The 72,089-nt window shown below is 42.6% G+C and overlaps 1 protein-coding gene and 1 non-coding gene across 2 annotated transcripts; one reads left to right on the top strand and one right to left on the bottom strand.

Moving 5' to 3' along the window:
* Positions 1–29,207: 29,207 nt before the first annotated feature.
* On the bottom strand, positions 29,208–64,792 carry LOC145391601 (sodium-coupled monocarboxylate transporter 1-like). The gene is made up of 12 exons (XM_080266144.1): positions 64,564–64,792; positions 64,002–64,135; positions 60,122–60,310; positions 58,642–58,793; positions 58,027–58,167; positions 56,744–56,962; positions 39,502–39,620; positions 39,105–39,259; positions 37,519–37,763; positions 33,150–33,267; positions 32,681–32,856; positions 29,208–29,271 (listed from the first exon to the last, which is right to left on the bottom strand). Exons 1-12 carry the CDS (start codon positions 64,790–64,792, stop codon positions 29,208–29,210), a joined length of 1,941 nt encoding a protein of 646 aa, XP_080122270.1.
* Positions 48,566–48,684, top strand: LOC145391769 (5S ribosomal RNA). Its single transcript, XR_013895898.1, has one exon. It is a non-coding gene; the product is annotated as a 5S ribosomal RNA (ribosomal RNA).
* Positions 64,793–72,089: the final 7,297 nt, after the last annotated feature.

The following is a 72,089-nucleotide window of genomic DNA, read 5'->3' as shown; positions in this document are numbered from 1 at the left end:
TGAACAGTAAAGGAACAACCATCTTCCCAGTTCTGTCGGAAGAAAATGTACAGCTGGTTAAATACAGTGTAAAACTCTACCTCTACCAGTGCGTGTTTCAGATGTTTTGATTTTTCCGCAATGAGTTCATCACACATTGACAAGATATCATATAAATGAAAAGCCTCTTGTAATGATCTGTTTTAAAGCCAGGAACATTGGAGTGGTGCCGTTTACATGTAACAGTGAAGCCCTCAAATATTATAATGATGATGCTTGGTATAATCATAATTTCCTTTAGAATAATTACGGAGTGCACTACCATTACTTTTATATTTATAAGTTCAGTATAGCATGTAATGTATGTTGTGCTGGTTACGATTATTTTTTTTTCCATAGCCTACTTTAGACAAATCAGTAAATAATTTTATATAATGGCATCTTATTAACAGGAAGAGGAGAAAATGTGCTATAATACAGATGTTCACTAATGATAGTCCATCAGGATTCATCCAAACGAAAGTACAGTACAACAAGCGACCCGAAAGTTGAATTAATGAGTAAACACTGAACTGATACTGAGTATAATTACAGCATTTGCCATGTGAATTAACTTAGTATACCGTAAATAAACAATGGTAATAGTGGCACAGTATTTGGAAGTTTTAATAATAACCTAGGACGTGTACAGGGAAGGCTCAAAGGCGATACAATCTTTTCCTCTTTGCCTAGTTAGTTCCAAAGTTTGTGGGGCAGGGTCTTGAACTATTAAAAAAAAAAAAAAAAAAGCTGGTCTATGACAGAGAGAGAGAGAGAGAGAGAGAAAGAGAGAATGGGTATTTCTGTTGTTACAGGCCCTAATGAATGTTTTACTGTTGGGAATAGCTGGGCAATACGTGTCAGTGTGCAAGTTGGAGCTTGTAGCACCATAGACCTCACAGCACAATCAGCTTGTAGCACCAAAGAGCTCATAGCACCACTCAGTTTACCAATCACACACACTGCAGCCCTAGTGCCCCCATAGGTTTATAGCAAATATTTTCAATTTTTTCCACATTCCTTTTCTAACCACTCTGTCTTATGCCTTCCCCAAATCCATGATGGCAGCATTCAACTTCTTTCCCTTCTATAGAAACTTTTCCAATAAACATCTCTGCATGAATATCTGATCAACACAACCTCTTCCCTCCCTGACACCTTCCCATTCTTCTTCATCTAATTCCTTTGTCATTTTTCAATCTCTGCCAGGAAGTGTCTTACCATAGACTGTTCCTATTACACTAGAAGACAAATGCCGCTATGATTACCACACACTTCTCTTTCCCCTTTTCCTTTGAACAGAGGAATGATTATACCTGACTTCTAATCCTCCGGGACTCTACCTTCCTCCTAGGACGACCTCCATATCTTCCATATCCACTCTACTACTATATCTCCCCCGTGCGTCAGTATTTCTCCACACACACACACAATTAATTTCTGGGGCTTTCCCCTTTCTGACTTTCGTCATTGCTTCCAGTATTTCCATCCTACTGATCTCTCCCTCCCTTCTTATCTCCCTCCTCCCAGCCATTCCCCAGTCACTTATATTAGTGTTACTCTCATTCTCTATGTTTAACAGTTCCATAAAGTGTTCTCTTCACCTACTGCACATATTCAAGAAAAAATATACAAAATGCAGTACATGCTAGGCCAGCTTTATGAAGTGAGTGGAAGGTAGTGTAGAAAGCTGGATGATGGTAAACTTACACCCAACATATGAATTAGCTTCTTATGTCCATTTTAGAAACCTCTGTAGTGTACTTTGAATGGGAGGTTCTCCACAACCCATGAATCATGCTGGAGAATTATTTAGGAAGCTATTAACTGTAAAGGCAATGACACAAGGCAACATCTTTATCACTGTGAGCAAAGCCTAAACTGAAGGTTACAAGGCAGCTCAGCAGGGGGGTGGGGGTAATATTTATAACCTAATCCAATACATATTGAATATTCCTTTACTAAGCCATCGCAATAACAAATATTTTTAATCAATAAGTAATGATCTACATAAAATGCAGCTTCAGCAGCATTCTTAACTTTCTTATCAGCAAGGTAAGTTCTTAAATCTGTATCAATCTTATCGAGGAAGTTCTCAAGGATAACAAGTTCCTTAAGCTTAACCCCTCAAGACCGATGTGGCACGATCGTGCATTTGTGTAATTTGACACGCCAGCCTATCCCGCTCATTCACTAAAGACACACAAAAAACTGGGGAAGGGTAACTCCTCCCCTTTGGTGACGTATATGGGATCAGACCAATGAGAGCGAGAGTGTCTGGGGTGATATGGAGTGATTGGCCCCAAAGGTGAGGGAGAAGGAACCACCCCACCACCACCATCACTTTACCTCCCTCAGCTCCACTGCAAAATCTCCACATTGTCCCCTCCCAACCAACCATACCCCAACATAACCCCTACAGCGGTGTGTGTGCATAGCAACCTTTCTACTCTCTCCCTCCTCCCCTATCCTTCCATCCTCCTCCCCCCTCCACCCATACACACTCCACCTCCACTTTCCATCCCCACTTTTCGCCTGGCTTGTTTTGTTGCTATGGGCGTATGCCACACTGACAGCTTGTCCTACCAATTTTAAAGGTGATTTTTGACATTAGTTATGTATATATAATTATTTACCGTAAATAATGCATTTTCTGTCCATTTTCTATTTTTGCCCATGGGGGATCAGTAGCTTTTTTGCAAATTTGATGGGCAATTGTGCGATAACTATTTGGTCAATCTGGCTGGAAAATACATTTTCAGGTGTGTAAATTCAGTCTCTTGAAATGAGGAAGAAAAGTTTTTACCTTGGAGAAAGTCGAAAAATCAACCCTGTTTTGCGGCTGGAGGAACAGACCTGCTGAGCGAAATGCGTACTTTAGAGGTTAACATAAGATTTTGAGACATCCTTATTTCGCATCCATTGATTATATGCATCAGCCATCTGCCTACTGAGATCTACAAAAGTGTCATGAGGGTGCTTCCTACAGTTCCTTAATTTCTGCCTGTAAGCTTCAGGTCTCATCTTGTATGCATGCAGTATGGCTTTCTTTAGTACCTCATAATCCTGTGATTCTTGGTGGCTAAGATTATTATAGGCCTTCAGTGCTTTACCTTTGATTACTGTCTGAACTAGAGATGACCAGCTGTCTCTGGGCCACTTGTTAGCTGTAGCAATCTTCTCAGATGCGTCAAAGAACTCCAAGACTAAGCACTCATCGAAGGCGGGAACTAATTTAGTGGGTTCAACTGCTTTAAATTCTGAAAAGGAATGGGGAAAATTAGTTGGGGCTTTTGGGCAATTCATACACATTTCATAGTCAAGCTTCATCTGCTCCAGTTTTATCTTCTTCTCTTGTAGTCTACTATTTTCCTCCTTCTTCTCCCTCTGAAGCTGTAGTTTATGCTGTAACGTCCTATTCTCCTCCTCCTTCTTCTCCCTCTGAAGCTGTAGTTGAATCTGTAACATCCTATTCTCCTCCTGTAGTTTAAGCTGCAACATCCTATACTCATGATCGTGCTTAGCCTGCTCTACATCAACTATTCTTTCTGGTGGATGACAGTGACCTCAGCTAAACTATCATGGGATAAATGAACTGATCTAGAAACTGATTCAAGGTCTGGTATGGATCCGGGGACTTCGTATGGGTCTGTGCCAAACAGTCGGTGGCAGATTTAGTTAGTTAACGGGAGGGCATTACCTGACACACTCCGAATATCAAGAGCTTGGGCAACTAAGGCTAACTCCTGCCTCTGCAACCTTCTAACCTTATTCTCCGTTGGTCGTGAGTTGATAAGGTCAACTGCATCTTGCTGAGTCACAATGTGTAGGGGTGCCACAGTAACATCACTAGTTCTAACCTCCATAATGACACACTACAATGACACGATAATAATCAAAATATCAGGGTATTACCCTGGCGAGGTCGCCAATTTATATATTACGTGATGGGAGTATGCAACACAAGATAACAATCTGACTGCGTAAAAACTGAGGAAAAACAAAGTGAAAAGGGAAATGATCAAATGGTTAAGTGATGAGAAACAATAAAAAAATCTAACTCCAATCTTGCAATGTAGGTCCGAAAGTAAGTAAAATTAGCTGACGTTAGCAAAGGCAAAATATAAACAATGAAAAATATACCTAATACAATATAAGGCTAATAATATTTACAATATTTACAATGAGATAATGAAAAACACAAATGAATGAAGAAAAAAAGTCACTTGATAATGCCCTGAATAGTCACACTAATGTCTGGGAACAAGCCTGCCAAATTAAAAGAAATGAAATCATACAAAAAGACAACTAAACTGCACTCAATGGCCACAAATAATGATAATGATAATAATAATAATAAAACAGTAATACTTGCGATAGGATGCTGATACGAAGTGAAAAAGAATGTTCAGAAGTATATACAATACACAAAACACTGCTACTCCTCCCTCTCTTCTCTAGTCAGACACACCATCTCTCGACGCCAACCCACAAAAAACTATCACCATCCAAAATCCTCGGCCTTATATACGTTCCGGTCGCATGCACACAACAACACGCAGTTGGGGCCAGATGAGAAACATAAAAGCGTTAAGCAATAGTTTCTCCCCTGCACTGCAATCGTTATAAATATAACTGGTGAATACGAATCTTTATGTCGTGCCAGTCCAAGCTCCACCAAAGTCACTGATACTACAAACAATTTTAGTCACACCCGCGTCGAAAAAGCAAACAGAATTAACTAAGTCTTTATGAATGTGTACGAACTAAACAGGCAAGAACGTGAGCGACTGTATGTGCGTGGATGCTGGCGTACATGGCATCGACGCACATACAGTACACACATGCACACACAGCGATACATAATAAACACAAAAATGTATAAACACTCTTACACACATAACAGACTTAAGGAACAATAGAGCACTATCACGTATGCCATAAAAATACAGATCATCCAGCAATAGTTTGTGATCTACTGCATCAAAACCTGCAGACAGATCCAACAGAACCAAGAGAGAAGACATCCCACTACAGGTGTTTGCCACCAAGTCACTATGAATTCTTGTTAATGCAGTTACAGTTGAATGGTATTTTCTGTATGCTGATTGAACAACGGGAACAACCCTGTTGTGTTCCAGTAGTGTAAAGAGTTGATCAAGTACGGCCTGCTCAGTAATCTTGGATAAGAAAGACAGGTTAGAGATGGGACGATAATTTGTCATGCTCTTGACATCATGGCCAGTTTTCTTGATTTGGGGCCTAAGCAAGGCACGTTTCTCAGACTGCACAAAATTATTTTCTAAGAAACATCTATTTCTTATGTTGCAGATAAAGTCTGCTGCGTGCTCGTACACATCAGGCGGTTGTGACATGTTACACAGATCGAGTGGGTGAAACGTTTTGTTAAGTTCTCCGATATAATATTTGTTTTTATTTACATCCAGTGGATGAAATGTTGAAAACAAATGACCTCCAGTGCACCGTGATTGGAAGTCAAGTGAGTACACTTCACGAAAAGAACTGTTGTCTAAATGATTATTCATGCAAGATACCTTAGTTTTAAAAAATGAAGCAAAATCAGAAGCCAATTTGGCATCACATAGAGTTGGTTAAACAATTATATTCCTCCCACCAACCAAATTGTTCACAACTGCAGACATTTTTTTCTAATCACCACGTGAATCGACTTTGTATTGATAATATCTTTCCTTTTCAGTTTTACAGTGTGAACAACTGTTCTTCTCACACAAATATAATGCAAACGAGTTAATTCGGTCCGTTGCAAGCGTCACTCACGTCCTGCCTTTCTACGTTGTCATCGAAAAGAATTAATGGATGGACCATACTATCTATCTATCTATTGTCAGACGCCTTAATCCCGTAAGGGGTGGCCACAAACAAATCGCCTCCATGTCGCCCAGTCCCCCGCCATTTCACTGCCCTGCTCCCAGCTCACACCTCCCTCTCTCATATACCTCTCCACTCCATCCCTCCATCTCATCCTTGGCCTCCCCCTCCCTCTTCCCCCCTCCACCTCACTCACACACGCTCTCCTCATCAGTCTCTCACTATCCATCCTCTCCACATGGCCAGTACACCTCATTGTGTTTCTGTTAATGCTTCCTATCACATCCATATCAACACCACAACACTCTTTCACATCCTCATTTGTCAGTGTGTCTCTCCATGTGACTTCACAGGCTTGTCTCAAATAACTTATTGCCACTGCTCTTACCGGACTTCTGTCCCTCTAGCAAGGCCCAAGCTTCATTTCCATACGTTAGAGTTGTTATCACAATACTGTCATGTAACTTTTTCACTTCCATGGTCACTTCCCTGTTTCTTATCATTGCTTTCAAGGAACCAGCAACCTTTCTTCCTTGTTGTACCCTTGCAAGCACTTCACCCTCCAAACTTCCATCTTTAATCATCACACTACTCAAGTACTTAAACACACTCACATTTTCCATTCCCTCCTCATCCAACTTCACTGTACATTCGCTGACTTCACTTCATTCGAAGATCATAACTTCACTCTTCCCTACAGTCACCTTTAGATTCCGTTTCTTACACACTCTCCCAAACTCATACACCAAGCCTTGCAGCTCCCCTTCGTCTTCACTCAACAACACAGTATCATCTGCAAACAACAGTACAGGGAGTTCCCAAACACTGCCCTCTCTCATCCACTGCCCTACCTTGTATCTCTTTTATAACCTCACCCATATACAGATTGAACAACCATGGAGACATGACATATCCTTGTTTCAATCCAACCTTCAGATAGAAAAATTCACTCAGTTCACTATCCACACGCACTGCAGCCTTAGCACCCTCATACATACTCTTCACACGGCATTCAGCAGCCTCCCATTTACTCCATATAATCTTAATACTTTCCACAATCCTTGTTTATCCACCCTGTCAAATGCTTTCTCCAAATCCATGAAGCCTGCATACAACTTCTTTCATTCTCTAGAAACTTTTGCACTAAAAACCTAAGGATGAATGTCTGATCTACACAACCTCTTCCCTTCCTAAAACCTCCCTGTTCTTCTCTAACTTATTCTTCTGTTATTTCCCAGACTCTGTCAGTAAGTATGCTACCATACCGTATACTTTTCCTATTTACAGTAAGAAGACAAATGCCTCTATGATTACCACACATCTCTTTTTCCCTTTTTCCTTTGTACAGGGGAATACTGATACAGGTATACCTTGATACATGATACCCCTCAAAGCAATACCTCGGCTTAGCGATGGGGGTAGAAATACCATCATACCCCGCCTAACGATGGCCAAACCTAGGTTTAATGATGGATTTTGATTTCTTTTACCGATTTTAAAGATATTTTAGACTAAATTTAAGTGTTTAGGTTGATTTGTATGATGTTTTTAGTCTAAGATTAATGTGTTTTAGCCATAGGTGGGGTGAACATTGTCATTTTGGGCTTCAGTTTACTAAGCTTGATTTTTTCCAGACTTATATTTGATGATTTTCAGATTTTATTTGTTGGTTTTAATGAGTTATTACAGATATTTTTATGGCAAATGCTCAGACGAAGTTGCATCCATGGTGCCACCTCTCCATGCTTTCCCTCGTGGTACACGGGCATCTGGTAGCGCTCATGACTGGAATGTCACTCAGCCATATTGCAGAACTTCTGCCTATCAGAGTTCTTTCTTTCCCCGTACTGTATCTCTTTGGAACTCGCTTCTCCAGAGTTGTTTCCCTCCAAACTTCAACCTACAGCTGTTCAAGTCTGTCACAGATATTTTATGAACGGAGGACACCAGTAATATGGTGTATGGATTATTTTTTTTTATTAATTTGTTTTTCCTTCCTCTGTTCTGTTGCTAAAAAAAAAAAAAAAAGTGTTAGGCTTAGCTTAGCTTCTGTTACAGCTGTTAGGCCATTTAGACTGGCTTTAAACTTCTTTTTGGACTTATCTGAGTGGGTTCAGGACTTGGCTGGGGGGGAAACCTAAGGCTCAAAAACGCATTCCAATACTTTACATGTTAAATCTACCCCAACATATGATACCCCGAGTAGCGATGGGTTTACTTAACCAATTTCATCATTAAACCTAGTTATACCTGTACCTGACTTCCAATCCCCTGGAACTCCACCTTCCTTCCAGATAAACCTGCATATCTTCCAGAATTATCCATTCCACTGCTATCTCTCCACCATGCTTAGGTCATTTTAGTTTAGGTTAAAAGGGACAAACGATTAGTGACAGACTGACTTTGGAGCCAAATCAGCCTGAAAGCCCAACATGACCTGTGGCCATTTGCCATGGTTTGCATTTTTTTGTTTTTTTTCATTGTATCGAAGAAGGAACCAAATGCTAGAAACCTGTAAGATTATTCCCCCCAAGTAAAAATAAAAACAAGATAACAGAGAGCCAAATTTAAGATCTGTTCACTTCAGGATGCTTGGACACACTGTGTTTGAAAGACTTGAGATCATAGGCAGTAAGAAATACAGACAGAGGAAGACAGTTCCACAGCTGACTTGTTGCATACATGAAGGACTTGGGGTTAAAGTTTATTCTTGAGTTAGAGAGTTGGACCGAAAGGGGGTGAGAGTTTGCTGCTTGACGGGTGCTACGTGCCCCCGTAGCGGTGGAGGGATGCAGGCAGACAGTTCAGAGGAGCAGTGACCATTGAAGCAGTGACAGAAAACAGATAGAGATGCAGAAGTACAGTGAAGAGACAGAGGTTAAAGGGAGCTGGTAAGAGGAGGGGGGTAATGAGACAGCAAGTCTTTGATTTTACATTGATGAGAAGAGCTGTATGTGGGGAGCCATCCCACACATGAAAGCTGTACTCGACACAGAGGCATATGAAACCTCTCTATAAAGTCAACAACCGGTGAATGGGTAAAGAAGGCATGGAGTTGGCTTAGTACACATAATCTGTTGGGAACAGATTTTGCAAAGGAGGGAATATGATCTTTCCAAGATCAAGAAAATAAAACCTTAAGTATGTTCAAAGACGATGCAGGACTGACTTGGATATTGTTAAAAATTAAAGGTCACTCCTGTGGAAGATTCTGATGGGTTGTATAGTTGGTACTGTATCTTCAAAAGTACGCATGTATGTAACTTTTTAAGCCTATCGCAGTGATAGTTGCATTATAGTTTATTCTGAAAAAAAAGAAATATAGTTGTAAATTCTATGCATGGGAGCTTTCATGCAGTTTCACCGAAATTCCAGCCTTGCCTTAGCTGTCAGCCTCACATTCTTAAAAACCAAGAGTAGGAATGAAAGTGCTTGCTACTTACAGATGCCATAATAAAACTGATGGTGATATGCTTAATCACTAAACCATTAAGTGAAATGCAAGCTCCCAATTTATTTTTAACACATTCTGAAGTAGGTGGGTAGAGTGGTACATGTTTAGCTTTCTTATATGGTTGCTGACTGCACTCAGTGATGATGGATACAGGATGACCATAACCAATAACATGAGGTGCACCAAAAGTTACAATATAAAGTTACACGTTTGCATTTCACTTTGTGATTTAAGGGGGGAGATGGTGGCTCAATTGGTAAAGAGGTGGCCTGCAGTTCTAGCGGACCCAGGTTCAAATCCACTCTGGGGCAGGGAACGTTCAAGGATTTGAATTTCATAAAATCAGACTTTACTGATCTACCAGAAGACCCGCCGACATGTCGTAATAATACCCCCACTAATACCAGTACACTAATCTTGTATAAGACATTCCTAGTATGTATTGAATATCGACGGTGGGTGTTAGCACCGAAGTGGTGACATGTGGAGAGGTGTATGGTAAGTACGAGGACTACTGGGCCTTGAGAGCAGGCTGTGAAGCCTATGCCCAGAGTCAGACACATACAAAAAAAATAAATAAATATATCACTGAGTTGCCAGGCAGCAACTCAGCCAGTGGTTGGCTAGAGCATAGCACATGACACTCATCCAGGCTGCCAACTCATATCATTCATATCATATCGTTTATAAAGGCTCCAACATGCTTGCATACATCAGCCTTGGTCGCCTAATGGCGGCTCTCGATGTTGCACCATCTCTGACAGCTTTCTGTTCAGTCCATTATTCCTGAGGTCATGCTCCATGACGTCGTCCCAGGTCTTTTCCGTTTGGCTCTCGCAATCCTACCCCTGATGTTCACAATTCTCGCCTTCCACACCCAGTTGTCGTCCTCCATCCACTCAGCATCCCCACACCATCTCATTCTACCCCTTCTCATCACAACACAGATTCATTCCGGTCCCGTCCTTCCTCTCAACTCTTCAGTCGCCACCCCAAACCCTCCCCCCCCGGCCTTGCATCCACGGATGCAGTACATATCCATCTAATCATTGTTATTTCTGTACATTTGAGCCTGTGAATATCTCACTACCATACAGCATTACATCCCAACACATGCCACACACTAAGATCTCTGAGTGTGAGTGGCAACAGCTCCCAGAACTCCCCCCCCTCCTTCCCTCCCCCAGTTATGGACCATAACGAGAAAAATATTTCTTGAAGTACGGTAACTAATCAGTACAAGTCGATAAATTTTCACAGGTTGCCTATAGCTAATGTTTTTATACATAATTCCTATTTTTGACTTCCAGTTGTTGTTGCTGTTCATCCCCAGTCTGCCTGGTCAAGCAGACCCATCAACCACAGCCACCCCTGCAGGGTTTCCCTGAGCTAGACAGCGCCTCACCACAAGAAGGGACGGGGAAAAATGTGAAGGTTCGGTCTTTCATTGGATGCCGCATTGGTGTCTCTCCAGCTGGTTAACAGGGACACTATAGCAGGCTCCACATCACCCTGTTATTAGGTTATGTGGTTACCACCCGCCATTTTGAATGTTTTGAGGGTTCCAGGAAACCATTAGGCTTGCCACTCAGTGTACAGCTTCCTGAGTTGAAAAGTACAGTAATAAAAAGTGACAAGAAGGATGGTAGAAAGAGGAAAAGAGGAAGGCAGATGAGAAAAAGAATGATAAAAGGTGAAGGCAGGGAAAACTACATCAAGTGAACAGATGATAGTCACCACCACCTATCACCTTAACTAATGGTAATTGTCATATGTATAACCTGAGCCATTAAAGACTCCTAAATATTTACGTGAATACCTTGTGAACTACCTCATTAAATTTTTTTTTTTTTTTTTGCTTTTTTGACTGACAATTCATTGTTGTAATAAAGGAATAGAAACAGCAAAAAATACCGATGTTTAATTAAAAATATTCGTTACTGCGATGGCTTAGTAAAGGAATATTCAATATGTATTGGATCAGGTTATAAATATTACCCCCCACCCCTCTTGTTGAGCTGCCGTGTAACCTGCAGTTTAGGCTTTGTTCACAGTGATAAAAATGTTGTCTTGTGTCATTGCCTTTACAGTTAATAGCTTCCTAAATAATTCTCCAGCATGATTCATAGGTTGTGGAAAACCTCCCATTCAAAGTGCACTACTGAGGTTTCTAAATTGGACATAAGAAGCTAATTCATATGTTGGGTGTAAGTTTACTATCATCCAGCTTGCTACACTACCTTCCACTCACTTCATAAAGCTGGCCTAGCATGTATTGCATTTTGTATATTTTTTCTTGAATATGTGCAGTAGGTGAAGAGAACACTTTATGGAACTGTTAAACATAGAGAATGAGAGTAACACTAATATAAGTGACTGGGGAATGGCTGGGAGGAGGGAGATAAGAAGGGAGGGAGAGATCAGTAGGATGGAAATACTGGAAGCAATGACGAAAGTCAGAAAGGGGAAAGCCCCAGAAATTAATTGTGTGTGTGTGGTGAAATACTGACGCACGGGGGAGATATAGTAGTGGAATGGATATGGAAGATATGGAGGTCGTCCTAGGAGGAAGGTAGAGTCCCGGAGGACTGGAAGTCAGATATAATCATGCCTCTGTTCAAAGGAAAAGGGGAAAGAGAAGTGTGTGGTAATCATAGTGGCATTTGTCTTCTAGTGTAATAGGAAAAGTCTATGGTAAGACACTTACTGGCAGAGATTGGGAAATAACAAAGGGATTAGATGAAGAAGAATGGGAAGGTGTCAGGGAGGGAAGAGGTTGTGTTGATCAGATATTCATGCAGAGATGTTTAATGGAAAAGTTTCTATAGAAGGGAAAGAAGTTGTATGCTGCCATCGTGGATTTGGGGAAGGCATAAGACAGAGTGGTTAGAAAAGGAATGTGGAAAATATTGAAAATATTTGCTATAAACCTATGGTGGCACTAGGGCTGCAGTGTGTGTGAATGGTAAACTGTGTGAAGTTTTCTGTCTGAACGTTGGATTGAAACAGGGATGTGCTGCTGTCTCCGTGGTTGTTCAGTTTGTTTATGAAGGGAGTTATAAGAGACTGAAAGTAGGACAGTGGATGTTGGAGCACTCCGAATGAGAGAGGGCAATGTCAGGAAACTTCCTGTTCTGTTTATTGGCAGATGATACCAGTACTGTATTGTTAGGTGAAGACGAAAAGGAACTGCAAGGCTTGGTGAATGAGTGTGGGAGAGGATGTAAGAAACAGAATCGTGAATGTAGGGAAGGGTAAAGTTGTGGTCTTCGAGAGAATTGAAACCACAGAATGCACAGAGAGGCTGGATCATGAGGAAATGGAAAAATCTATCTATCTATCTATAGCCAGACACCATAGTTCTGCAAAGGGTGGTCATTATTCTTTGAGTTAGTTCTTTTATGGGGAGGGGCACTAACTCTCTACCAACCCAGTTGTTGACACATGGGGAACACATATGGGTTGGTTATATTGTTACCACCCAGCATTATAAATGGTTTCCTGGCTTACAGGAAACCATTTGGCTTGTCACTCAACATAAGCCACATGAAAAGAAAAGAAGAGTAATGAAAGGTGACAGAAGAGATGGGAGAAATAGGAAGAGAAAGAGCAGACACAGAAAAAGAGTGATTAAGGTGAAGGAAGAAGTAGGCAGCACAACATCAAGTGAATGGATGATGGTCACCACCACCTACCACCTAAATGGAAAAATGTGGGTGCATTTAAATGCGTGGGTAGCGTGATGAGTAAGGATGAAAGTTTGGGGTATGAAGTGTTTGATAGAGCAAAGCAGGGAAGAATGATTGCTGGTTCCGTGAAAACTGCGATAAGAAATAAGGAAGTGAGCATGGAAGTAAAAAAATTGCCGAATGACATTACTGTGATACCAGCTCTAACGTATGGCAGCAAAGCTTGGACCTTGCTGGAAGGACACATGTCAAGAGTGAGAGCAGTGGAAATGAGTTACAGTATTTGAGAGGACCATGTGGAGTTATATGGAGAGACAGACTGATAAATGAGGAAGTGAAGGAGCATTGTGGTGTAGAAGTGGATATGACAAAAAGCATTAGGAGAAATATATTGAGGTGGTTTGGCCATGTGGAAAGGATGGAGAGTGAGAGGCTAACTAGGAGAGTGTATGTGAATGAGGTGGAGTGGCGGAGAGGGAGAAGGAGACCGAGGATGAGATGGAGGGATGGAGGTACATGCCATATGAGAGTGGAGGTTGTAAGATTGAGGAGGGGCAGTGAAAAGGCAGTGGACAGTTTGACATGGGGAAAATTTATTTGTGGCAATCCCTTGTGGGATTAAGGCGTCTGGCTATAGACAGATAGTCATACTTTTTCTGCATACGTGTCATTCCTGGTATACCCTAACTTATAGCTACGGGTATTATGCACAAGGCGCTCGTGAATAAAGAAGAGTCAGTGTAGAGTCAAAGAACAGCTATCTTTTCAATTTTGTCTGAAGAAAATTTCTATCTATCTATCTAGCCAAGTGCCTCAATCCCATAAAAGGTGGCCACAGACAGATCGCTTCCATGTCGCTCTGTCCCCTTCCATTTCATTGCCCTTCCCCATATACCTCTCCACCTCCCTCTTTCATATACCTCTCCACTCTATCCCTCCATCTCATCCTCGGTCTCCCCTTCCCTCTCCCCCCCTCCACCTCACTCACATACACCCTCTCGTTAGGCTCTCACTCTCCATCCTCTCCACGTGACCAAACCACCTCATTCTATCACATCACACCCACACCACAACGCTCCTTCACTTCCTCATTTATCAGTCTGTCTCTCCATGTAACTCCACATGTTCCTCTCAGATAACTAATTTTCACTGCTCTCACTCTTGACTTGTGTCCTTCCAGCAAGGTCCAAGCTTCGCTTTCATGTTAGAGTTGGTATCAGAATACTATTATGCACTGACTTTTTTTTATACTTCCATGCTCACTTCCTTATTTCTTATCACTGCTTTCAAATAACCAGCAACCTTTCTTCCCTGTTATACCCTTTCATGGACTCATCCTCTAAACTTCCATCCTTAAGCATCACACTACCCAAGTACTTAAATGCACTCACATTTTCCATTTCCTTACCATCCAACCCGACTGTGCATTCAGCGACTTCATTATTCTTGAAGACAATAACTTTACTCTTCCCTACATTCACCTTTAGATTCTGTTTCTTACGCACTCTCTTAAACTCATTCACCAAGCCTTACACTTCCCCTTCGTCCTCACTCAACATCCACAACCGTACCTTGTATCTGTTTTATAACTCCATCCAGATACAGATTGAAGGTTAGATTTGGAACCCCTATACAGAGGGGGTCACTGTATGTGCAAAGAAATGGGTTAGTTTCTGGAATCACTGTATACGGTATTGCTTTAAAAAGAACAAGACAAAAATATCCCCAAGAAATCCCATTAAAACATCTTTGGACACTATTTCTGTTCTGTTATCCACAAACTCTACACTTGGACAACTGGAAGGCAGAGCGTGGTGTTGCTGTTTATACAGATTTCTGCAACTTTTGGTCATCTGTTTCTCAGGTAAAGTAATCCAGATATTTCTTCTTTCTTACTGTTTATACATTAGCATAGAGTGTTATGCTTCAGGTGAGTGTCGAGAGAGCATTTGGATCGTGGATGCCTGATGTACAGCACAAGTCTTCCATCAGGCAATGCAGCAGAGGAGCTGGTGTGGACCGTGCTGAACCTAGCTATAAGGTAAGGGTTGTGGCATGATTCATATCTTCATGCTGTGCCTCCTGGCTGTGTGTGCATAAAGTGTTATACAGTGCTATCAGGTTCGTTGATACAGTATGCTGGTCTGATGGCCGCTGATGTTCCAGGTCCACAGCTGAAGTCACATCACTGAAATAGATGCATCAGCAGTGTGATCTACAGACAGCTGTTTGAGTTATAAATGCTAGGTGTGGTCGTGAGTGAGTTCACACTTTGTGGTGTTGCCTGGAAGAATACGTGATATAATTTTTGATGACATGCTATTAGAAGCACCTTATGCATGTCATATAAGAACTCTGAACCATTAATGTATTTTAAGAGTGCAATCTGGATAAAACATTTATGTTGATAGATTATGGTGTACTATAATGTTGCAAATGTGAGTAGAAATCAGACATGGGGAAGATTGAAGAATGTAATGGTCATTTTTATCCATATGTTACTAATGTTTTAGTAATAATGATTTTTATCTTGAGAGTTATGATCCAGTGTTAGTGATCTGTGTTGATATCTTGTGTTTAGGGTTAATATGTATTTTCTGACATGACATTGATGTTGGCTATTTATTATGTAAATAATAAGATGGGCAGTTAGGTGAAGTAGAGTGGAGAACCGACAGAGTTTGGCAGGATGATGTAATGGAGGTGATTAAGGAAGCACTAGATATGAAGTCAGAGAGTGAGGAAATAATTGTGGAACCACATGTGAAGTGTGAGAGGGGGGGTTTAGTGAAGAGATAGTTCTAGAACCAGATGTGAAGAAAGAGGTTGGGGTGAATGAGACTATCCAAGACACTCTCACCCTTTCAGGTGAAGTCGAGAAGTTCAAATGTCTGGAGTGTGGCAAACTGTTCCAGTGTAAGAGCCAACTTACCTGACATGCGGTAGTTCATTACGTAGTGAAGGAATTCATGTGTAATGTGTGCGGTAAACTGTTTAGCCAAAAATCTCATCTGACGAGGCATTTGGATATACGTTCAGGAGTGAAGGAGTTCAAGTGTAATAAATGTGATAAAGTGTTATTCATTCAGGAGTGAAGGAGTTCAGGTGTCATTATTGTGGTAAACAATTTAATTTGAAAAGTAACCTCATTAAGCACCTACTTATCATTCAAGGGAGAAGAAGTTCAAGTGTGACTATGGTAAGCTGTTTCGTACCAAAGGCAACCTCACCCAGCACTCACAGACTCATTCAGAGGTGAAGTTCAAGTGTGACATATGTGATAAACTATTTAGTCACAAAGGTACCCTGACCCATCACTTACTAGTTCATTCAGGAGTAAAGAAGTTTCAGGGTGATTAGTATGGTAAATTGTTTCAAAAGAATATACCCAGGCATGTTACGTTTCACCGAAGTCAAGGAGCATTGGTGTGTTGAATGTGATGTGGTCTTGTGTCAGGAGCTCTAAGAAATGCTGTTAAATTATATGGTAGGAATTTTTTTTCCTGTTTAATACCCTAGTTAAAAACACTTATTCTTTCAGTCTGTAGTTGTATAGTAGACCCTTGCTTTACTGTACTCCATTAGACTGCATATTGGATTTAACGAGCTCTTTGAGGTCCCTGGACAAGTCATCATACACACCGGATACCATCTGGTAAATGGGAAAAACCATGTGGACCTGCCGGACAACTCTGCGCCCACCAGACTTTTTTTTTTTTTTTTTTTTTTTTTTTTTTTTGCCGTTAACGTATGCTGAACATTACCTGAGGCGCACGATGCAGGCCTACCAGATTGTTTCCCCTGTCCAGAGGGACCCAGAATGCAGTTATCAGTGCTGGCAGTGGTATTTTGAACCCGCATAGGCTAGCCATGAAGTTCTATGACAAGGGTGTGAAAGTATGGGCCACGTAAGTGTAGAATGGGTATGGTTTTCCTTTTTATTACTGAAATATGCTATTTCACTCAATTTCCATTGTGTGCCTGAAATCCCACTTCAGGGGGTGAACATCAGACTTACTGGATTATCAGCTTTATCAGATTGGGTTTGTCCCCAGTTGATCCAGTGTACTGTAGAGAGGGTCTACTGTATGTATAACATGCTCAAGCTGATATGTGAACTTGGGAGACCACTGTATAACAAGTCATATGTTGTGTGTACCTGCAGAGATATTCTTTCAGATTTAATATATTTTTTTTATCATGTTTTAATATGTTTTTACCATGTTTTAACAATGTTTTTTCCATGTTTTAAGTGTTTTTTTCCAAGCACACCTACCTCACTGCAAACAATATTGACATATAATAAATAAGTTACATACTGTAGCAGAAGTCCATGTATAAATCTTTTATCATGTTTTTCCAGGGCCACCTGTCATTCATTTTTTGAGAGATTAGAAAGTACAAGTATTAAGAAATCTTTAAATTTGAATGCTACATGAGGATGGAACTATTGAATGTATCCATGTGAAGATATCAGAAATTCCAAATGATGATGTCAAGTGTTTTTGTATATATGTTTTTCATTAGAAAATGATATTTCGAAGACTGACCAAAAGATGACGACCCAGGACCGGACAAAGGACTTGGTAATGAGTACATGGAATGTAAGAGGAGCGAATGATGAGGTGAAAGAGAGAGAGATTGTCCAGGTGCTTGAGGGTGCGAAAGTGGATGTATGTGGAATAACTGAAACAAAATGGAGAGGAGAAAGTGTGAGAGAATGGGAGTATGGATGGGGTATATGTGCAGGAGTAGGTGAGAATGAGAGGGCAAAGGAAGGAGTATGTATAGTTGTGAGTAAAAGATGGAAGAGGAGCATAAGACAGTATGGATCAGTTGGGTCAAGGATTGTGTGGGTAAAGTTGAAAGTTGGAATACAAATGTGGGCGATTGTGTGTGTGTATGCACCAACGCAAGATCGTGCTAGAAGAGTGAGAGAAGAGTTATGGACAAATGTGGAAGTGTGCATGGAAAAGTTTGGAAGGAATGAGAGAGTGTTTTTGATTGATGATATGAATGGTAAAGTTGGGAATGTGAAGGTGGATGGAATAGTTGGTGAGTGGGGTGTGCCTGCTGAGATAGATGAGAATGGGAGTGCGTTAGTGGACATTTGTGCTGGGAGGGGGTTGGTGATAGCCAATACCCTCTTCAGGCATAAAATGATCCACAGGTATACATGGCAAGTGATGAGAAGGGTGGGTGGTGAACTGAATGAAAAGAAGGCAATGATTGATTATGTGTGTGTGGATGAAAGGATGAGAAGATGTGTAAAGGATGCAAGAGTGTATAGAGGTTGGGGGAGTGGACTTTCTGACCACTACTTGGTGGTGGCCAGAATTAGAATGCAAGTAAGATGGAAGAATAGAAGAAGGGAAAGACGAGAGGAAGGAGTAGTTGCAAGGAGAGTGGAAAGGTTACAAGAGGATGAGAAAAAGGCAGAGTATAAGAGAGAAGTGGAGGAACGATTGGGCAAATATGAATTGGAGCAGATGGGAGACGTGGAAGGTGTGTGTAAGATATTTACAGAAGAAATATGTGCAGCATGTGATGTGGTGTGTGGAAGGAAGAGAAGACGGAGGGGGGTGCAAGGAACAGCGTGGTGGACTGAAGAGGTGAAACAGGCTGTGGCACAAAAGAAGAAAGCATACAATGAATGGATGAGAAATAGGGGCGTGGAAGAAGTTGAGAGGCGGAAGAGAGAGTTATATGTGGAGAGAAAGAGAGAGGTGAAAAGATTAGTAAAAGAGAGTAAGAAGAGTGTGGATGAGGAATTTGGAAGGAATTTGAGTGTAAAGTGGAGGGACTGTAAGAAAATGTTCTGGAGAGAAGTGAAAAGGGTAAGACAGGGTGGAAGTGAAGTTAGCAGGGGAGTGAAAGATAAAAATGGTAGATTACTAGTGGACAAGGGAGAAAAAGTGAGCAGATGGAGAGAACACTTTAAGGAATTGTTGAACGTAGAGGATGGAAGTAATGCGAGTATAAGTGGCTGGGGAATGGCTGGGAGAAGGAAGGAGGTGAGAAGACAGGAAGAAATCAGTAGGGTAGAAGTTGTGGAAGCAATGAAGAAAGTTAAATGGGGGGAAAGCCCCAGGAATTGATGGAGTGTGTGGTGAAATGCTGAAGCATGGGGGAGGGATAGTAGTAGAATGGATGTGGAAGATGTGCAGATTGGCCTGGGAGGAAGGTAGCGTCCCGGAGGATTGGAAGTCAGGTATAATTATTCCCTTGTACAAAGGAAAAGGAGAAAAAGAAGTGTGTGGTAATCATAGGGGCATTTGTCTTCTTAGTATAATAGGAAAAGTGTATGGTAGGATACTTATAGACAGAGTTAGAGAAAGAACAGAGAAATTAGTTGGAGAAGAACAGGGAGGCTTTAGGAAGGGAAGAGGTTGTGTAGATCAGATATTCATTCTTAGATCTTTAGTAGAAAAGTTTCTAGAGAAGGGAAAGAAGTTGTATGCGGCTTTCATGGATTTGGAGAAAGCATATGACTGGGTGGATAGACAAGGATTGTGGAAAGTGTTAAGAATATATGGAGTAGATGGGAAGTTGTTGAATGCTGTGAAGAGTATGTACGATGGTGCGAAGGCTGCAGTGCGTGTGGATGGTGAACTAAGTGAAATTTTCTCTTTGAAAGTTGGTTTAAAACAGGGATGTGTCATGTCTCCATGGTTGTTCAATCTGTACATGGATGGGGTAATAAAAGAGGTACAAGGTAGGGTAGTGGATGTTGGAGTGGCCCTGGTGAGAGAGGATAGTGTTTGGAAACTCCCTGTACTGTTGTTTGCAGATGATACTGTGTTGTTGAGTGAAGACGAAGGGGAGCTGCAAGGCTTGGTGGATGAGTTTGAGAGAGTGTGTAAGAAACGGAATCTAAAGGTGAATGTAGGGAAGAGTAAAGTGATGGTCTTTGAGAGAGGTGAAGTTAGTGAATGTACAGCGAGGTTGGATGGTGAGGAATTGGAAAATGTGAGTGCGTTTAAGTACTTGGGTAGTGTGATGAGTAAGGATGGAGGTTTGGAGGGTGAAGTGCTTGAAGGGTACAGCAGGGAAGAAAGGTTGCTGGTTCTTTGAAAGCAGTGATGAGAAACAGGGAAGTGAGCATGGAAGTGAAAAAGTTACTACATGACAGTATTGTGATACCAACTCTAACGTACGGAAGTGAAGCTTGGACATTGTTGGAAGGACACAAGTCAAGAGTGAGAGCAGTGGAAATGAGTTATTTAAGAGGAGCCTGTGGAGTCACGTGGAGAGACAGGCTGACATATGAGGATATAAAGGAGCGTTGTGGTGTGGATGTGGATGTGATAGGAAGCGTTATGAGGAACACACTGAGGTGGTTTGGCCATGTGGAGAAGATGGAGGGTGAAAGACTGACGAAGAGAGTGTATGTGAGTGAGGTGGAGGGGGCAAGAGGGAGGGGGAGGCCGAAGATGAGATGGAGGGAAGGGGTGGAGAGGTATATGAGAGAGGGGGGTGTGAGTTGGGAGCAGGGCAGTGAAATGGCAGGGGACAGGGCGACTTGGAGGCAATTTGTTTGTGGCCACCCCAAACGGGATTGAGGCGTCTGGCAATAGATAGATAGATAGAAAATGTATTCAAAAGAAAATGCTACAAGTGTTTTACTGCTAACACTCACACAGGAGTGAATCTTGGCACAGAGTGGTAAAGAAATTTCTACTGTACAGTTCTCAGAACAGCTGCAGGCATCAGTAGGATGGATGATGAAAATAATGGAGAAATTCATGATCATTTTAGAATGGAGGAGAGAGTGACGGGAGGGAGGTGTGAAATAACGTGAATGGATAAAAAGAAATATACAGTATTGGGATGGTATGGACATAAACAAAGAGAGTGAAGCAGTACAGTCATTCCCCAACTTCATCTCTCATGGATTTGACTTATGTGATGCTACAAGCTCTATGGTGCTATGAGCTCTGTGCTGCTACAAGCTGATGGTGCTATGAGGTCTATGGCGCTACAAGCTCCAACTTGCACACTGACACGTATTGCCCAGCTATTCCCAACAATAAAACATTCATTAGGGCCTGTAACAACAGAAATACCTATTCTCTCTCTCTCTCTCTCTGTCATAGACCAGCTTTTTTTTTTTTTTAAATAGTTCAAGACCCTGCCCCACAAACTTTGGAACTAACTAGGCAAAGAGGAAAAGATTGTATCGCCTTTGAGCCTTCCCTGTACACGTCCTAGGTTATTATTAAAACTTCCAAATACTGTGCCACTATTACCATTGTTTATTTACGGTATACTAAGTTAATTCACATGGCAAAGGCTGTAATTATACTCAGTATCAGTTCAGTGTTTACTCATTAATCCAACTTTCGGGTCGCGTGTTGTACACTCATGATCATTAATCTCTGACCAGAGAGTTAGCCAAAGTCGTGGCCAGGTGTAGGCTACACAGTCACACACTCAACCATCGTTTCAGAAAGGTTTAGTGCCTCAATGAACAATTTTCTAAGCATCACCGAAGAGCTTTTGTTTCACATATTATATTACTTTCTCAAGTAATATATGCATGGTAAGAAATAGACAAATTTGGTTATAGCTGTTTTTTTTAGTCTATAATGAGTGAGTGATGATATCTGAATTTCATACTGTGTTTTATTAATCTGTATATTATTTCACTGACCTATTTCTTGAGGCGAGCCTTTAACCGAGCTGTTGGTAGGTTATAGCAGAGAAATATCCACGATTGCCACAGCAACCAGCATTCACACGACATATTCTAAGAACGCTTTATAATACTCATTGACAAAAATTTACTATGACCAGTACTTTGAACTGAATATTTTTCTCTAGTGATAACAGGCCCCATTGCCTATAGTTATGAACAAGCCTAGATGCCGCATGACATTACTTTAGATGCGTCTGCGCGGCCGCCATCTTGAAACGGTCGAGGCAGACGATGTCGTGTTCCTGACGATGGTCAAAGCTGTCCACTATTTACCTAGAAATGCAACAGCACTGTGCTGCTTTGGGTGTAGAAAGCGTCGGAACATACCTATGGTGACACCGATAGCGCGAGCGGCTCAACTGTCTGGTTATGCAAACGTCCCTCAGCTGCTTCCCTGTCCTCCGAAAGCAGGATGGTGGGTTGCAGAAGGGAAATTTAAGCCTGCAGTCCACCGAGTTCACGTTTCAGATGAACCAGGAACCACAACCATTACCACCACAACAACAGCCACCACAACAACAGCCACCACAACAACAGCCACCACAACAACAGCCACCACCATGACAGCCACCACCACCACCACCACCACAACTACAACAACAACAACCACTACCACCAGCACCAATCAACCACCACAACCACCACTACAACCACAACAGCAACAACATCCACAACCACCACCATTACAATCACCACCACAACAACAACCACCACCATCACAAAAACAACCACAACCATCACAACAACAACCACCACCATCACCACAATCACCAGCACATCAACCACCACCATCGCAACAATAACCACCACCACCACAACTACAAAAACCACCACCACAACAACAACCACCATCGCTACAACAACCACCAACACAACAAAAACCACAATCACAACAACAACCACCACCACCACAACAATCACCACCACCATCACCACAACCACCACAACAATAACTACCATCACAACAATAACCACCACCACAACAACAACCACAAAAACAACCACCACCACCATCACAACCACCACCATCTCAACAACAACCACCACCACAACAACCACCATCACAACAACAACCACAACAATAACCACCACAGCAACAACCACAACAACAATCACCACAACAACAATCACCACCATCACAGCAACAACCACCATCACAACAACCACCACCATCACAACAATAACCACCATCGCAACAACAACAACCACAATAACCACCACAGCAACAACCACAACAACAATCACCACAACAATAACCACCACCACCATCAATGCAACATCCAACAACACAACAACCACCAACACCATAATAACATCAACAACCAACACAACAACCACCACCACCACCACCACAAGAACAACCACAACCACCACCACAAGAACAACCACAACCACCACCACAACAACAGCAACAGCGACAACAACCACATAAAACATCACCACAACAACCACCACCACCACTACAACCATCACCACAACCACCACCACCACAACAACAGCAGCAACAACAACTACAACCACCATCACAACAATGACCACCACAACCACCACCACAACAACTACAACAACCACAATCACCACCACAACAGCCACCATTATAACCACTATCACAACAACAACCACCACCACAACAACCACCACTTACACAACAACAACCACAATTAACACAACAACCACCACCACCACAACAACAAGAAAAATCACCTTCACCATCACCACAACAGCAACAACAAAAACCACCATCACGACCACCACCAACACAGCAACAACCACCACTACCACTACAATAACCACCATCACCACCACCACAACAATAACCACCACCACATTAATAACCACCATCACCACCTCCACCACAACAACATTCATTTTCAAAGTCTGAATTCATTCTAAAACAAGCCCCACTATTACATGCTTGACCGCTCCGAGATGGCGGCCGCACAGACGCATAGCCCCTGTACTGAGGAATGGGCTATGCGGCATCTAGTCTTATTTATATCTATGCCATTGTCATCCAGTGGGAATGGTTGCCCTGTTCCTACGCGACGTCTTAGCTGCATGCCCCCTCTGGTCAAAATGTGTGCCAGTTAATGTCGTTAATTCATACATAATTATTACGGTATATATGATGCCAATACCTACATATAGTGGCACATGTTTTTTTACTTCTTGGAAATTGCTAAATTGCAGACTGATTGAATCAATGTCGGCCCCTGTCAATAAACACAGATTATTATATTATGGAGGAGAAACCATAAGAATATGGTAATATCAAAGATATGAGAAGGAGTATGCTTCAAACCACCTGGTTACAGTTCTTTGCCCCGCTCAGTTGTGCAGAGGCTGTGTTCGAATGCGTGGCTCATGTGTGATGATAACACTGCCCGCCACGCACCTGTGGTCAGAGATTAGTAATCGTGACTGTACTTTTGTTTGGATGAATCCTGACGGACTACCATTAAGTGAACATGTGTATGATAGTACATTTTCTCCTCTTCCTGTTAGTAAGATGTCATTATATAAAATTATTTACTGATTTGTCTAAAGTAGGCTATGGAAAAAAAATAATCATAACCAGCACAACATACATTACATGCTATACTGAACTTATAAATATAAAAGTAATGGTAGTGCACTCCGTAATTATTCTAAAGGAAATTATAATTATACCAAGCATCATCATTATAATATTTGAGGGCTTCACTGTTACATGTAAACAGCACCACTGCAATGTTCCTGGCTTTAAAACAGATCATTACAAGAGGCTTTTCATTTATGTGGTATCTTGTCAATGTGTGATGAACTCATTGCGAAAAAATCAAAACATCTGAAACACGCACTGGTAGAGGTAGGGTTTTACACTGTATTCAACCAGCTGTACATTTTCTTCCGACAGAACTGGGAAGATGGTTGTTTCTTTACTGTTCATGTTGCAGAACACTGGATTGATTTGTGTGTGGTGGTGGTAAGGCAGCATAAGCTAGGGATGGCTGCCATTGTGATGACTCTTGGTTCGGGGCAACATGGTCATGTTGGTCACATGGTCCGCCTCATAGACATAATTCGCATTATGTGAACCACAGCAGGTCCTCCACAGCCATTGATGGAGCCTCCCGCAGCTGAGAAACGACAACCGTTTATCCACAGCCTTTGGGCTCAGAGGACCTGGAGGCATCAGTTCAACAGTTTAGAGTCCAGTTAAGCTTTTACAGGCACTCTGTTCCTGAAACTATGAAAGTAACAACTCCATATTTATCTATAAATATACTACACAATAATGTAAGCGGAGTTTTGCCAACACTGGTGTAGTTTCAGCTTAATATTTGTACATATTATCCAACAGGTTACCAAAAAAGATTGTCACGGTATGGAACTAATCTGATTTATTTGGGATGAGCTTGTGCGAACAATTGATATATGCAAATACTGTATTATAATATGCCCTTGTAATGAATATAGCCATGTAATGGAGCTAGCTCTGTGGCTAGAATGAGGAGTGGTTGGATGAAGTTCAGGGAGCTGTTGCCTTACCTGACATTGAGAGGGCTGTTCCTCCGTGCTAAGGGATCTTTGTATGTGGCATGTGTTAGTAGTATAATGATGTATGTTAGACTTGGGTAGTAAAGGAAGAGGATACTCGCAGGCCCAAACTTACAGAAATGGCAGTGATTAGGTGGATGTGCAGTGCGTCCCTGAGTGCAAGGCCTTGGGGAGCTAGATTTACGATGGAAGAGTTGAGAGGTAGGACGGGACCGGTGTGTATCGGTGTTGTGATGAGAAGGGGTAGATTGAAATTGTTTAGGCATGTGGAGAGGATGGGGGATGATAATTGGGTGCAGAAAGTGAGAAGTGTTAATGTTGGGGGTAGGGAAGCAAGAGGTAGACTGAAAAAGACCTGAGATGAGGTCATTTTGTGTGACTTCAGGGATACGGGACTAAATAGAGAAGCTGCTAGAGATCGAGCACCAAGGAGAGCCGCCAATAGGTGATCCAGCCAAAGCATGCAAGCATGTTGGAGCCTTCAAAAATGAAACCAATGAATCCACCAGATCTGCCCTTTTCAGTTTGTCTACTGTTGGTTACATCACGGGTTAAAGCTTCCAAAGCTTCACCAACTTTCAAGTATTGAAATTAGTCTTGTGAAGTATCCAAGAACTGACTAAGAGTTGTTGTAATAGAATATCCTAATTTTTAAGTCATTGTTCTTGGCATGGAAGTTTTACCACTTATTTATTTTGTGGGCTTTAACAGAATATACAAAATATAAGAGCATATTTCCAGACCATGTTGAGATTTCATTAAGGTGCTATGACCCCTCATTTTGTGGATGCACCATTGAAATTTGAAAGTTGATTGAATTTCTGTGAAATATTTTTATGTTGCATCATTGATAAAGGCTTCAGCATGCTTGCATGCATCTGCCTTTGTCACCGAATGGTGGCTCTTTACGCGGCTCTATCTCTGGCAGCCTCCCTATTCAGTCCCTTATCCCTGAGGTCACACTGCATGACTTCATCCCAGGTCTTTTTCGGTCAGCTTCTTGCAACTCTACCCCCGACGTTCATTTTAAGCATCCAGTTGTCACCCTCCATCCTCTCCACACACCCAAAACATGTCAATCTGCCCCTCATCACAGCACCAATACGCTCCAGTCCCATCCTTCCTAACTCGTCAGTCGTAAACCTAGCCCCCTCAGGCCTCACATTCAAGGACACAATACACATCCACCTAATCATTGTCATTTCTGTACATTTGAACCTACGAATATCCTCATCCTTTACTGTCCAGGTCTCATTACCATACAGCATTACACTCCAAACACATGCCGCATACAAAGATCCCTTGGCACAGAGGGAAAGCCCTCTCAATGTCAGGAGAGGCAACAACTTCTTGAACTTCTTCCAACCACCCCTTACTCTAGCCACAATGCTAGCTCCAGCCCCACCTAAAGTAAATAACTTGTCCACTTAATAACAAGACTTCAACACACTCAAGAAACTCACCAGCAGGATCAATCCTTTCACACTTGACTATCTCTATATGCTCTCCCAGACTCACTGCACACATGGAATCAGCATTATGCACCCACTTCCCACAAATACTGCACAAGATGCAGTTAGTTCACACACTCTTGTGGCAAACTGCATATGGCCACTCTCCCTCTGCTTTGACAGTATGTGCATCTGATAAACTATGGTATATTTTATTTTTCAGATTCTAAAGTTGAATATCCACCCTATTCCGAAGAAAGGAAGTTCCTCTGACCCCTCTGATTACAAACCAATAGCTGTCACATCTTCTCTTGTAAGGTATTTGAAACTTTAATTAATAAGCACATTGTTGAACATCTTGAATCCAACAACTTAATTAGTGATAGACAATATGGTTTTCATCACAAAAGATCCACCATTGACATACTCAATCTCCTAACTCATACTATCCATCAATCAAGTGACATACATGGAGAAACTCATGTATTAGTCCTTGATATTTCTAAAGCTTTTCACTGAGTATGGCACCGTTTCCTGCTGTCCAGATTCCCTGGCTATGGAATAACGTCTTTTGTTCCTTTGATTTCCTCATATCTCAGTTACAGGAAAATAAGGGTAAAAGTAGATGATGTATATTCCAATTTCCACTCAATTAACGCCGGCGTGCCGCAGGGATCAGTTCTGGCGCCAACCCTGTTCCTGGTTCATATTAATGATCTCTTATCTGTCACCCACAATCCCATCCACTCTTATGCAGATGACTGAACACTACATAGTTCATTCACACTCAGTCACCCATTTACAAAGTCTAATATCTCTACCTCTCAACTCAGTACAGCCATCTCCATAAATCAAGACCTATCTATGATCAGTGAATGGGGACAAAACAACCTTGTCTCATTTAATGCTAGTAAAACTAAATATATACAATTTACTAACACACAGATATTGCCAGATTCGTATATTACCTTCAGTGCTACTATTATTCCCATCTCCAATAGTGTTGAAATTCTCAGCATCTCACTTAACAATGCCCTCAGCTGGACCTCTCATGTTAGATCACTTGCTAAAACCGCCCCAAAGAACTTTGGATTATTGTACAGAGTCCATCACTTCTACACTGACGAGCAGTTAGCTATAATTTCTAAGAGCCATGTGCACTCACAGCTTGAATATTGCTCACCCTTGTGGAATGGATGTGGAGAGGTTGCATGAAAACTAGACAAATTCAGAACAAAGCTGTCAGAATTATGAACAACCCTCCCATTACAAATAAACTACCTCCCCTACAAGTAAGAAAGAATGTTGCCTTCCTTGCATTATTTTACAGATATTTTTATGGCAAATGCTCAGACGAAGTTGCGTTCATGGTGCCACCTCTCCATGCCTTCCCTCGTGCTACACGGGCATCTGGTAGCACTCATGACTGGAATGTCACTCAGCCACGTGCAGAACTTCTGCCTTTAAGAATTCTTTCACTCCCCAAACTGCATCTCTTTGGAACTCGCTTCCCCAGAGTTGTTTCCTTCCAAAGTTCTACCTACAGCTGTTCAAGTCTAACTGTTACAGATATTTTATGAACAGAGGACACCAGTAATCTGGTGCATGGATTATTTTTTTTAATTCGTTTGCTTTTCTTTCCTCTGTTCTGTTATTTAAAAAAATATATATATATCTTATGAAAAAGTGGTGTTGGGTCTGTATAGAGGAGCAGTGACACTGCTCTGTTCAGAACATTAAAATGTCCTCTGGAACTACTTTAACTTAGCCTAGAATTATGGTCTTGCCATTCTAATCACCTTTCACAACATACCGGTACTTCATGACAATAGAAGGTGACAGAACAGGAATTACTGTTTGTGCATTGCAACTCAGCCATACTAGCACTGCCATTCCAATCTGCTGCTGCATCACCACTTGTTCCTAACAATGCTACCAGCCCTGACTATTGGTGTACTACCACCTGGAACAGCTTGGTCTACCAGTACCAACCACTAATAAACAGTACCACCATCTGCCACTACTGGTCCCAGTCGGTGTACCGCCATCCAGTTTGTCAGTGCTACCAGAGCTAACTGTTGGTGTGGCATCACTATATTACTACTGCTAACTGTTAGTGTGGGCTCACCCCTACCTGGGCCAACCAGTGCTGAGTGGACATTACAACGGCAAGACAGCTCACCAGTACAGAGGGATATGAGGTTGCTGATGATGAGGGTCATGATGATGCCAGTAATACCGAAGTAGCAGTACGAGACATCATACACGGTCCTGCCCTCACTCCTGCTGGCACCATACCACACACCCTCAAACATGTGCATATGTAAAGAAATAAACTCACTGAATCATTACCAGTGAATAAGAACAAACGCTGCAGTTATGTCCATGTAAAAAAGAAAGTATGAAGAAGTAATGGAACTGAGTGCAAAAATTATCGTGATATGTCTGTTCATTGTTGTTGGAAAGTTGATATGGAAGAATTATCATGGAATAAGTGAGGCAGTATATCAACACACCCGCTTGATGAACTTGATGGCTTCACTAGTGATTGGAGATTTATGGATCAAATCCCTGTAATGGAACAATGGGAACTGCTTATGAAAAGAAATGTTAGATGTTTATGCTAGATATCGTTTAAATAGGCTCCAACATGCTTGCCTGCATCGACCTTGGTCACCTAATGACAGCCCTCCACGCTGCTCGATATCTGGCAGCCTCCTTATTTAGTCCATTTTCGCTGAGGATTTGGAAAAAGCATATGCCAAGGTAACCAGAGGAGTATATGAAAAGTTTTGTGTATGTATGGTATGGACAAAAAAGCAATTGATTGCTCTTAAGAGTGTTTATAAAGGTAGTCAGGCTTGTATAAGGGTGTCTTAAGTCTATCTATCTATTGCCAGACCCCTTTATCCCGTAAGGGGTAGCCACAAACAAATTGCCTCCATGTCTTCCTGTCCCCAGCCATTTCACTGCCCCACTCCCAGCTCACACCTCCCTCTCTCATACACCTCTCCACTCCAGCCCTCCATCTCATCCTTGGCCTCCCCCTCCCTCTCCCCCCCTCCACCTCACTCACATACATTCTCCTCGTCAGTCTCTCACTCCATCCTCTCCACATTGTCAAACCACCTCTGTGTGTTTCTCCTAACACTTCCTACCACATCCACATCACAACGCTCCTTCACATCCTCATCTGTCAGTCTGTCTCTCCACATGCTCCTCTCAGATAACTCATTTCCACTGCTCACACTTTTGACTTCTGTCCCTCCACCAAGGTCCAAGCTTCACTTCCATACGTTACAGTTGGTATCACAATAGTGTCACGTAGTAACTTCTTCACTTCCCTGTTCACTTCCCTGTTTCTTGTCACTGCTTTCAAGGAACCAGCAACTTTTCTTCCTTGTTGCACCCTTTCAGGCACTTCACCTTCCAAACTTCCATTCTTACTCATCACACTACCAAAGTACTTAAATGCACTCACATTTTCCATTTCCTCCTCAAACAGCCTCACTGTACATTCACTGACTTCACTTCTCTCGAAGACCATAACTTTACTCTTCCCTACATTCACCTTTAGATTCCGTTTCTTACACACTCTCCCAAACTCATCCACGATGCCTTGCAGCTCCCCTTCGTCTTCACTTAACAACATAGTATCATCTGCAAACAACAGTACAGGTAGTTTCCAAACACTACCCTCATTAGGGCCACTCCAATATTCTCAGTCCTACTTTGTATCTCTTTTATAACCCCATCCATATACAGATTGAACAACCATGGAGACATGACACATCCCTGCTTCAATCCAACCAGGTAGAAAAATTCACTCAGTTCACTATCCACACGCACTGCACCCTTAGCATCCTCATACATACTCTTCACAGCATTCAACAACTTCCCACCTAATCCATATATTCTTAATACTTTTCACAATCCTTGTCTATCCACCCTGTCATATGCTTTCTCCAAATCCATGAAGGCAGCATATAACTTCTTTCCCTTCTCTAGAAACTTTTCTACTAAAGATCTAAGAATGAATATCTGATCTACACAACCTCTTCCCTTCCTAAAACCTCCCTGGTCTTCTCCAGCTAATTCCTCTGTTATTTCCCTAAGTCTGTCAATAAGTATCCTACCATATACTTTTCCTATTACACTAAGCAGACAAATGCCCCTATGATTACCACACACTTCTTTTTCCCCTTTTGGTTAGTACAAGGGAATAATTATACCTTACTTCCAATCTTCCAGGACTCTACCCTCCTCCCAGGCCAATCTGCACATCTTTCACATCCATTCTATTACTATCTCTCCCCATGCTTCAGCATTTCACCACACACTCTATCAGTTCCTGGGGCTTTCCCTACTTTAACTTTCTTCATTGCTTTCACCACTTCCATGCTACTGATTTCTTCCTCTCTTCTCACATCCCTCCTTCTCCCAGCCCCAGCCACATATACTCGCATTACTTTCATTGTCTATATTCAACAATTCCTTAAAATGTTCTCTCCATCTGCTCACTTTTTCTCCCTTCTGCACTAGTAACCTACCAGTTTCATTTGTCACTCCCCGACTACCTTCACCGCCACACTGTCTTACTCTCCTTACCTCTTTCCAGAACATTTTCTTACATTCCCTCCACTTTACACTCAGTTTCCTTCCAAATTCCTCATCCACGCTGTTCTTACTCTCTCTCTTATTAATCTTCTCACCCCTCTCTTCCTCTCCACATATAGTCTCTCTTCCGTCTCTCAACTTCGTCCACGCCCTGTTTCTCATCCACTCACTATAAGCTTTCTTGTTTTGTGCCACAGCCTGTCTCACCTCTCCATTCCACCATGCTGTTCCTTGCACCCTTTTTTTGTCTTCTCTTTACCCAACATACCATCTCACATGTTGCACAGATTTCTTCTGTGAATATCTTGCACACACTTTCCACGTCCCCCATCTGCTCCAATCCAATTTACCCAATTGTTCCTCCACTCCTCTCTTGTATTCTGTCTTTTTCTCATCCTCTTGTAAGCTTTCCACTCTCCTTGCCTATACTACTTCCTCCTGTCCTTCCTTTCTTCTGTTTCTCCATTTCACTTGGACCATGATTTTCACCACCACCAAGTGGTGGTCAGAAAGTCCACTCCCCCAACCTCTATATACTCTTGCATTCATTACACAGCTTCGCATCCTTTCATCCACACACACATACTCAGTCATTGTCTTCCGTTCATTTAGTTCATCACCCAACCTTCTCAACACTTGCCATGTATACCTATGGATCATTTTGTACCTGAAGAGGTTACCAACCCCTTCCCGGCACAAATGTCCACTAAAGCACTGTCAGTCTTAAGAGTGTGATATAATATCAGTGTTAGAGTGAGATAAGTACGAGGTCTGTTCAGAAAGTATCCGACCTAAGGCTCTAAAAAACTGAATAGGTGACATGTTGAGCTAGGACATTATTCACCCACAAAGTAGGACCCTTCAGACTTGACACACGTACCGCAGCATTCTTTCCACTCCTTGAAACATTTTCAAAGTCGGATTATCTCCGGAAGGTACTTCGTCGCATTCATCATGGTATCTTCTCACGTCTCAAATCAAGAACCCTTCAACGCAGTTTTGAGCTCTAGGAGTAACCAAAAGTCACACGGAGCCTTGTCTGGTGAGTAGGAAGCCTGCCGGGCCTGCGGGATGTTGTGCTTTGCTAAAAATTCCTGAATCAATTGAGAAGAATGAGCAGGGGTGTTGTTATGTTGCAGCTTCCAACTTGCTGCTTTCCAGAGGTCTGCTCTCATTCTCCGAACTGCATCACGGAGACAACGGAAAAAGTCGAGGAAACAATGTTTGTTGACAGTCTGACCCTCTGGTGCATATTCGTGATACGCAACATTATGGTGGTCGAAAAAAAAAAAAAAAAACTGTCAACATGCTAGTTCATTTCACCTTGCTATGGACCTGTCGTGTTTTTTTTGGCCGAGGCAACCCTGCATGTTTCCACTGGGACGACAGTGCTTTGGTTTCTGGATTGTACTCGTACACCCAAGTCTCATCTCCAGTGATAACAATCTTCAGAAGGTCTGGATCACGATTTGCACACTCCAACATGTGTTGAGCAATGTTCATCCGAGAGAAGAGTTCATTACGAACGCGATGATTCACCTGCAGGAGATGTTGAAAACCGACTTTGAAAATTGTTTCACCCAGTGGAATGAATGCTGGGCTACGTGTGTCAAGTCAGAAGCTAACTACTTTTTGGGGGATTAGTGTCGTAGCTCAACAGGTTAACTATTTATTTTTTTAGAGCCAAAGGTCGGATACTTTCTGAACAGACCTCGTATGTGTAACATACTCATGGCTGTCCAATATACATTCCACATACTGTGTATGGATGGGTTGATTAGAGATTTAAACAAAAAAAGTCAAGCTATTGAGAGAGGGATGAGGACAGTAACGAGTGGTAAAGGGTGGATTATCTCAAACATGGTGTGGGCAGATGATGCTGTGTTAAATGCCGAACAAGAGATTTGAAGATTGGTGCAGACTATTATGAATATTTGTGAGCATCGTGATCTGAAAGCATATGTAAATGAGAGCAAAGTGATGGTTGCTGAGGGAGAAGTTGACTCCCAGTGTGATGTGATGGTGTATGATGAGAGACTTGACTTGGTGACAGAGATTCAGTACAGAGGTGGTATAGTGGAGAGTGGTAAATGTGCAAAGGAAAGGAAAAGTGGAGTCTCACAGGAAAAGAAGGTAGCAGTTGCTATGAAGATACTGATGTAAAACAGGTCCAAGTATATTGGCTATGCTTGAGGACTACATACAGGAGTTTCCCTGCCCACAGTAACATTTGAGTATGACATTGGTGTGAAATGAAAAGCTTAGAGTAAGTACAGTAGAAATGTAGTTTTGGGGGAATGAGTGTGGAATGTGGATGGGGATGAGAAATATAGTGTGAGTCATGAAAGATGTGGAGTGAGGAAGTCTATGGACAGTAGAGTGTGTCTTTAGATGGTAGGGTAATTTGAAGAGGATGGTTGTAAATACTGTAGTATAGTGAAAAGGGTATATCTGTTTAAACATAAAGGTTGGAGGAGGACCAAGAAGGTGGACAGATATGGTGAAGGAGTGTGTGAGAAAATGAGGCATGGAGGTTGATAAGGCTAGGCAACTGTCAAGGGATCAAACTGCTTGAAAGAATTTTGTACTAAAGTATGACGTAGTTTGGCACCTCTGTTTTTAACACGTGATTGACAGTCGTCAGAGTGGTTCTAGCTGATCAATAAGGTGATGTGCATAAGTGTGGTAAGTTATGCTTGTGATGTGGAGTCAGGATTCCAGGAGTTTGAATGGTGAGTGAATAAGAATGTGGTTCATTTAACTAGGCATGCTGTTGATTAGTTCTCCTCCTGCCATTTCTCTTTTTTGTCCTCTGGCCCTGTCTCACTGAAACCTTGGTTGGGAAAAAAATGTTGGGATGATGATAATGAAAATGATGAAGCTCAAGAAAACTCAAAGGTAATGCAACAGAGGGTAACATCCTCTCTTGCTTTAGACTTTACCAAAAAATATTTTCATTACTAATTCTCCTTTTATGTTCAATCTATGTATCTATCTATCTATAGCCCGACGCCCTAATCCTACAAAGGGTGGACCCAGACAAAACGCCTCCAAGTCATTCTGTCACCCACCATTTGACTGCACTCCCCCCAACTCACTCCCCACTACCTCATATACCTCTCAACTCCATCCTTCCACCTCATCCTCGGTCTTCCCCTCCCTCTCCCTCCCTCCACTTCACCTACATTAACCTTCTTAGTCAGTCTTTCATTCTCCATTCTCTCCACATGTCCAGATCACCTCAGTGTATTTCTCCTAATTTTCTCAACCACATCCACATCCACCCTACAACGTTTCATCGATTCCTCATTCGTCAACCTGTCCCTCCGTGTCACTCCACATGCTCCTCTCAAGTAAGTCATTTCCACTGCTCTCGCTCTTGACTTGTTCCCTTCTAGCAAGGTCCATGCCTCGCTTCCATACGTCAGGATAGGGATCACAATACTATCATGCAGTGACCTCTTAACTTCCATACTCACCTCCCTATTTCTCATCACTGCTTTCAGTGAAACAACAACCTTCCTTCCCTGTGGTACCCTTTCAAGCATTTCATCCCCAAAAGTTCCATCCTAACTCATCACACTACTTAAGTACTTGAATGCACTCACATTCTCAATATCCTCACCATCCAACCTCACTGTACATTCTGTGACTTCATTCCTCTCAAACACCATAACATTACTCTTGTTTATATTAACTTTCAGATTCCTCTCTCTACACACTGTCCCAAATTCATTCACCAAACCTTGCAACTCCCATTCATCTTCACTCAACAGTACTATATTTTCAACAAACGTCAATACCGAAATCTTCCTCATCTCACCCTCATTCATTAGAGCCACCCCCACATCCACTGTCCTACATTGCACCTCCTTTGCAACCCCATCCTTGTATGTATTAAACAGCCATGGAGACAACACACATCCCTGTTTCAGTCCCACACTGAGATCAAAGAACTCACTCAGCTCACCATCCACTCGCACTGTAGCCCTAGCTCCTTCGTACATACTCCTCACAGCACTCAACAATTTCCTCCACTCCATAATCATATTCTTAACGCCTTCCATATACCTTGCCTATCTATTCTGTCATAAGCTTTCTCCAAGTCCATGAAGGCAGCATACACTTTCTTTCCCTTCTCTAGATACTTCACTAAACATCTTACAACAAATATCTGATCTACACACCCTTTTCCCTTCCTAAATCCCCTTTGTTCTTCTCCAACTGGCTTCTCCATTATATGCCTAACCCTATCAATGAGTATTCTACCATATATTTTTCCAGTCACACTAAGAAGGCAAATACCCCTATAGTTAACACATACTTCTCTCTCCCCGTTTCCTTTGTATAAAGGAACAGTCATACCTGATTTCCAGTCTTCTGGCACCCTTCCCTCTTCCCAAGCCAGTCTACACAACTTCCATATCCACTCCACTACAATCTCACCCCCATACTTCAGCATTTCACCATACACTCCATCAATTCCTGAGGCCTTTCCCATCTTGATCCTCTTCTTTGCTTTCACTACTTCCGCCCTACTGATCTCTTCTTCCCTCCTTTCATTTCCTCTCCCAGCCATTCCCCAACCATTTATACTCGCATTGCTCTCACTGTCTACATTTAACAAATCCTCGAAGTGCTCCTTCCATCTCCTCAATTTCTCTCTCTTCTCCACCAACAATCTATCATTCCTATCTTTCACTCCCCAGCTATTTCCCTTTTCACACTGTCTTACTTTCTTTACCTCCTTCCAAAACAATTTCTTACTCACCCTCCACTTCACACGTAGACTCCTCCCAAACTTTTCATCCACTTTCTTCTTACTCTCCTTCACCAATCTCTTCACCTCCCTTCTCCTCCCCACATATACTTCTCTCTTCTCTCTCATCTTCTCCTCTACCTATGCTCGCTAGCCAGTCAATACATGCCTTTTTCTTTTGTTCCACAGCTCGTTTCACCTCATCATTCCACCATGCTGTCCGTTGCACACCCTTGCATCACCTCCTCATTCTACAAACCACCTCACACGCTGCACCTATCTCTTCCATGAATATCTTACACACATCATCCACCCCTTCCATCTGCTCTAACTCATACCTTCCCAATCTTTCTTCCTCTGTGCTCTTATACTCTGCCATTTTCTCACTATCTTGTAACTTCTCCACTCTTCTCACAGGAGCTGTTTCCTTCTGTCTTCCCCTTCGTCTCTTCACCCATTTTCTTTGCAGCCTTACCTTGGCCATCACTAAGTGATGGTCCGAAATTCCATTCATCCACCCTCTCCACACTCATACATCCAACACTTGTCTTCTCATTCGCTCATCCACACACACATAGTCTATCATTGCCTTTCGTTCAACAAGTTCACTGTGCCATCCTCCTCATGACTCTCCACGTATACCTGTGGATCACCTAAAGAAGGTGTTGGCTATTGCCAACCCCTTACCAGAACAGATGTCCAGCAAAGCACTACCATTCCCATCTACTTCAGCTGGCACACCCCACTGACCAACCACTCCATCCACTTGTACATTCCTAACTTTCCATTCATGTCTCCAATCAAAAACACTCTCTCGCTTCTCTCAAACTTGTCCATACACGCTTCTACACTTGCCCAAAACTCATCTTTCACTCTTGCCACTCAGTCCTCTGTCGGCGCATACACACATACAATCACCCAAGCTTGTCCACCTACTTTCATCCTCACCTATACAATCCTTGCACTCACTGTTCTATACTCTCTTGTATTCTCCTTCCACTTCTTGCTTATCATCAGACATACTCCCTCTCTTGTCCTCCCATTCTCATTAACTCCGGCACATATTCCTAAACCGAATTCCCATTCTCTCACCCTTTCACTTTTCCGTTTAGTTTCAGTCAGTCCACATACATCCACTCTTGCATCCTCAAGCACCTGAACAGTCTTTCTTTCACTTCATCATTCACTCCTCTCACATTCCATGTCCCTACCATTAGAATGTCCTTTGTCCGTTCCTTAGTCGTCAACGTATGGTCCGTCCTGGTCCGAGGCACTTTATTCGCTAGTTTAGTTAGTTCTTTTTACGGTGTGGGGGACTAACCCACCACCAACCCTTTTAATCGCCTCATATGACAAGCAGGGATACTGGGGGAGAATTCTTGAAAACCCCCCTACTTGTAGTTAAAGAGAAAGTTTCATGTTTGGTGACAGTGTTTGTTAACCTGTTAGTGTCAGGTGCCATAGTGGTGAAATCTGCAGTCAGGTCAATGGTGAGATTGGTGCTGGGTGTAGCAGTGGTGATGTTGCTGATGAAGGCGACGATGGAGTTGTTGACATGGTGGAGGTTCTCAGGACAGCTGTCAACAGAAAGGGGGAGGTGGGTGGGGTGTCCTCCCCCGCGCAGGAACTTGCCCACCACCACCCAAATGTTGTAACAGAAGGCCACCAGGAATCCTAACACTGCACCCTGAAGATTGTGGTTTGGTCATATGAATCTGTGGTTTTATGTGGACATCAGTTGATAAAAAATACTACTTGCAAGTGTTATAATATTGCCCTCCATATTCCCAGTAGACCTGATATTAAAAAGGAAGAGGATCAACTGGGATAACAGTCCCATATCCTCTATTCTTACTCTCGGCAGTTTTGCAGCAATCCTCTGATCTAGGTCCTGCACTGGTAATAAACTAGTTCGTGTGGCCTTTTGATATGAGGTGTATGGTGACTGTGTTAAGGAATTCAAGGTATGGTGTCTTGGCACTGAGTGACGCAAGGATGAACGGGCATGAAGTGGAGGAGTGAGAAGATGTGAAATGTATAGGTCAGGTATATATGCGTGAGTGTATGGTGTAAGGAAGGAGTTGCTCTGTTGATGAATGATGTATAACAGAGGAATGAAAGATCATTAATTTGTCAGCATGAGGTTTATATATGCCAAGTTCCAATCTGGGAGAAAAATGTGATAATAAAAGACACATTTGGTGATGGGAGAGAGAGAGAGAGAGAGAGTAACCTTGACACTGGTGGTATGAGCATAAGAGCAGTAGACAGGACTGAACTTATGTTGTAGCTAATTATAATGATACAAATAATTCTTCCTTTGTGCATTATTGTAAAGTACAAAAGTTTTGCTGGTGGAAAATATGAAATCTACAAGAATTACACAGCAGTGTATTGAAATAATTGACATCCATTGATAATGAAAGTGATTATGAAGAAATGTAAGATAAATGAGAGGAACAGTAAGTTATAAAACCTGTGACATCTTTGCTTCCCTACATGAGTTTCAAGATGTACAGTGATTATGAAATACTAGGCTATATAAGAGTGAAAGAATTAGCAATAATTATTTTATGTCACGATTTATATAAAGCAATCCGTGCTGCTTCTGTCATAATAATACAAGGATTGTACAGTTCTGGTGGCCTCTCCTGGCTAGCCCTTTGCATGCAGTACAGTATGCTTCACTAATCAAAGAACTTTCCAGCCAACGTAGCAGCCATCTTCATACAAGTTCCCTCTCACACACCACTCACAAGAAGGTAATGATTTGCATTTACTTATTCTGCGTGATGTGCTTGACGATTAGGGAAGGCTAAACTTTAGTTTTGAAAGACCTGATACCTCCTCCCCTCTCAAAACCCTGTGTGGGAGGTAATGCCTGAAAGATACAGTAAATCCCTGTAGTTGTAGGTTACATATATGAATTTTTAACTATTAATAATATGCTCCTCATGGGGCAACGTAGGATTGGATGATGAAATGAAATAACAATACTTTTATGTGGAGAGTGTAAACCTGTGCCCACCTTTGCGTTGACCCAGGGTGTGCACATGCCAGCCAGGAAGACGCCTAGGATTGGTCCCTTGACAGATCCTGAAATGCTGTAGAAGATGTGGAAGATGTTGCCCAGGTTGCCTGCCAGCATACCCACACAGATGCCAGATAGGCCCATCACCACAGCTGCCACCAACATGCAGCATCAATACACAGTTCCACAATATAGTGTCTACCAGAATGTAAGGAAAGTGTTTTGCAGTACTCTATGCTGATCATACAATCTTGTTCCATTGTATAAAATTATAAATGCCATGGACAACATGCAGTGCTAAATGTGTATTGACAACACAGGAAATGATTTTTAAAGTTTATGAACCCCTCAAACCTGCTGAATTATTGCTGATAACATGAGAAGAAAGCCTTACATATGAGCTTGAGGACTCTGGTGGCTGAGGCATCTGACATCCTGCTGAAGTATGGAATATCCTTCAGAAAGTCCTCCCACAGCAGGCAAGCCATAGAGTTACTGTAGCTGGACAGCGAACTGTGTTGAAAGTGGGACATTGTTTGGTAATTATGAATGTGTTGTTTGAAAGGGAAATTTTCCCCCGAGCTAGACCTTACTAGATCATATAGCCCTGCTAGGTGACAGGAGGGCGCTACCCCTCCCGGCATGGCAGCTACCGGCGTGGGTCGAACTCACGACCCCCCAGTCCCAAGTCCGATGCTCTACCACTGTGCCACCCTGACCCCATGTGTTGTTTGATAAATACATAGATGACAACTTTATCAAGAAATTTATAATCTATGATTATTTTTCTTGCATGACTAATGTAAGTGAAAGCTAAAGTTTGAAATGTGGCAAATAGTCACTTAAAGTGGAAGGCTAATGTGTGATTTGAAAGTTGTGACATGGAGAAGGAAATTGAACAAAATGGCTGCAGGAGAACTTCAAAAAGGAATATATACTAGGCTCAGCATTGTCATGTGGATGGAAGAAACTGACGATAGTAATAAAAAAAAAAAAAAAAAAAGGAAAGTGATCCATTGAGAAATGTGGAATAATATATCCTTGGATAAAAATTGATGTAGTTGAGAACAGAAGCACAATGGAGTTGTTTCCTCCAAGAACTGTAGACTGCCTCCGGTGTGACAACATGGAATACTTATATTTTGTGAGGGAAGTACATACACAGTGGATGATGGAAGAATGAGATACTGTACAGCAGTTCAAACAAATGGACAAACAAAGGTGTATACAAGACATCAAGATGTAGAGACTGATGAAGCGAAGAAGTAGTAATTGATTGCACTGTATTGAAGATTCTTGCAAAGAGTTATGTATGATTCAGTTATGGCATTATCTCTCATATTGCTGTGTATCCACTTACTGAGATGAGTTATCTCAAAGAAAAAGACCTGTTCAATGCCAGCCTCAACTCAGGTGTGGAACAGTGCCCCTTGTGGGATACACTTTTAGCCTTTAGCAACTTTAGTGCAGTTACTGGCACTGACAGGGAAGGCTTTGAAGATTGTGTATAAGTAGGTCCCCATGGCTTTAGAACCAGGAATTTCAATAGTTCTAACTTTCTGTATTTTAAAAAATCCCATAAGTTGGAAATTTCTGCATCCAGATTCCAAAAGCCTTATCTTCACTGCTGGACTTGTTATTCCATCGTTGAAGGGGTTGCTAAGAAGACTGACCACCTTGTTGTAAGAACTCTGGAGCATCCTGCAGAACTGCTTGGTTTTCAGGAAAACAGAGTTCTTTACTGCAGTTCACAGACTTGATGTTGCTGCTCTAAGGCTACAGATGAAATATGGGAAAATCTCGGGATGCCATATATAACTATTCAGTCTTGAGTATGGAATGCACTGATGAGTATGCAGTGACAGTCAGAAGTCAGGTTGGTGTGGTCAGTGCTGTTGATGACCCTTTTGAGTGGAAGGGTACTCATAAGTGTGTTACTGTGGAAGAAGCTGATGAATGTGTTGTTGAGTGCCCAAGATCAAGTAGGGGATTTGTCTCACCAGGGATGCTAGCAGCAGTTGATGGGTTATGCTTCTAGACTGGCTAGGGACTGAGGGCCACAAAGATTTCTGGTTTGTCAGTCAAAAGTTTTACCAAGAACGGACAAAGAGAGGTATGTCAGGGAAATTCCTGAGGAGTCAGAAGGTGGCTTTCAAGTACATTAAGAGTCCTGTAATCCGAATGCCAGGGGACCGAGGGTCTTTCGGACTTTTTTTTTTTTTTTTTAGATTAATGAGGGGACCTCTGAAAACATTAAAAATATGTACAGGATCATTAAATAAACACTTAAAATGATATGGGTTATTGTTTTACTCACCGGAAATACAAAGAATTGTAGATGAATAGTTGCAGGCAGGTAAGTACATCCAAGTCGAAGAGCAAGTCCAAGCCAGATAAATCTTTAGATAAAGCCCAGAAAATTTTTAAAAAGCCCAGAAAAAAAAAATGCCTTGCAATATTCGGAGTATTGGGATGTTTGGATTATTGGTGGTCGGATTGAAGGAATATTACTGTAAATGACCTTCGACCTGCTATCAAGCCCTGAGGAAACTCTGCTCCAGACCTGCCTCTCAGGTTAACTCTGCTGAAATAGTAGGTAGATGGCTTGTGTCTAGAGTGAGTGACTAGCGTGCTCATTGGCTTGAATACTTAAAGCAGTTGTGTATAGCAGAACCCAGCATGGAGCTTCCATCGGCTGATGTGCAGTCGCTAGCTGCCATCACACCAGTCTACAATGCCATGTCTTCCTTAAATGAATACAGAAGGCAGTGACAAGGCTGAAAAGTGGTAGGGTGACTGGTCTTTGTGGCATCCGGCCAAACTGATCAAAGCTGGGGAAGAAGCCATATATTGGGATTACTTGCAGTAATGTGGGGGTGAGATTGTAGTGGAGTGGATATGGAAGTTATGTAGACTGGCTTGGGAAGAGGGAAGGGTTCCAGAGGACTGGAAATCAGGTATAATTGTTCCTTTATACAAAGGGAAAGGAGAGAGAGAAGTATGTGGTAACTATGGGGGTATTTGCCTTCTTAGTGTGACAGGAAAAATAAATGGTAGAATACTCATTGATAGGGTTAGGCATATAATGGAGAAGCCAGTTGGAGAAGAACAAGGGGGATTTAGGAAGGGAAGAGGGTATGTAGATCAGATATTTGTTCTAAGATGTTTAGTGAAGTATTTAGAGAAGGGAAAGAAAGTGTATGCTGCCTTCATGGACTTGGAGAAGGCTTATGACAGAACAGATAGGCAGGGTATGTGGAAGGTACTAAGAATATATGGAGTGGAGGGGAAATTGTTGAATGCTGTGAAGAGTATGTACGAAAGAGCTAGGGCTACAGTGCAAGTGGATGGTGAGCTGAGTGAGTTCTTTGATCTCAGTGTGGGACTGAAACAGGGATGTGTGATGTCTCCATGGCTGTTTAATATATACATGGATGGAGTTGTAAAATAGGTGCAAGGTAGGGCAGTGGATGTGGGGGTGGCTCTAATGAATGAGGGTGAGATGTGGAAGATTCCGGTGTTGCTGTTTGCTGATGATACAGTGTTGTTGAGTGAAGATGAATGGATGTTGCAAGGTTTGGTGAGTGAATTTGGGAGAGTGTGTAGGAAGAGGAATCTGAAAGTTAATGTAAACAACAGTAAAGTTATGGTGTTTGAGAGGAATGAAGTCACAGAATGTACAGTGAGGTTGGATGGTGAGGATATGGAGAATGTGAGTGCATTCAAGTACTTGGGTAGTGTAATGAGTAAGGATAGAACTTTGGGAATGAAGTGCCTGAAAAGGTACAGCAGGGAAGGAAGGTTGTTGGTTCACTGAAAGCAGTGATGAGAAATAGGAAGGTGAGTATGGAAGTTAAGAAGTCACTGCATGATAATACTGTGATCCTTACCCTGACGTATGGAAGCGAGGCATGGACCTTGCTAGAGGGGAGCAAGTCAAGAGTAAGAGCAGTGGAAATGACTTACTTGAGAGGAGCATGTGGAGTGATATGGAGGGACAGGTTGACGAATGAAGAAGTGAAGGAACGTTGTGAGGTGGATGTGGTTGAGAAGATTAGGAGAAATACATTCAGGTGATTTGGACATGTGAAGAGAATGGAGAATGAAAGACTGACGTAGGTGAGGCGGAGGGAGGGAAAGGGAGGGGAAGACAGAGGATGAGGTGGAAGGATGGAGTTGAGAGGTATATGAGGGAGGGGGGAGTGAGTTGGTGGGAGGGTAGGCAAATGGTGGGTGACAGAGCGACTTGGGGGCGTTTTGTCTGGGGCCACCCTTTGCGGGATTAGGGCATCGGGCTATAGATAGATAGACTTGCAGTAGCAGAAGTTGTTCGATGTACTGGTATAATTCCTCCTGACTGGACAAGGTATTTGGTTAGCTCTGTTTGGGAAATGAACGGAGATCAGTGTGACTGCAGCAACTACCACGGTGTTATGGTGTTCAGTGCTCCAGGCAAGGGTCTTGCTCATATGCTGTTGATGGATATCCAGGACCATTAGCTTACGATTCAGAAGCCTCGGCAATCTTCAACCAAGAAGTCTACGCTTGATTGGATTCTAACCATTGTGAGTTTCAGTAAGGGCTGCTGGCAGCCTGCATCAGTCTCAAGAAGGCGCTTCACTCAGTAAATGTGGCAGCAGTAGGAGGACTCCTATTCCCCTGGCACCCCCACAGTGATTATCCAATTGATAACTGGTTTGTTTTTAACACTGTGTGTGTGTGTGTGTGTGTGTGTGTGTGTGTGTGTGTGTGTGTGTGTGTGTGTGTGTGTGTGTGTGTGTGTGTGTGTGTGTGTGTGTGTGTGTGTGTGTGTGTGTGTGTGTGTGTGTGTGTGTGTTCTACTGCTTGCCCATTGCGTTTATTTCTTTCATTTTTCAGTGTGAGAATAATGATGAAAAGTGTGAGGGTCATGACGAAAGATGTGATAGTGATGATCAGGATCGAATCCAAGAATATTTTAAGGTGTTGTCCATACACAGTCCCAAAGTGATGAGCAATTGGCAGTTGGTATCATTTGCTCTTTTATTATATTTTCAGACTTTTGACCCGATGATGAAGTGCTGTGAACATGGATGTGAATATGGTTTGTGTATCGGTATTGTTCGTAACTTTCGTTTCGTTTATAAAGGCTCCAACGTGCTTGCATGCTCCGGCCTTGGTCACCTAATGGTGTCTCTCCACGCTACTTGATCTCTGGCAGCTCCCTATTTAGTCCTTTATCCCTGAGGCCACACTCTGTAACTTATCCCAGGTCTTTTTCGGTCTGACTCTCATAACCCAACTCCCAACGTGAATAGGTTGTATCATATTTATATCGTTCATTCATTTTTTAAGGATCTAACACGTTTGCATGAACCGGCCTTGGTTATCTAATGGCGGTTGTCCATGCTGCTCAAACTCTGGCAACTTCCCTGTTCAGTCCCTTATCCCTGAGGTCACACTCAGCGACCTCGTCCCAGGTCTTTTTCTGTCTACCTCTCGCAACTCCCAACATTAACACTTCTCAAATTCTGCAGCCAATTATCATCCCTCATCCTCTACACATACCCAGACCATCTCAATCTACTGCTGTTCATTACAGCACCAATACACTCCAGTCCCATCCTATCCCTCAACTCTTCCACTGTAAACCAAGCCCCCCCCTCCCAGGTCTCACACTCAAGGACGCACTGCACATCCACATAATCATTGTCATCTTTATACGTTTGAGCCTGCGACTATCCTCTTCCTTTACTGCTCAAGTCCCACTACCATACAGCATTACACTCCAAACACATGCTGCATACAAAGATCCCTTAGCATGGAGGGAGAGCCTTCTCAATGTCAGGAGAGACAACAGCTCCCAGAACTTCTTCCGACCACTCCCCACTCCAGCCACAGAGCTATCTCCTGCCCCACGTCCAGCACATAACATGTCTCCCAAATAACAAAACTCTTCCACACACTCAAGAGACTCACCAACAAGTTCAATCCTTTCATGCCTGACAATCTCCACCTGCTCTCCCCGACACACCACACACATGAAATCAGCATTATCTCGCACTCTACCTCTAATATCGCCACATCTCTCATGCAACCATTTATCACAGACACTGCACAAGATGGAATTACTTCCCACGCCCTTGTGGCAAATCGCACGTGGCCACTCTCCCTCCTCTTTGACAGTACCGCCCCCAGCTCTAGATATCATCACTTTTGTTTTATCTGCATTTGCTCGTAAGCCCTTGTGCCCCATACCATCTCTCCACTTCGTAAATCTTTCCTCCGCCCCCTTTTCATTCTCTGCAATCAACACCAAATCATCAGCATACAACATCTTCCACGGGAGTCCATTTCTGAAGTCACGTGAGAGGGCTTCAAGTACCATGATAAACAACAAGAGGCTCAAGACTGACCCCTGATGCACACCAGCATTCATGGAAAACTCATCACTCCACTCTCCATTCACCCTTACCTGGGTGCGAGCACCCACATACATGGCCACAACCACCCTAATTAGCCACTCCTCCAGCCCAAGCTTTCTCATTGCCCACTTCACCACCTCTCTAGGGACTCTGTCAAAGGCCTTTTCAAAATCAACAAAAACAAAGTACAGTTCCCTTTTCTTTTCTACATAGTTTCCTGAAGTTGTCGAACAATGAATATAGCATCAGTGGTCCCTTTGCCTGGCATTAACCCAAACTGCATCTCATCAATATTCCTTCTTTCTTTAATCATACCTTCTAGAACTCTCTCCATTATCTTCATTATTTGGTGCAAAAGCTTTATGCCTCCATAATTTCCTTTTTCCAGGGCATCACCCTTCCCCTTCTACACATTTCTATGGAGGAAGAAAATAATAAGGGAAACACCCAATTTGTGTGTGTATATTTCAGAGTGACGCAAATAATGCTTCAGTAAACTCATGTGGCAGTATCTTATGTGTTGTGGGGATGGCTCAGTCTGCTAGTATGGGCGCGGATGATGGAATATGCGTATGAAATATATATGCTATGCAGGGTAGATACTGGTAACACTGAGTGATGATAAAGGATGTAAGAGTGATGATAAAGGATGTGAGAGTGATGATGGATGTGAGTGATGACAAAGAAGTGTGAGTGATGATACAGAATGTGAGAGTGATGATAAAGGATGGTATTGATGGATATCAGAGAGAAGATAAAGGATTTGAAAGTGATGATAAAGGATGTGTGAGTGATGATGGATGTGAGTGATGATAAACGATGTGAAAGTGATGATAAAGGATGTGCGAGTGATGATGGATGTGAGTGATGACAACGGATGTCTAAGTGATGATACAGAATGTGAGAGTGATGATAAAGGATAGTACTGATGGGTGTCAGAGAGAAGATAAAGGATGTGAGGATGATGATAAAGGATGTGGATGAAAGTGATGATAAAGGATAGTGTTGATGGATGTGAGTGATGATAAAGGATGTGGATGAAAGTGATGATAAAGGATAATGTTGATGGATGTGAGTGATGATAAAGGATGTGGATGAAAGTGATGATAAAGGATAATGATGATGGATGTGAGTGATGATAAAGGATGTGGATGAAAGTGATGATAAAGGATAATGATGATGGATGTGAGTGATGATAAAGGATGTGAGCAGTGGCGTACCGCGGGGGGGGGGGGCATGTGGCCATGGCTCCCCCTTCTGCAAATTATCTATCTATCTATCTATCTATCTATCTATCTATCTTTCTATATCAATCTCTCTCTCTCTCTCTCTCTCTCTCTCTCTCTCTCTCTCTCTCTCTCTCTCTCTCTCTCTCTCTCTATATATATATATATATATATATATATATATATATATATATATATATATATATATATATATATATATACTGTATATGCAAACTATCCACAGGAGAGATGAAAGGAATGACAGTGAGTACTTTCGTACATTATATCTTCAGACAGAGTGACACAGAAACGTAAAGGGTAGAGGTCTTTTATGCACACCCGCAGCAGGTAGTGGCACACAGAACAATGGATGACCTGAATTTTTACCTGCGGCTTAACCCATGGTCACCTGCAGCAGGGAGTGGAACACAACAAAGGATGACCTGAATCTAAAAATGCACGTGACAAAGGTGGAGGGAGTAGGAGGGGAGGAAAGGGGAGTGGGAGGGAGGGGGAAGGAGGAGAGGAGTAGGGGAAGGGAGAAGGGGAGAGGGGGGAGGGAGGAGGGGATAAATACTGCTGCTTAAGACCTAGAGGATTAATGCTAGGTGTGTCCCACACAGGTGTGACTAAACCACCAGGAGATGACAGGAAACAATCACTTGTTAGTCTGGGGGATACTGCTTTAAAATTAATTCAGTTAACAATTTATCACACTTAAAATGACCATACCTCATGTTTACATTCTTTTCATATGTGCCAGAAATTGGACAAGATTCTATTACATTTCTTTCATCTAAGCTTTTAGATCTTGCTAGAATCTTGGAGCCTGTCCAGTCAATATAGTGATCACTGGATGCTTTGTGCTGAAATAAACCACTACTCTGTTGGGCTGTCCTTACACTGTATTTATGTTGTGAAATTCTAGTTTCCAAATATTTTCCAGATTGTCCTATGTAAAATTTGTTACAGCTTTTACACGGGATTTTGTAAACAACGCCTGAATTACTGAAAGGGCTGTTCTTGATGAGGGTTTTTGTGATGGTGTTCTCATATTTGAATACTACTTGTACATTGAGTTTCCTCAGTATGTGAACAACATCAAGAAAATTTTCATGGAAGGGGAGGACATGGGTCCTTTGAATGTTCTGGCGATCTGGCTTATTAGTTTTCCCTTCAAGGAATCGTTTCTTGGCACTGAGTTAGTATGCTTTATAATTTAGCTTCTTTCCAATACTCTGAATCATTTTTGGTTCATCATCTAAAAATTCTGGGTCTGAAATTCTATATGCTCTTAGGTACATGGATATGAATGCAGATCTTTTTACATTAACCACACTGAGGTGGTTTGGCCATGTGGAGAGGATGGAGGGTCAAAGACTGACGAAGAGAGTGTATGTGAGTGAGGTGGAGGAGGAAAGAGGGAGGGGGAGGCCGAGGATGAGATGGAGAGATGGGGTGGAGAGGTATATGAGAGAGGAGGGGTGTGAGTTGTGAGCAGGGGAGTGAAATGGCGAGGGACAGGGCGACTTGGAGGCGATTTGTTTGTGGCCACCCCAAACGGGATTGAGGCGTCTGGCAATAGATAGATAGATAGATGATGGTTTGAATAGTAATGAACATATGACATTATATTTGTAGGTTTTCTGTATACCTTAGTCTTCAAATGACCTCTGCCCTTTTCGTTTGTGTCTCACTCTGTCTGAAGATGTAATATACGAAAGTACTCACTGTCGCTCCTTTCATCTCTCCTGTGGTTAGTTTGCATATATATATATATATATATATATATATATATATATATATATATATATATATATATATATCCTCCAACGGCCATACCACGTTGAGTACACCGCTTCCCGTCCGATCAGCGGAGTTAAGCAATGTTGGGTCTGGTTAGTACTTGGATGGGTGACCGCCTGGGAACACCAGATGCTGTTGGCATAACGTTCTCCCTACTTGTCAAGTGGGGTTGGTGGAGGATTAGTGCCCCTCCCTGTAAAACAATTATCTCTAAGGCCTTGGCCACCCCATTTGGGATACATGGCTTCTGGCAATGAATGAATGATTATATATATATATACATATATATATATATATATATATATATATATATATATATATATACCGGTATATATATGTTCTGGTGTCAACATCTTTTTCTATAAGAAGTTGTAGTAACACACATTTTACATAATAATTTTTAAAGCTGTTTAGTCATAATTAACAGTGTGTAATGAAGTGTGAATGATAAACAACCAAAAATCATTTCGCTGTTAGCTGTGGTATAGGAAGATGGTGGATGGCAGACCACAAGTGCCACCCTGTTTCAATTATAAAATGAAGGTTAGAAGAAGTGATAAGATATCTGAATAGTGCTTAAGTGTAAAGTCCTGGGGAATCATTTATTATGTTGGTATATGTGAATGTACTTAATACCATTCTATAGAGTTGTACAATGTGCTAGCAGAGTTGTCATTTATCTCTACTTTTTGCATAAGCCCAGAGTATATGTAAATGGTTGGCACCCCACTAACCCTCCTCCTTTGTGGCAGATACCTGAACCTAATATGGCACCCACTAATCTTGCTACTGATATAGCACAGCAGCATCCTAACTGTACTGAAAGTCAGGCTTTGGCGAAGGCAGGCATATGCTATGCAGAAGCTAGCAAAGCCTTGCAAACTTTGGGCTGGAGAGATACAGCTACTAGTTCTCCACAGCAAAGGACCAAGGCTGTTAAGCCAAAGGTGAAAAGATGGTGTGTCATACATGGGCATTGTCCTCATGAAACGGACTATTGCCCCTTTGTCATTGAAAAGAGGAAGAAACTAGGGAACCAAGCTAGTTCGGGGGAAGCTCAGGGCCGCACGCAAAAGTAATTAAAATAGTACAATCCACCGATGCGTGTGTGGCAGCTATTACTAAGGTGGACTTATTATCTATTCCTTGGATCATAGGGAAAGGCCAAGTGTCCCTGATCGTAGATACAGGGGCATGTACAAACATTATTTCTAGTAAAGCATTGGAAAGACTTAAAAGTGAAATGCCTCTAACAAACTGGACATTATCAGCACCTGATGTAATGTTGACAGGTGTGACAGGGAGTAAAATGAAGATTGTAAGCTAGGTGCCGTTGACATTGAGGGCAGATAAACGATCTCCTGTGTTACGTGCTACATTTTATGTGGTTGAGGATTTTCCTCTGCCAGCTGATGGGCTCTTAGGCTTTGAAACCATGGAGGAGTATGACATAGTAATACACCCTCAAAGACATTCCATTTCCTTTAATGGGAAAGAGTTTGTAGGCCTTAATCCCTCAACGACACGAACTGGAACTGGCATCCAATCAGGAGCCGTTCAACCAGCTGTGACCCCGACAGGTGAAGCGTCAAGGGAGTCCCCGGATGCACACAAAGCGGAGGGTATGGACTGGAAGAAAGTCAGGGCTATAGTGAGTGGTAACCACCACTTACCCAGTCGAACTGTCTGTATTCCTGTCCGAGTACCTGACGTGTCGGTGGGAACTGATGTAGCATGCTTAACTGAGACTGTAAAACATAAGGCATTGTCGCTGGAATCGACTCTGAGTAGCGTTGGGCAAGACCAGAAGACAACCCTCTTCATCGCAAATATGAGTGGTGGCGCAGTTAAGCTCAGAGATGGTTGTTATATAGGCGACTTGATGTGCTATGGTGCCCCCATAAAGGAAGTCGACGACGTGCCGGTGATCTCTCCTGTAGTTACATCTCAAGCAATGACTCAGTCGGAACCTGTACGTCTGGCTAAGGAAAAACAGCTGGAGCAATATGTGAAGGTCACGGATAATGTAGACCATAAAACACGACTCCTAGCCTCCTTAGAGAATTTTCCGATGTAGTAGCACTTCCAGGAGAAGCGCTGGGTAGGACGGATAGGGTGAAGCATCATATTGGTTTGTGCCCTGGTACAAATCCAGTTTATGTCCCCGCATACCGTCTACCGCACAGCCAAAGGGAAGCAGTGGATGAGGAAGTTGAAAGGATGCTTCATGATGAAGTTATCCAGCCTTCTTCCTCGCCTTGGAATGCACCACTCTTTCTGGTGCCTAAGAAGGACAGTGGTGTGAGACCTGTTGTGGATTTTCGGCAAGTGAACAAGGTAACTGTACCGGATCATTATCTGATTCCGCATCTGCGAGACTTACTTCAATCATTAGGTAAGGGAAATACTGTGTTTACTTGTCTGGATCTAGCATCAGGGTATTGGCAGGTGGAGCTGACCGAAGAGTTGCGTCCCATTACTGCTTTTAGCACTCACCGTGGGCACTTTGAATTTCTCCGGATGCCTTTTGGACTGAGTAATGCTCCTTTAACATTTCAGTGGATGATAAACCAATTGTTTGGTGAGATGTTAGGGCAAGACGTCTTAGCGTATCTAGATGACCTAATCATCATGAGTAACAACGTTAACAGTCATTTTAACAAGTTAAAACGAGTGATGGAAACCTTGAAATCCGCAGGTCTGAAAATCAAGCTGTCAAAGTGTGAATTTTTGAAGTCCAGTATTAGATTTTTAGGACACCTTGTTGATGGTAATGGCATCAAGACTGTGCTGGACAAGGTAAGGCCAATGTTAAATTTTCCTACACCACAGAACAAGGATCAGATAAGATCGTTCCTAGGCCTCACTGGCTTTTATAGGAGTTTTGTCCACAGATATGCCATCATAGTATCACATTTAACGACACTACTTAAGAAGGATGCTGCATGGAAATGGGGACCCTCAGAAGAGAAAAGCTTCAATGAGCTCAAACAAGCCATGTCAGAAGCACCCGTATTAGCGTTTCCTGATTATACTCAACCTTTCTATCTGTGCACGGACGCCTCAGGTTTGGGTCTGGGAGCGGTGTTACAGCAGAAGGATGGGCAAGGCAAGACACATACCATAGCGTATGCTAGTAGGGCACTAAGACCCCCGGAGAAGAATTATTCGACGACACATTTGGAGACATTAGCAGTAGTGTGGGCGTTAGGACATTTCTGGGATATTATCTTTGGCTACCGGATAATTGTTTTAACTGACCATGCACCCATACGCAACTTATTTAAAGGAAAGAACTTGCACAGTAAGGCTGCTCGTTGGTTTGGCAAGGTAATGGAGTTTGATCCAGAGGTCAGATATTGACCGGGCCGTCAAAATGTCGTAGCCGACGCGCTGAGTAGAAACATTGCTGCTACCATAGCCGAGGATGTTGCTCTTGCTGAGTATTCCTCAGATACGGTAAAAGCAGAACAACGTAATGATGTGATGTGGTCTCAAGTCATCTATGCCTTGGAGTCTGGCGATGAGACTTGTCTACCTGAATTCCCAGTACTGATGACTCACTTCCTTCAGCAGGGTCTTTTGTATAAGCAACCCCCAGGGAAGGACACTGCATATCAATTGGTTGTTCCTGCTACCTTACAGCAAGCTGTGCTACAGTTAGTTTCGTGACGTACCTCAAGTGGGTCATCCCGGTCGTGATAGATGCATACGTGAGGCGAGAAAGAAATACTATTGGCCGACCATGAGGAAGGACATAGAAGCCCACGTCAGTCAATGTGTCAAATGCGCGGAAATACGAGGAACGACTGGACTTCCAACTCCCATCTTAGAGTATCCTCTACCGGAAAAACCCTGGGATACAGTCTCCATTGATCTCTTAGCATTGCCGAGAAGTTGTCAAGGTTCGAGTTATGTACTAGTGACAGTGGACCATTTCTCACAATTCACTGTTCTAGCACCTTTACAGACGAAAACTGCAGAGGAGGCGGCACACGCTTTTGTGACTTCAGTGATTTATCCATACTCTACACCTAAGGTATTGCTCAGGGATAATGGCAGTGAATTTCGTAACCAGGTGTTACAAGAAATCTGTCGTATGTATGGAGTAAAGCAAGTTTTTGTAACGCCTTTTAGTCCAAAGAGCAATGGCCTGGTGGAGAGGACAAACAGGAAGATACTGGAAGTCTTGAGACCAATAATAACCTCAAATCAAGAGGATAACTGGGAAGACTGGTTATCACATGTAGTGGCGACCATCAACTCCTCAGAAAATTCATCAACTGGGAAGTCTCCTCATTATATCCTTTATGGAGAAGAGAAAATGTTACCCAACGATTTGTTGGTTGGACCTAGTACTCCAGTATACAACGAAGAAGACTACGCAAAGGTACAGTTGTTGAAATTCCAACGTATACACAGTGAAGTACGGAAAAGATTAAAAGCCTCAAGGGCTGAGATGATGGCGAAACAACACAAAGGTAGTCAAGAAAAGACGTTACAGGCAGGCCAGAAGGTCATGATCCACAACCCTGAGAGAATTTCCAAGCTCAGACCTAAGTTCCACGGACCATATACCATTGTGGAACGAGTACGTGGAAATACTTATAGAATAAAGGATGAAGCTAATGGAACTCAGGAGGTAGTACATGCTGATAGGATCAAACTAGTAAGTCAAGAGCTAGGCCTAACTAACCATGCATCTGATGTGTTGTCCACTCTGTCTTTGTCGCAGTCTATGTCATCGTCTGTACCTGTCCCTAACCAAGAGTATTGCAGCAAGCTACGATCCCACAACAAGAGTGATTGAGGGAGTATCTTCTCTTGCAGAAAAATGTGACTGTGGCTCATACTCCTCGTGCGTTGCTTGGAGTGGACCTATGGAATGACGTTGGACACGGACTCGACTGCGTTAATGCCAGGAGCACTGAAGAGCCCACTTGGAGAAGTCGTGGTAGTGGAAGATGCAGTATGCGTCTACTATCCAATGGAAGGCTATCTCCAAATGCCAGATATTGTCAAGGAGGCCTCCAAAGGCTTGTCGAATCTCAGACAGCAACTGTTGGAAGTGGGAAAGATGTTTAATCGAAACCCACGATTGACAAACTCTGACACTGAAGCTTTGGAACGAACCTTGCATGGAATTGTTGAGCTTCAGACTAGGCATATAGACAGGCTCACTGACAGGCTCACTAACTTGCATGTTGCTTTGCCTAACGTACACTCTGATCTTTCCAAGCATGTCCATGCACTTACTAAGAGAGGACTTGTGGATTTTCTAGGAATCCTGTCTCAACAACTCTTTGGTACGGCATTAGATAAGGACGTAGTGCAATTGGGTAGACAAATGCATGACTTGACACTAGCCTCTAAAGCCAATAATAGATTAATCATGCATGTGTATAAACAGTTAGATGAGTTCACTAACAAAGCTAACGAGATAATTAGGACTACCAACCATCTAGTAGAGCTTGTGAACAACATCCAATTAACCTACCAACTCTAGCTAACTTCGTGTTATTCGCTGAACACTTACATGCTCTCGACGAGTCAATCACTGCTTTGGAGAAGCATGCAGCCAATATGGTGGACGGCTTTATCGATGCAAGTTTGAACAGAGTTAATGCTTTATTGCTTCCTACCAATATACTAACAAATGCACTTGACATAGCTGTGTGGAAGCATGGACTTATGCCACTCTTTGATCTGAGTCAATTGGAATATTATTACCCACTGTTAGAGGCCCAGTTGACCCATGAAGGCATCATGATATTGGTACCTATGAGGAATGCTGTAACGTACCAGGCATGGCGGTTCATTTCCTTCCCTTTTGTTACTGCTAATAATACACTTGTTGTTACTGAAGAGGGTCCAGAGGTGCTGGTTGTCTCAGATGACAAGAAATATGTAGCAGAAACGACTGTGGATGAATTTGAGAAGTGTAAGGCCTCATTTCTTGATCTCCATGTATGTCCTGCTTTCCATTGTGTCCTCGTACCATTAAAGGTTGAGGAGTGTAAGAGGGCCTTGTTGGACACAAATACTTCCTCTGCTCTGCAACGTTGCACCTTCCAACCCATTCAGTTGAAGTCAGTTTTCCATGTTCATATTCATGCGAAACAGTACTTTTACTTTCCTGAGACAGAGGACATAACTGTGACTTGTGCCTCGCAGAATCAATTCCTTACAGTAGAGGGGTACTATATTGCACCTGATTTTTGTGAGTTACACAGTAAAGAGATAGCAGTTCTGCCTAGCAAGCATCATCTAGCTTTGTCAGTGAACTTCTCATCCCAGTTACGACCCTTTTTACCTTCATTCAGTGTTACTTCTTTGAATGTGAATTGGCTGTCTCATGTATTAAAGGAGCTTACCTTTCTCTCCCACCTGAACAGGATTGATTTATAGCCTTATGTACTGTCCTATCTTCCTTCATATCTTTCTCCTTCCTATTTTGGTCCTGGCGTTGGTCTTCTACTTATTGTGGTCTTGTCCTGTATTGTGGTTTAGGCTACTATTTAAGGCACCAATTAAGGAACCCACTGAGACCACGTGTCCGTAATCGTGGACTGCAAATGGATGTTTCTGAATAGTTAGCTACCCTACACTCTGGTTAGGCTACACGGTAGTTAAGACAACAATGTCGATGAGAACGTCAATGGTGTGGCCGAGCGATGTTCTGGGGTCAACATCTTTTTCTATAAGAAGTTGTAGTATCACACATTTTACATAATAATTTTTAAAGCTGTTTAGTCATAATTAACAGTGTGTAATGAAGTGTGAATGATGAACAACCAAATATCATTTCGCTGTTAGCTGTGGTATAGGAAGAATGTGGATGGCAGACCACAAGTGCCACCTTGTTTCAATTATAAAATGAAGGTTAGGAGAAGTGAAAAGATATCTGAATAGTGCGTAAGTGTAAAGTCCTGGGGAACCATTTATTATGTTGGTATATGTGAATGTACCTAATACCATTCTATAGAGGTGTATAATGTGCTAGTAGAGTTGTCATTTATCTCTACTTTTTGCATAAGCCCAGAGTACATGTAAATGCTTGGCACCTCACTTTTAGCTGACCTCAGCACCGCGCCCAAGTCGGCACGGTGAGCGTACAGCATCAGAAGAAGTCATATAGTTATCAAGGGAGGTGGTATTGCTCTTACATATCTCTCGGGTCGCAGTTATATTATTCTGTGCCCAATAAAGAGATATTTAATCTGCTCATTTCTGTCACCTTACGCTACCACTTAATATAACAGACCAGCTTCCACCTTCTAGTGGCAGAGGACCTTTGGTGGAAAGTGTCGGGCAGTGACGGTGAGTGGCTGACATGTACTACAGACAGTGTCGTCGATCTCCAACACGGTGGTCTAGTTATACAATAACAGCAGAACACATAATATGTAGTCAGCTGTGCTATTCCATATAACGGCTACACAAAATTGGTGGATCAGGTGGAATTAGCAGCTAAACTGACACATAAATTTGGTGCTAGCGGTGGCACAATAGTTGATGCTAGCGGTGGCACGATACATATATATATATATATATATATATATATATATATGAGGAGTAGATCTAAGTGGCAATTAATGCAAAGACTGAGCTCATTATATAGGGGCCGGCAGAGCTTGATACAACTTGTAAGAAGGACGCGCAAATGAAGCCATAGGGGACAAAGAGTTGACAATCCTGCTCTGAACAACAGAAAGAACGACTCACTCTACTATAAGGGGGAGAAGGGGGGAGTGAGGTAAAACACGCAAGCCTGGTCACTATGGAAGCCACGAGGCGAATCATGATCAAACATGCAGCATACTGTACGTTAGAATTATACAAAGGATGATGAAATCATAGGCTATGTAACAAGAACCCCCCCCAACCCCCTAGCTGTATGGACTCGCCGCGGTGGGCAAAGTCATGGGCTGCACAGTAAAGAAGATACAAAAAAAAAAAAAAAAAATACACCCCCTCTTTTCAACTTTCTGGGTACGCCACTTGAAGTGAGAGTGATGATAAAGGATAGCGATGATAAAAGATGTGAGTGATGATAATGGATAGTGATGATGGACGTGAGTGATGATAAAGGATGTGGGTGATGATAATGGATAGTGATGATGGACGTGAGTGATGATAAAGGATGTGGGTGATGATAATGGGTGCTGATAAGAAAAGGAAGAATCACTACGTCACCCACCTAAGGACGCCGCCATAGACAGCTGCCACAAAGACCCCAGGAACTCCAGTGAGGTGAACCAACTTCTGCATGACCAGGTAAGGGATCACCTGGTCGGGTTTCTGTATCCTGCCTGATGCCAAGGGATCGCAGTCTCTGAAGGCAGCATAGGCAACCAGGCCGGCGAAGTAGAACAGACTCCACAGCAGCCACACACCCACGGCAAAAGAGATGACCAACCTGTGGGAAAAGCACGTAAATTAAGGATTAAATGGTACCAGCAGATACCTTTTAACAACAACACACCCACAGCAAAAGTGATGACCAACCTGTGGTAAAAACTTAAAAATTATTAGATATACTAACAGAGAAGAAGTACAACAGACTCCATAACAGCCACACACCCACAGCAAGAGATGACCAACCTGTAGTAAAAACAAGAGGCTTACGAGGTCCATATAAATTAAGCATTGGTGAGTGTATGTCAATGCAGTACCCTGTAGTGAGTTGAAGCACTGATCTTCTGAGCACTACAAATGATAGTTCGTGTTTAGTGTTGGGACGATACGTGGATTAAGCAGTGTTATGCTGGGCCAGTATTTGTACAGTTTATGTGAATTCTGTGTTTTCAGCCCTTACCTTGAGGATTTTTATACGCATATGAAGTCTGCTATGAATTTTAACAAATGTGAATCTGAATACTTAAATATGCTATGTGTCCACACTCACTCCTCATTATGCAACTCCATGAGAATGCAGTGGGGTTACGCATTTTTGCTGTGCCCGTCTTCTCTACGGATATCCACACACCCTTCTTACCCTCAGCATATTCCCTTTATTCATTTGACTGTCTTGCATCCACTCTAGTCTCCCCTTTTCCCCCACTGCCCATTCAACATAGGCATCCCACCAAATTGAACCTTTCTTACTCCTTGCTACCCTTGCATTCCTAACCACGCACTCCCTTCATCAGCTCCACACGTTTTCCAGATCCATTTATTCCTAATTCACTGACTCTAACTCATCTTTTCCCTCGGTACTCATCTCACTGCTTTCACTTTAAACTTAGCTACTTGTCATTCCCGTTGTCCCCTTCCTCTCTATCCACCACGTTCCTCGCAGCAATATCTTTTATACAACAGTCTTACGATCAATGAACTTCCACCATCACCTCTAACTGCTTTCGTATCCATAACACTTCTAAGCATCTTTCTAAAAATATTACAACCAGTTAGTCTCCCTTCAATATAAGTAGGAAGGTAGATAGACCGATGGATAGAGAAATGTAAACAAGGCCATCTAACCTTTGTGCCATAACGAGGTTGCCGATGGAAGCAAATCTCTGGTAGCTGGCCTGGTTGATGACAATGACTTCCAAGGTGAAGTAGAAGCCAAGCACGGTGGTCGACCAGAAGGTGTGGCGCACGAAAGGACTTGTGTTCATGCTAGGGCAGAAACAGGAGGCTGTGGTGTGGCCTGTTACTGTATGGTCATATATATTTTTTCTTCTTTTTATTTCAGTGTCGTTGAATATTATAAAGCCGACTCTAACGTTAACTCTTACATGTATGGCTTTATGGCTATTTTTTCTTTTATAATTTCAATCACGCTGAATTTTATGAAGTTGACTCGAATAAATGGGCTTTATTATATATATGAGCAATATATGACAGTAGATTGTCTTTATTGAAATTAAAAGCACACCATAATTTTATCTCCTCTCAACACACACACACACACACACACACACACACACACAGAAAGAGAGAGAGAGAGAGAGAGAGAGAGAGAGAGAGAGTTTTGTGCTTCACGGTTAAAATACACACATTTCCCGTATCACAATAATCAAACGGTACTCCCATTGCAGATTCTGGCGCTTTCCGTCATTTGGAATTTGCTCCGAAGTAACGGTGACTCACTTGAAGAACTCTATCCTGGAGCCCTGGTCAGCTATGGTCCAGACATTGACAAGACCAATTTCCTGGCAGCAGATGATGACCACGACCAGCACCCCGCCGAACATGAGCAGCGTTTGTATCACATCAGTATACACCACGGCCTTCACACCACCCTGCAACCACACAGCCCCGTCGGTTAAGGAAGCTCCCTAACGCCTTTTCCCAAGCGATTTAATTTCCTTATTACATTTTACTGTCCTCTTTTGCGTTATGTAAATCATTCAAACATAGCCATAATCTGCATAAATAACGTACAAAAGGATATTAACCAGCCAAATCCAAAAATAAATCGATAAGGAAGAGGTGTTACGGAGACTCCTTACCTGACGACATAACAGACAACATCTACCTCTCACTTGACCCCTTCCTTACGCTGACGTCTTTTGTAGTTATTCTTGATAGCCACGAACGATTTTATTATTTTTTGTGTTTACTTTGGATTGACCTGCGAGGGAATTAATGAAGGCTATATCTAACCCCTCCAGTTGAGAGAGAGAGAGAGAGAGAGAGAGAGAGAGAGAGAGAGAGAGAGAGAGAGAGAGAATCACCCAACCTGCATATAATGCCGTAAAGATTGATATACCGACACGAGAAATGAGTCCTCGGTTTGAAAGGCATAACAGCTACACTCATTTTCATCCATTCTATTTCACTTTTGTATTTCACGTTACCGACTCATTTTCAAGCAAGGAGCATTTAGTGAATATCAAGGTGCTATCCAAGTCGCTCTCTGTGCTGACGAAACTTATATAAATAGCCTATTATACAATATTTTTATTTTTTTTTTTTCTATATAGGCAAAATGTCAATGTTTGATTTGTGGATTACATAAGAGAATGAGATGAGGCTCCAGTATTCTTTCCAGTGTTAATAATATAGGACTAGCGTTTGAATATCTCTAAAGGGTGAATGATTCTTGTTGATGGTTCTCCAGACCACAGAAGTAGTAGAAGTAGTCTCAGCAGGAAACCTGACCTGACATGAGCTAATCTAAATGGTTAAAGAATGTGAAGGACCCACGGAGATCTGCATGACCTAAAGGAGACTAAGTAGACGAATGGACTTAACTGAGTATGACCTTCCTAACCTAACTTCACATAACAAGTTCAAATGGATGAGACAAGCCCAACTGCACTGATGAACCTGACTGAATTTAATTTGCATGACCCCAAACGAACTGAATTTATGTGAACGGAATGGGGTGGACCAAAATTAAGATGGATCTGATATTTGAACTGCCCTAATCTGATCGATACAGCCATACTTGCACCAAACATGTGATCGACGGGAGGTCCGTCCAACGGGAGGTCTGTCCAACGCTCAGACTCCGACACTGAAGCAGACCCAACCCAGTGCTTCGTTTCATCTCGTCGATCACATGCTTCGAGCAAGTTTGGCCGTACACTGAGACTGCCTGACTGGTTCCCGCCTTGCAACTCACCACAGAGATGTAGAAGGTGCACACGAGCCCCATAAGCACAATGGAACCAAGAACAGAGAGACCGGTGACGGTGGAGAGAGCCAGGGAAGGTGCGTAGAGACACACCCCCATATAGATGAGCATTACAGTGAGCTGACATATGGTTCCAAGGAGACGCACTGCCCTCGACTTGAACCGCAACTCCAGGTACTGTGGCACAGAAAAAAAGGCATAAGCTTTATGATGTGGATTGAGGTATTTTATTATCACTATTAGTAGTAGTAGTAGTAGTAGTATTGGTCGTGGTAAAGGTGGTGGTGGTGACGGTGGTGCTGGTGGTAGACGTGGTGATATTATTATTATTATTATTATTATTATTATTATTATTATTATTATTACTATTAGTGGTATGTGGGGGAGCTCACTATCAACTCACTCGATGTATTGCTGCTCTCGGGTGTCTGCCCTTTCCTCTCTTCCATCTTTCTTTCCTTCCATCCTCTTCTGTCATTCTATCCTTCATTCTTTCCTTGTCCTTCTGTCTCTGGGTGACTCTACACTGAGAGACAAGCCAAATGGTTTCCTGTACACCAGGAAACCATTTACTATGCTGGGTGGTAACAATATAACCAAATTTTGGCACCTGGTGGTTTAGTGGGTAATTATTGCGCTCCAGTCAGATTGAGCCGGTGAAGGTTTATATCCAAGGGGTGGTTGGGGTTGATTGCTCATGTAATGCCACTCAGGGATGAATGAGGCTGGTCACTCTCATCTTAAATGTCGAGACCAACTGCCTAGCCCCGGGCTCCTACGCTCCTCTTGGGGCACTGTAGGATTGGATGATGGATGGATGGAAGGATTATCATTATTATTATTATTATTTATTATTATTATTATTATTATTATTATTATTATTATTTGCGGTAGGTGGAGGCACTCACCATCCACTCACTCGATGTAGTGCTGCTCTCGGGTGTCTGCCCTTTCCTTGCCTCCATTCTTCATTCCTTCCATCCTCTTCTGTCTTTTTTTCCTTCAGTCTTTCCTCGTGCTTCTGCCTATGGGTAATTTAGACTCCCTCTTCTTTCATTCCTTCATTCTTTCCTCTTCCTTCTGCTTGTGGGTGACTCTACACTGCGTGACAAGCCAAATGGTTTCCTGTACACCAGGAAACCATTTACTACGCTGGGTGGTAACCATATAACCAGATTTTGGTGCCTGGTGGTTTAGTGAGTAATTACGGCGCTCCAATCGGATTGAGCTGGTGAAAGTTTATATGCAAGGGATGGTTGGGGTATATTGCTCACATAATGCCACTCAGGGATGAGTGAGGCTGGTCACTCTCATCTTAAATGCCAGGACCAACTTGCCTAGCCCCGGGCTCCTACGCTTCCCATGGGGCGATGTAGGATTGGATGAAGATATTAATATTATTATGATTATTATTATTATTAGTAGTAGTAGTAGTATTATCATTATTATTATTATTATTATTATTATTATTATTATTATTCTTGTTGTTGGTGTTGTTGTTGTTATTATTATTATTATTATTATTATTATTATTATTATCATCATCATCATGATCATCATGATCATCATCATCATCATTCCTATCTTCAAACAATATATTCAGATTAACCCACCCCGTCCCATCGACGTATGGGTACTTTGCAACGATTTGCATTTGCCAGTCCCGGCGACGTACCGGTACGTCGTGCAATTGCAAGGTCCCTAATTTGCACAATTTTCAATTTTTGCACGTGATTTTTCGTATGTATACACGGGACACCTTCCTCTATTCCTCTACAAGATGCCAAGCAGGGACAATGCCTTACACCGCATAACCTCCCCCCTCCCCCCCTCACGCCATTGTCTCGGCAATTCACCTGTTACCAGTGACCTGGCTAGTAAAGATATTCAGGGCCAGAGTGATTCCCCAATTGATGACAATGTGGAGGACAATGTTTACATAGCATTAGAAGAAGAAAGAGTCAGAAATAATGATCAGGTAATGTGACAAAAAAAGGTCAGGTATGGTGATTAGTTAGTGAGTGAAACAATGCTTATAATGCCTTTATAACTGCTTGAAAACCAATATACTCTCATACTACATATTACTTCATACAAGTAAATAAATAAATACCGTTTATGAGTGGATAAAATAGTTACCCTCCCATAGAACTCGTTTTCTTTGGTGCCAGCATGTTAGAAAACCCAGTCAGGTAAGGAGGAACTCCTACCTGGAATGAGTATTTTAAACCTCAGGTGAGCTATTTTTCTATGAATTTTCGATGTTTCTCACCAAAAGCGAAGGTTTTAGCCATAAAATTTTTTTTCGAAAATACCTCGGGATTGGGGGATGTTGGAGGTGCGGAAAACCTTGGGATGTGACGGGTTAAGGGAGATGTATCAAACGCATGGGAGGCAATTTACCCCAGTTAATGCCATTATTGGCACACCTTCTTAATTTAAATAAAGCAATCTGCCTCTAAGGAAAACTAAGAGTGTACGTCATACGAAGGAAATAACCACTACGAAGACACATATATCTTTTTTGTGTTTAATCTTGCAATGCTTCCAGCTTGAATCCCATCTCCAAGTACCCCCAACACAATGGCGTGAGTTTAGTGAACATACATGGCCATATCATTGAAACTGAGTACTTTTTATTATTTCTGTTATTATTATTATTATTATTATTATCATTATTATTATTATTATTATTATTATTATTATTATTATTATTATCATTATTATTATGATGATGATGATTATTATTATTATTATTATTTACAGAAATTTCTCAAAGATTTAAAGATCGTGTACAGTCAAAGAAGCAACTGTCTTCCTAGTTCTGTCTAAAAAAAAATTACAACTTGTGAAATGCCTTGAAAAACCCTACCGGTACTAGTGTGTGTTTCAGGTGGTTCGATATTTCCCTTATGTCTTCGTCACAGTTTGGAAGATACTTGTGTGTGTCTGTACAGTAACATGTTTGAGCTTTTTTTTTTTAATCTTTACTTCATGCCGTCGTGTGAGATGCAGGCCAATCACATCTAACAGTAATAAAAAGTGTTTCCCCAATAAGTCCAAATTGAAGGCTTGTTTACATTTTCGTGCACTCAGCTTTTATAATGCAGGTCCTTAATACCTGCACCATGATTATGTCTTTGTGATTCGTGCACTACTTTCAACTTGAACCACAGCTGCAGGTGCAACATCACAAAGCCGGGAGTTTACTGGGCTCTCACCAGGTTATAAATGATATTATAGAGAATTGCCTGAAATAGGAGAATAACAACGAAATAGCCACCAAATGCCCAGGCTATGATAGTAGGAACCATGCATGGCATGTGAGGTGCCCTCAGTGCCTGCGGAGGATGCCAAGAGAAAAGACGCAGAACAACAGAGCCTCACCATTTTGTGCCTGCCTCACAACCCTGCCATCCAATTTAGTGCCAAGCTCACCGGGATGTTAACCCTTCACCACAGGTTGTGGTACCCAGCAGCAGCCACATCATACAAAGGGGGGCGACCTCCCCAGACCACAGCGTGAGAGGAGACAAAACCATCATCAACTGGGTGCCACCTGCCTCAAACAGACTGCTTCCACTGACACAGCAGCGATCCAGACCGTTTGCACTGCCACGGTGGCCACTCAGGCCAAAGTTACCCTCATCCAGGTTGTAAAAGAGTATGGCAATTTAGACCAAGTTAGTGAAAAGTATGGCATTTTCAACCAGTTTATAAAAGAGAATGAAATTTTAGACCAAGTTAGAAAAGAGTATGGCATTTTAGACCAAGTTAGAAAAGAGTATGGCATTTTAGACCAAGTTAGGAAAGGAAATGTCAACTTTACACCCAGTTAGTGTGAAAAGAGTGGAGGCCAAACACTGACCTGACTAATGGACACAAGACGCAGGTTGTAGAAGAGTGGAAGGGTGAGCTGGTGGGTGACGATGCTGCCCAACACCACACCCAGCAGAGTGACCCCTATTTGTGACCCGTATAAGTACACTTCAGTGGGATTCCCTGTAGAAAAATGGGGATGAGATTGAAATGAGTTTAGGGAAATACTTTGAGAGAATGGGAGACTGACTGGAAGAGTTTATGTGAGTGAGGAGGTGGAAGGGGAGACCAAGGATGAGATGGAGGGATGGAATGGAGAAGATGTAGAATGAGAGACTGAATGGAAGAGTGCATGTGAATGAGAAGGAAGGGGAGAGAGAGACCAAGGATGAGATGAAGGGATGAAGTGGAGAGGATGGAGAATTAGAAACTGACTAGGAGAGATGTTGATTCCTTCAGTTTTCGCCATTAATATTCTGCTATGACTTGTTTGAATATCATGTTAATTTACTGAAAGATTTGTTTATGGAAGAATGTATAGGAATTTATTGCATCACTCGTGTTTTTGAATAGTCAACCCTAGAGAGAGAGAGAGAGAGAGAGAAACCAACCTAGTACAGATATAGCCGAAATGACGCCACCAAGGAGAGAGAGTGCCACGGGGCAGGGTGTCATTGCGCCGCTGCCCAACAAGTACTCCTGCGTGGACTCCTTGCCGCGACTCCTGTAGGCTGTCCACACCCCGATACCGAGCGACACCGCCAGCATGAGACTAAACACAGCATAATCCACGGTGCTGAAGTGCTCAGCAGCGTGACTCTCATCCGCTGCCGACGCCATCATTCCACGACCCCGACACTGCTGCCAATAAAGACGATATTGATTACGTTCAGTTCACGTTCTGTACACGGTTTTTTGGCTCTAGGTTTGACTGCCATAAATAAAGCATCGAAAATTAGGCACAGAATTCTTACCTGTCGACTGCAGTTAAGCGATTTAATTTATAAGAAACATTTTTCTCCAAAAAATACGATACGTGGAGCATTTTATCTATCTGTATATCTGTCTATATCTATCTATCTATCTATTCAGACGCCTTAATCATGTCTCTCTCTCTCTCTCTCTCTCTCTCTCTCTCTCTCTCTCTCTCCATTCATCTATCTCTCTATTTGCTTCCGATGCCTATTTGTTGTCAGTCCACACAAGATAAAAATACGAGAGAGAGAGAGAGAGAGAGAGAGAGATGTACGGAGGAAAACAGAGAGGAGAAAGAAAGGAGGGAAAGAGAGTAAATGAAGAGATTTGGAAAGGAAAATGAAACTAGGAGAGAGAGAGAGAGAGGTGCAGTGTGTCGGTGGGTAACTTAGTGTTCTTAAGTCAGCTGAGAGGGTGGCCCAAGGCACCACTAACTTAACCTGTCAGTGTAGATAGAGATCGATAGATAGACTGGGGCAGATAGATGGGTAGACTGAGGTAGACTGGGGCAGATAGATAGACAGACTGAGGTAGAATGGGGCAGATAGATAGATAGATTGAGGTAGACTGGAGCAGATAGATAGATAGACTGAGGTAGACTGGGACAGATAGATAGATAGACTGAGGTAGACTGGGACAGATAGATAGATAGACTGAGGTAGACTGGGGCAGATAGATAGACTGAGGTAGACTGGGGCAGATAGATAGATAGACTGAGGTAGACTGGGGCAGATAGATAGACTGAGGTAGACTGGGGCAGATAGATAGATAGACTGAAGTAGACTGGGGCAGATAGATAGATAGACTGAGGTAGACTGGAGCAGATAGATAGACAGACTGAGGTAGACTGGGGCAGATAGATAGACAGACTGAGGTAGACTGGGGCAGATAGATAGATAGACTGAGGTAGACTGGAGCAGATAGATAGACAGACTGAGGTAGACTGGGGCAGATAGGTAGACAGACTGAGGTAGACTGGAGCAGATAGATAGACAGACTGAGGTAGACTGGGGCAGATAGATAGACTGAGGTAGACTGGGGCAGATAGATAGATAGACTGAGGTAGACTGGGACAGATGGACTGGTAGACTGGGGCAGATAGATAGATAGACTGAGGTAGACTGGAGCAGATAGATAGACAGACTGAGGTAGACTGGGGCCGATAGATAGACAGACTGAGGTAGACTGGGGCAGATAGATAGACAGACTGAGGTAGACTGGGGTAGATAGATAGATAGATTGAGGTAGACTGGGGTAGACTGGGACAGATAGATAGATAGACTGAGGTAGGCTGAGGCAAACCGATAGATAGACTGAGGTAGACTGGGGCAGATAGATAGTTAGACTGAGGCAGATAGATAGACAGATAGACTGAGGTAGACAGACTGGGGCACATCGATAGATAGACTGGGGCAGTCTGGGGCAGATAGATAGATAGACTGGGGTTGACTGAGGCAGATAGATAGATAGACTGGGGTTGACTGGGGCAGATAGATAGACTGAGGTAGATAGATAGACAGATAGACTGAGGTAGACAGACTGGGGCAGATCGATAGATAGACTGAGGTAGACTGGAGGAGATAGATAGACTGATTGGTCGGATATTAGACTGAGGCAGATAGATAGATAGACTGAGGCAGGTAGATAGATAGATAGACTGAGGCAGGTAGATAGATAGATAGACTGAGGCAGAATGAGATAGACTGAGGCAAAATGATAGATATATAGATAGACTAAGAGAAAATTATAGATAGATAGAAGGACCGAGGCAATATTATGATAGATATATAGATAGACTGAAGCAAAATGATAAATAGATAGACAGACAGATAGATAGACTGAGGCAGAATGATAGATAGGTAGATAGATAAGTAGGTAGATTAGACAGACAGACAAGCAGACAGAGACAGGCAGACAGAGATAGATAGATAGATAGACAGACGGATGGATTTTGTAGCTCCATCCGTATCAACCCATATTAGGTCCACCTCTTTGCTGTGGGAGAGTGACAGCCAGATATAGCCCTTACAAATACTGGCTAAATACGAAGGACGTGTGTATGCAGGAAGAGTGATGCATGGTTTGCTCTCTCTCTCTCTCTCTCTCTCTCTCTCTCTCTCTCTCTCTCTCTCTCTCTCCTGGAATATCTTGAGTGACAATCATTAGGGTGGGACCGACTGACAGGGCCATTCCTAGAGATGTTTCGGCATCAAAATGAATAAATAAATAAATAAATCCTCGGGTGGAAGGAGCTAATCTCTCTCTCTCTCTCTCTCTCTCTCTCTCTCTCTCTCTCTCTCTCTCTCTCTCTCTCTCTCTCTCTCTCTCTCTCTCTCTCTCTCTCTCTCTCAATTTTAGTATGAATGTATCTATTGATCTATCTGTTTTTCTAAAGTAACTCAGTATCTGTCTATCTATCCACCTATCCATCTGTCTGCCTATCTATCTGTCTATCTATCTGTCTATCAGTCTATCTAGTATTTTTTCGTTGACTGTCTATTTGTCTATCAATGAATCAGTTACTCAGCAAATCTCTCTCTCTCTCTCTCTCTCTCTCTCTCTCTCTCTCTCTCTCTCTCTCTCTCTCTCTCTCTCACATACGATATTAAACCCAGACTCATTTTCCCTTAGAATTTGTAAACGATCGACCAAAAAAATTTCGCCGTATAAGATGCAGTTTATGACTTTTTCTTTTCTTTTTTTTTTTTTTGCTTATTTTACTTTACTGATTTTATTGCTATGCTTATTATATCACCTTATTATTTAAGGTCATTAAAATATCTGGATTATTTTTTTTAATAACTGAAAAAGATTTGGGATTTTTAACTTTTTTTTTGGTCATATCCAAACTCATTTCTTTGGGAATGTTACCATTTTTGAGCTATGTTGATTTGGTTCTTTAAATTGTGATCTATAGATAGATAGATTATTATTATTATTATTATTATTATTATTATTATTATTATTATTATTATCAATTGTGGTAGGTGGGGGCGCTCACCGTCCACTCACTCAATGTAGTGCTGCTCTCGGGCGTCTTCCCTTTCCTCTCCTCCATCCTTCTTTCCTTCCATCCTCTTCTGTCTTTCTTTCCTTCTTTCTTTCCTTGTCCCTCTGCCTACGGGTGACTTTACACTTCCTCTTCTGTCTTTCCTTCATTCTTTCCTTTTCCTTCTGCCTGTGGGTGACTCTACACTGAGTGACAAGCCAAATGGTTTCCTGTACACCAGGAAACCATTTACTACGCTGGGTGGTAATCATATAGCCAAATTTTGGCACCTGGTGGTTTTAGTGGGTAATTATTGCGATCCATTCGGATTGAGCCGGTGAAGGTTTATATCCAAGGGATGGTTGGGGTTGATTGCTCATGTAATGCCACTCAGGGATGAGTGAGGCTGGTCACTCTCATCTTAAATGTCGAGACCAACTGCCTAGCCCCGGGCTCCTACGCTTCTCATGGGGCAGTGTAGGATTAGATGATGGATGGATGGATGGATTATTATCATTATTATTACTACTACTACAACAATAACTACTACTACTACTACTACTACTACTACTACTACTACTATTACTACTACTGCTGCTGCTACTACTACTACTACTATTATTATTATTACTACTACTACTACTACCACCACTATTACTACTACTCCTACTACTACTACTACTACTACTACTACTACTACTACTACTATTATTATTATTATTATGATTATTATTATTATTACAGCAATCACTCCAATATCCGACATAATAGAGCCATTGGTAGGTCCGGTTATTGGTTTTGTCCGGATATTGGGCCCCAGCTTATGGACTTGTACTTATGGACACTAAATCAGAGAAACACCTATACAACTCCCTCTGGACATGCATAGCACCTATTTAACACCCAAATCACACCAATAAGGCACATAAATGACTGAAATAAATGCAAAAGAAACATAAAATGAGGGTTTAGAAGTATGTTCATACATTAATAAATATTCTGGTACTTATGGACCCTAACCTAGCCCAACTCTGAAAAACACATTCCTACTGCACATGCATGAGGTAAGTATAGTATGGAAAAAAGTACAGTATGAAACATTCTGGTAAGTATAGTATGGAAAAAAGTACAATATGAAACATTCTGGCTACTTACAGCAAGTCCCTGGCCACCTCAATGAATAACCGCCTCCTCTCGGACTCTGACAGTACGAACGATTTCCTGAAGCACTTGCAGTACACTCTTCCTGAAGTCGTGCACTGAACTTAGTCAATAACAGACAGAAGTCCGTTCTCTTCACAGTGTTCACTTTAGTCCAAATAATGTTCCATTTAAATTTTGTGTTGCACATTAACTTTTCCCAAGTTTTTTTTATTTTCCAAAGCCAAAACAAAGAAGGTTAGTTACGTTAAATTTTGTTTCCACTGAGTCTTTTCTCTCATTTCGAAAACCTTAACACAACACACCGTTTTTTTCACTGCACAACACTCAAAATTCCCGTGTGGTCTAGTGGAGAAGTTCTTGCTGTTTATTCACTGTCAGAGTCCGAGAGTATCATTGGCAGGCGACCAAGGGGTGCATCGCTGGGTCGTGGTGATGGCGTACTGACTACAGAAGACTCTGAGGAAAGCCGCAAACTCACATCGAGCGGTGACTCCACTGTAGCTGATGTGCTGGGCTGTGGCTAGGAGCATGAGGGCCTGTCTTGGGGAGGCAACGGAGTGGAGCCAGGGCTTGGCACAGCGGGGGTCACGGGCCTGAAAAAACTGTCAATCGTTGACTGATGCAAGGACCGACGATTCTGGCGATTGATGATGAGCTGCCTGAAAGCACGCACTTCCTCCACAAGCCCCAAGGGCCCCATCTCCCTGTCGCAGTCCGGGTGTTCCAGGTAGTCTAGGACGAACTCTAGATGTTCCCAGAGTGCGCTCAGCTTGGGGATGGCTGGAGTAGTGTCCTGCTGAGAGGAGTCCGCATCATCGTCACCTTCGTCATCGGAATCTTCAAGTTCGGGACTGACACCAGCAACCGAAGATGCGATCTCGATATCAGACAACGTCTGATACCCAGGATCGCCCTTGTCGTCGTCCAACCACTCACGTACATCGTCCACATCAACAACGTCGCCGTGCGTACGTAGCCGTGCATGGAAGTCATCCACGTGAAAGCCCAGAAAATCGTACTCCACATCTGTTCCAAGAAGCAGACGAGACCAACCATTGTCAAGAGTTTTCACAGGGACTTCCTTCCATGCACTAACCCAGTTGTACAGCACAGACTTGATGTTGTAGCAGCGAAGGTTTTCCAAAGTCCGCTTGCCTCGAGTGTCACGTCCTTCCCTGCGCTCGTCCTCGTCCTCGAGAACAACCATCACCTCGTCCAGGAACTTCCGATAGTACAGGCGCTTTGTTGCCACGATCACTCCTTGGTCCATGGGTTGAATGAGAGCACTCGTATTAGGTGGCAGAAACATGCACCTAATACGGCCATTCTCAGCAACCAAGTCCTTGTCGCACGGGTGGGCAGGTGCATTGTCGAGCAGAAGGAGAGCCTTTACCTGGTCGCGAGGGATTCCCAGTGTCTTCGTCTGGTACTGGATGACCTCCTTGACGAAGTGACGGTGAAACCAGTCTTTGAAAATCACAGCTGTGAACCATGCTTTCAAAGAATGGTACCATACGACAGGAAGGACATCCATCACCCCACGAAGGCACTGAGGCTGCTTTGCACGGCCAACAACAACAGGCTTAAGCCGGTGCATGCTGTTAGCACTGGCACAACACAAAGCAGATATCCGTTCCTTAGAAAGCTTGCGGCCAGGTACACGCTTCTCCGTCTCCTCGGCTAGAGTGTTCGTTGGCAGCGAGTGATAGAATAGGCCAGTTTCGTCTGCATTATAGACTTGACCGAGAGTGAGGCCCTCCCTGTCGATCAAGCCTTTCACCTTGTGCTGAAACTCGTCAACTCCATCCTCGTTAGAGTCCTATGCTTCGCCATGTGCTTTACGGTTAGTAAGGCCATGTCGCAACATGAACGCGAAGAGCCAACCCTCGGATGCCTTGAAGTCTAGGGCGTCGTGAAGCCTTGCAAACTTCTCAGCAGCAGCCTTCAGCTCCATTCCACGTACCATCACACCAGCTGCACGTTGCTGTCGGTACCAAATCAACGTGGATCGGTCGACTTCTGCAAACTTGGGGGTAAACATAACCTTCCTTTCCACTTTGCGTTTGCTTCTCGACGAGAAGTCAGCCGTGTACTGCATGAGTTTGTCTCAGGAACGTTTGATATCGAACAAAATCGACCGGGCCAGGTTAAACTCGCGGAGAATGCGTGAAGAAGACCAACCCGCATCAACTTTCTCCAATATCTCCCTCTTCTTTTCCAGAGTCAACACCACTCTCTTCCTTTTCTCAGGTGGCAGGGCCATCATCACACACACTAAGAGGAGGGCCGAGAGCAGCAGGAGGCCTTGCAGCAAGTACGGCACCACCACAAAAGCGAGCACGTGGGCAGCCATTACGAAGAGCGTAGGTCCAGTCACGGTGAGAGACAGGCGGGAAGTGGGGAGGATGCAGCGGCGCTCTATCGGATGTCGGAGGAATGACGAACCAAAACAATGCTCTCCCGCAGCGTGCGCGGCAAGTTCAAATTACGGACGGCAAAAAATCTTTTTTTTTTTTTTTGGGGGGGGGGTTTCGGACCATTTTGGGAATGTTGGATCCCAGGACGATAAGGTCTGGGTAGTGGGGATGTTCGGTTATTGGGCGTCCGGATATTAGAGTGATTACTGTATCATTATTGTTATTATTATGATGATGATGATGATGATGATGATGATTATGATTATGATGATGATGATGATGATGATGATGATTATGATTATGATGATGATGATGATGATGATGATTATTATTATTATTAATATCATTATTATTATTATTATCAGAAAAACTGACCTAAATTGACATTACCCTAATTGACCTTGACCTAAATTGTTACCGCATGAGTGTACCAAAGTCTCTGTTCATGCTGTGGGTACGAAAATAGGAGTGGCTGTACTAACCCTACCTGAGACATGTTGTGTTAATGGGTTAACTTATGAGTCGGCATTGTGTACTGTGCTGGAGTATAGCTTATGCTACTTGTACTTAGCCAACACTACTAATGCCCCAC

Source organism: Coenobita brevimanus, chromosome 19 (assembly GCF_032717465.1).
Source record: "Coenobita brevimanus isolate Jiangsu-jjx chromosome 19, ASM3271746v2, whole genome shotgun sequence".
NCBI lineage: Eukaryota > Metazoa > Arthropoda > Malacostraca > Decapoda > Coenobitidae > Coenobita > Coenobita brevimanus.
Note: the sequence above shows the minus strand (reverse complement) of the source record. Positions and strands in the feature narration are given on the sequence as shown.

Coding starts and splice junctions, on each gene's coding strand:
- LOC145391601 (XM_080266144.1), bottom strand. CDS start 64,792: ATGGCGTCGGCAGCGGATGAGAGTCACGCTGCTGAGCACTTCAGCACC. Junction 39,621..56,743: donor GTCTATGGCGGCGTCCTTAG/GTGGGTGACGTA, acceptor CTTTCAACACAG/TTCGCTGTCCAGCTACAGTA. Junction 29,272..32,680: donor TCCCAGTGGAAACATGCAGG/GTTGCCTCGGCC, acceptor GTTCCATTACAG/GGATTTGATCCATAAATCTC.